Source organism: Sardina pilchardus, chromosome 3, assembly GCF_963854185.1.
Source record: "Sardina pilchardus chromosome 3, fSarPil1.1, whole genome shotgun sequence".
Taxonomy (NCBI): domain Eukaryota; kingdom Metazoa; phylum Chordata; class Actinopteri; order Clupeiformes; family Clupeidae; genus Sardina; species Sardina pilchardus.
In genome coordinates this window covers 26,683,769-26,753,759 of record NC_084996.1, presented here as the reverse complement: position 1 = coordinate 26,753,759, position 69,991 = coordinate 26,683,769, and the positions used below count along the sequence as shown (strand labels likewise).

The 69,991-nt window shown below is 42.1% G+C and overlaps 5 protein-coding genes and 1 long non-coding RNA gene across 7 annotated transcripts in view; 4 read left to right on the top strand and 2 right to left on the bottom strand.

Annotated features, from left to right (window-relative positions):
* The first annotated feature begins 11,264 nt into the window (after positions 1-11,264).
* Positions 11,265-21,473, top strand: znf598 (zinc finger protein 598). 2 transcript variants are annotated; one of them, XM_062532596.1, is made up of 12 exons: positions 11,265-11,567; positions 13,822-13,934; positions 14,049-14,178; positions 14,304-14,515; positions 14,867-15,084; positions 15,579-15,696; positions 16,357-16,673; positions 16,837-16,897; positions 17,245-18,131; positions 19,164-19,326; positions 19,655-19,799; positions 20,326-21,473. In XM_062532596.1, the coding sequence occupies exons 1-12, from the start codon at positions 11,394-11,396 to the stop codon at positions 20,722-20,724; spliced, it is 2,937 nt and encodes a 978-aa protein (XP_062388580.1). In that variant the 5' UTR covers positions 11,265-11,393; the 3' UTR covers positions 20,725-21,473. The 2 variants fall into 2 exon arrangements, with proteins under 2 accessions (XP_062388580.1, XP_062388579.1); XM_062532595.1 differs by having other exon boundaries at positions 17,242-18,131.
* A 2,568-nt stretch (positions 21,474-24,041) lies between these two features.
* Positions 24,042-29,091, bottom strand: syngr3a (synaptogyrin 3a). Its single transcript, XM_062532601.1, has 4 exons — positions 28,917-29,091; positions 26,898-27,132; positions 25,997-26,142; positions 24,042-24,248 (listed from the first exon to the last, which is right to left on the bottom strand). The coding sequence occupies exons 1-4, from the start codon at positions 29,016-29,018 to the stop codon at positions 24,042-24,044; spliced, it is 690 nt and encodes a 229-aa protein (XP_062388585.1). The 5' UTR covers positions 29,019-29,091.
* LOC134077174 (uncharacterized) lies at positions 24,072-27,654 on the top strand. Its single transcript, XR_009938666.1, has 3 exons — positions 24,072-24,318; positions 25,989-26,289; positions 26,877-27,654. It is a non-coding gene; the product is annotated as an uncharacterized LOC134077174 (long non-coding RNA).
* Positions 29,092-29,721: 630 nt separating the features above from the next.
* gfer (growth factor, augmenter of liver regeneration (ERV1 homolog, S. cerevisiae)) lies at positions 29,722-32,537 on the bottom strand. Its single transcript, XM_062532602.1, has 3 exons — positions 32,145-32,537; positions 30,865-31,079; positions 29,722-30,171 (listed from the first exon to the last, which is right to left on the bottom strand). The coding sequence occupies exons 1-3, from the start codon at positions 32,349-32,351 to the stop codon at positions 30,009-30,011; spliced, it is 585 nt and encodes a 194-aa protein (XP_062388586.1). The 5' UTR covers positions 32,352-32,537; the 3' UTR covers positions 29,722-30,008.
* A 62-nt stretch (positions 32,538-32,599) lies between these two features.
* Positions 32,600-38,127, top strand: drg2 (developmentally regulated GTP binding protein 2). The gene is made up of 14 exons (XM_062532594.1): positions 32,600-32,672; positions 32,942-33,041; positions 33,177-33,337; positions 33,449-33,538; positions 33,646-33,706; positions 33,863-33,953; positions 34,953-35,025; positions 35,194-35,284; positions 35,480-35,577; positions 35,762-35,838; positions 36,228-36,316; positions 36,960-37,018; positions 37,167-37,220; positions 37,313-38,127. Exons 2-14 carry the CDS (start codon positions 32,978-32,980, stop codon positions 37,397-37,399), a joined length of 1,095 nt encoding a protein of 364 aa, XP_062388578.1. The 5' UTR covers positions 32,600-32,672; positions 32,942-32,977; the 3' UTR covers positions 37,400-38,127.
* Positions 38,128-54,418: 16,291 nt separating this feature from the next.
* The window catches only part of myo15aa (myosin XVAa), a 47,745-nt gene continuing 32,172 nt past the window's right edge, over positions 54,419-69,991 (top strand). The window contains exons 1-26 of the mRNA XM_062530986.1: positions 54,419-54,501; positions 54,685-54,748; positions 54,887-54,996; positions 55,137-55,211; positions 55,962-56,070; positions 56,763-56,866; positions 57,164-57,227; positions 57,455-57,568; positions 58,420-58,581; positions 58,808-58,921; positions 63,455-63,513; positions 63,606-63,729; positions 63,879-63,974; positions 64,084-64,215; positions 64,340-64,465; positions 64,583-64,660; positions 64,774-64,928; positions 65,078-65,123; positions 65,574-65,698; positions 65,951-66,068; positions 66,404-66,579; positions 67,164-67,248; positions 67,741-67,822; positions 68,068-68,195; positions 68,443-68,538; positions 68,960-69,195. Of these exons, the coding sequence (XP_062386970.1) occupies positions 54,419-54,501; positions 54,685-54,748; positions 54,887-54,996; positions 55,137-55,211; positions 55,962-56,070; positions 56,763-56,866; positions 57,164-57,227; positions 57,455-57,568; positions 58,420-58,581; positions 58,808-58,921; positions 63,455-63,513; positions 63,606-63,729; positions 63,879-63,974; positions 64,084-64,215; positions 64,340-64,465; positions 64,583-64,660; positions 64,774-64,928; positions 65,078-65,123; positions 65,574-65,698; positions 65,951-66,068; positions 66,404-66,579; positions 67,164-67,248; positions 67,741-67,822; positions 68,068-68,195; positions 68,443-68,538; positions 68,960-69,195 (2,861 nt within the window). The remainder of the gene's footprint in view (positions 54,502-54,684; positions 54,749-54,886; positions 54,997-55,136; positions 55,212-55,961; positions 56,071-56,762; positions 56,867-57,163; positions 57,228-57,454; positions 57,569-58,419; positions 58,582-58,807; positions 58,922-63,454; positions 63,514-63,605; positions 63,730-63,878; positions 63,975-64,083; positions 64,216-64,339; positions 64,466-64,582; positions 64,661-64,773; positions 64,929-65,077; positions 65,124-65,573; positions 65,699-65,950; positions 66,069-66,403; positions 66,580-67,163; positions 67,249-67,740; positions 67,823-68,067; positions 68,196-68,442; positions 68,539-68,959; positions 69,196-69,991) is intronic.

The window sequence follows — 69,991 nt, the reverse complement described above, 5'->3', positions numbered from 1 at the left end:
GATTATTACGCCAGATGAGAGTGTAGTTCCATGTCAAATCAGCCTAGAAAAACGCCAGGTTTCATTTTCAGTTGGTCTTATTGCACTTTCTAACTTGAGAGGAGACACGTTTTAAATGGGAAAATTACCAGAAATCTTAGTCACTTTTAAACATGAAGCTAGCAGGCGAGAAGCTAATGGTCTACTCCGATTCAATGATCTATGCTAGGCTGAAGCTAAAAGTTGTATCGCCAGACTCACAGAATGGCTGGATGAACGGGAACAAGGTAAATATCGATTGTTTTGCTCGAGGGGAGGTGGAAAATGAGCGTATTTCCAAAAATGGCGGAAAATCCCTTTAAGCAAATCAGAGTCATCTCATTTATTAATGGTATGCTGTGTATTAAAATTGATCAATGTTGCTCAGTCCTCAGCTATTACTGTTCCTCTTCCTACTGTGCCAAAAGGTGAGTAAGGCGTCAACGATCTGCTTTCACCTGCACTCTTCAAACGAATGTGTTGAAAACAACACAATTTCTCTCTATGTTCACATAGGGTCAACGCCAGTTTGTGTTGATTTTTTTTTTTATGTGTTGAAAATAACACAACTTGTATTGAAAACAACACAACTTGCATTGTTTTTTTTAACACATCTCTGTGTCCAGATAGGGACCATTAATTTCTGGTTTTAAGAGTGTGGTCCTCCACGTTCAGCTTGATCCCATGTGTGGATCATCTCCTCCAGCTTCTTCATCCCATCCCAGGTTGCCTTGTTTTGCCCTTCCCAAGTGGTGCCCATCGTAGGAGCAACCGTTGGTACACGGTTCTGGTCCACTCTGAGGATGTGGCCTCAGAATGAACCAGACGTGAATGGACCAGACAACTCAAAATGGCGAAGTGTCGTGTTTGATCTCCAGCGCCACTCCTTAATCAACAGCCCTTAATCCTGGAGAAGCCCAACTTTTCAGGAGTTGTATGTGTGGAAAGTTGTGGATGTCGATGGGCTTGAACTGTGATGTGATGTGAGCATCTGGCTGTGGGGGAAAGCAGGGCAGCGAGTGGGTGGGGTGGGCCAGGGTGTGGGCCCTGGTTGTCTCCACCCACCCAGTGATGCCTCAGCCTGGCAAGCTGTCTGCGTGCCACAGCAGATGACACAGACACCTGGGCTCAGGGCCCCTCTGCAGGGCACCCAGGGATCAGCTGCTTCTTATTAGCCTGGATATGTGCGTGTGTGTGTGTGTGTGCGTGTGCGTGTGCGTGTGCGTGTGCGTGTGCGTGTGCGTGTGCATGTGCGTGTGCATGTGTGTGTGCGTGTGTGTGTGTGTGTGTGTGCGCGTGTGCGTGTGCGTGCACCTGTGTGTGTGTAATTGGGTTCACTTGCTTCTGGGAATATGTTATGTATGTGTATTTGTGTGTGCGTGTGCGTGTGCGTGTGTGTGTGTGTGTGTGACTTGGGGGCGTGGAGAAAATGTCCATGTGTGTGTTAGGTGTGTTTGTTCATGTGTCTTTAGAACTTGAGTATCTGGCAGATGTAACTCCTTAAATGAATCTCTCTCTCTCTCTCTCTCTCTCTCTCTCTCTATCTGTGTGTGTGCGTGTGTGTGTGTGTGTGTGTGTGTGTGTGTGTGTGTGTGTGTGTGTGTGTGTGTGTGTGTGTGTGTGTGTTTGTGTGTGTGTGTGTATGCCTGCATACTTATTTTGTGTGAGTGTTTGTTTCGACATGGGTTTGTTAGTGTCAGAGTGCATATGCATGTATGTATGTTTGTACGTGTGTTTATTATTTGCATGTATTTGTATTGCTGGGAGTTGAAAGGGGGTTGGGGGTGTAGTCCTTTAGGAGTGCTGTCTGTCTGCCTGTCAGTGCTCATTATCTATCCCCAGTCCCCTTAGCAATCAGTCCTGCCACTTAACAAGGCTTACTGCGCCACACAAACAAGCCAAGGTCTTATACGCAGGAAAGACACTGAAACAACACAGAGCACAAACATCTGGCTAGTTCTCACTGAACCGTGGGGGGATAGCCTGCTCACTCTGATATCCCAATTACCATCTTTAGCATCCCCCCTAAGAGTAGACTTTTTCCCTTCAAATTACTTTGACTGCATGGGGAAAATGCAGTCAAAGTTTTTCACTTTAAGTAGCGACGTCTTGTGTATTCGTTTAAGTGTTCTCCTTTGCCATCTTCCTGCAATTAAGTTATTTAATCTATAATTAAATGCCTGATGTCTGTGCTATGAATCTATACAAACGAAAGGGCAAAGTCCTTTAGAGGCATTTAAATGTACATGAAGATGCTTTCAAAACATGATTATAGTGAAATACAGTTATTTGAAATATACTGGTGTACCTAATGTTTTGTGGCATACTGTATACATCATCTATTATCAGTGGAGACTATAAAATGTACACAGTTCACAATCACATTCAAATTATTTTGCTGAAAAATGCGATCGAGCCCTGTTGCCGCTGGCAACTGAAGAGTAATATAAGACACGATATTCAGAAACAGTAAAATAACGCAGCGGTGTTGGAAAACATTCCCATTACAGTATTCCACATTCGCATAATGTGTCTATCGTTCCTGTAAGTCAGATATGGATATTCAACTACTTCAGCATCTTTGCTTACACATGTCGGGATGTTTGTGCATGCACATTGCTTCCTTTCAAGCAGAAAATTGATGAGGACAGAAGTCATCTAAGAGGATGCGTTTCCCTCTGTGTTGACTAAAACAGAGAACTCCCTCCCCACACAGACCACAGTGGTCGTTCCCACGGCGTTTGTAGGGTATATTATTTATTCAACCAAATGTTGTTTTTAGTTGTTTTGTCTCTTTTTTGTCTTGTCATCCGATCTAAATCCTTGTTTGATCCTTGAATTATCGTTACTCTTGAGTATTTTATTTAATTCAGTAGCAAATGTAAAAACCTGCTTAATGCACCTTTTAAAAAAAGAGGACTAAATGTCAGCGTTGTGAAGCAATGGCCAAACAATGAAGTTGTATAAGTAACAACTCATGACACACAATCTAAATAATTTTTCACATTCGGTTATCCTTTCAAAGAAATGTAAATGTAGCCTATAGGTGCATGAGGAAACATGGCAGATATGGAACGTGTTCAGAACGACTCATCAGAAGTTGTTGATCTCTGTAGAAATCCTCCAGAGGTTGGAGAGGGGGGGGGGGGGGGGGCTCTGGGATGTCATGGCAGCCCCGTGGGAGCTTAGGGTGGGCTGGGGGCATATGCTGTCACCCAGGTGTTCACCAGGGACCTGGAGCTCCAGCCTGCGCGCCAAATGTTTATGCCCTCAGATGCGAAGAACCCCCCCTGGCAGTCCCATGAGGGCTAGCTCTGTGTGCCAGGGCTGGCGTTGCTTAGAATGCTAGACAGCCATAAAATAATATTTTTTTAAAAAAAAGAAAGGACGGTTATTTGATTTTTATCAAAGCTTGTCTTGGAAAAAGGCACTTTTGAAAAATGAAACATTAAACAGCAAAATATCACATTTCATTATCAGCCTTCGTGTCCCTATTTGGCAACCTTTTGCAGGCCATTTCTTAAAAAGCGCGGGAGATAATCGGCTGTGTTCCTCTCATCAGATAGCCCAATGCTGCACTAATCGCCTCCTGTTGTCATTTTCTATGTGATAAATCATTCATACCTCATCATTCTCCCTTTAGATGCTCCCCCTAGGATCTGCTGTCACACCAGACTGTGCAGGCTCATCCAGTCCACTCGGGACTCCAGGGGAGACAGCACAGGGCTACCGGTTTTTCCTCAGGAGCCTTTGCTTTCTTGCGTTCTTCCACTAGCCCCAGTGGACAGTCACCAAAGTTCTTCTGGAATGGTATACATTACTTGGCTTGCTTATGCGCAAGTGTGTGTGTGTTTGTGTGTGTGTGTGTGTGTGTGTGTCAGAGAGAGAGAGAGAGAGAGAGATAGTGCTGCATGGACCTGTTTTTGATGTGCCGCTGTGTGGGAGGTCTGCTCCACACAATAGATCATGATTTCACACTTGTTTTTGCTTCTCTTTCTTTCTTTCTTTTTCTCTTTCTTTTTCTCTTTCTTTCTTTCTCTCCTCCGTCCCTCCCCCCTGCAGCTGAAGTGCCTGTGCATCCTTCCTCCCTCCCCAAAGAGCACCTCTCCAAACATGTAATGATAACGCTGATTTTAATTACCTCCCAGGACTGCTGGGCTCGTGACTATCTGCCACACGGTGGGGGAGATCTTTTGGACTTATCTCAGGGAACACCTGCATGTCTCTCTCTCTCTCTCTCTCTCTCTCTCTCTCTCTCTCTCTCTCTCTCTCTCTATCTCTGTCTATCTCTCTCAGGAGGCAGATGTGGTTCAGCCAGTATCTTCTCCAAGTAATATTTTGTCTCTAATCCCCTCATATGAAACAAGAAGGATAAAAAAAGCAGGATAAATAAAAGTGCTCTATTGCAATTAGTCATGCAATGCCATCATATTGCATAACTTGACTCCCTTTACCCCCTATCCCCCTTTCCCATTGTACGCACACCTGCTCAGCTTAATAACTGGGCACAGGCCAGCTCGCTTTGTGAAATGGCTCTTCGTGGATTCATGGGTGTTTTTTGTTGTCGTTAATTGTTGTTGCGCAGAGGGTATTCTCTATCTTGCCAAATGGGACTTGATCACATCAAAGTACTTCACAGTTCGCATGCACATCAGGAGTGAAATATGGTCAAAGAGGAGCTGGGTTGTGTGTGTTTGTGTGTGTTAGCATCTAGCAAACGATAATCTGCTTATGATATGATTGCCAAAGTTTGAGGAGATTGCACTGGTGCAGATGTATTATTAGGTGTATTGAACCTCACTCTCTCTCTCTCTCTGTCTCTCTCTCTTTCTCTCTCTCTCTCTCTCTCTCTGTCTTTCTCCAATGATTACACTGCTGCAGCTGGATGAGGTAGGGTGCCAGAAAGGGTCAAAATACACCAACGTCACAACCGAGACCCTGGCGCAGTGGGACGGCACAAAGCATGAACGCGTCTCCCGTGGGACTCATTAGGCTCAAGCAGTGGTTCATTAAGGGGTGTGTGGGGGTTTGCTTTGTAGCGATTGTTTGTGGTTGTTTAACAGGTTATTGCCTACGCCGCCGCCTGTATATCACCAAGACTCAGCTTGTAGTTAGAGAGGCTGGCGGTATCGCACACAGCCCCAATGAGCCTCACACCTGCATTCTCTTTGGCAGTGGGTTTATTGATACAGTAAACATCACGGAGCCTGATTAACCAATGCAGCTATAACCTGTAGCAGGGCAGATCAATGTAATCCAATAGGACACTTGTGGGATAAATGTCTTGCATGTTTTCTTGTATATGAAAATCTCTCCATTGATGAATGAAATTATTTCTATCATTTTGTTAAAGAAATGAGTCTTTCATTTCAGCTTAAACCTTTGTAATTCTTCTCTTGACTTAAACATGTGATACATGGATGCATGGATTACATTTCTCTAAAAAAAAATCAAAACAATGTGTAAAAAATACTACATGAAAGCCACATGCCAATCAAAGAAAACGTACTGTATGACTTGCTTCACGTACTGACATTGTTTAAAAGCTGATTACTCTTGCTTAAAATTCAATGGTATTGGGTAGTACCCAATCTATACGAGCAACTGAATCTATGGAAGAGTCGATGAAATGAACATTCTAAATTGAGTGCTGTATAGATGTGTCGTGAGCAGCTAGAGATTGCTGGAAGGCCTTCAAGCAAAGAATGTCATGCCAGCTTCAAGAGTATAGGAGAGGGGGAGGGAGAAAGGGCCGTGGACTAGTTCCACCAATGGCATGAGACTCCGTGGGTGGGTTAAGCCTGTACACGTCAGTCATGGTTTCAGTTGGATAGCTGCTGATAGGCAACTTGGAGGAAAGCTGGTATGATGCACCACACTCAGACTACTGACTCGGAGGACCACAACTGGAAGAGATCTAGAGTCTATGGTGCCTTTCCCTAAAGGATAGTTGTTACATGGTTGGAATGCAGTTACGACACAAGGGTTTCTCATAGTTAGAACTATGGAGGTGCTGCTTACATAGTGCATCGTTTAGTGACGCACGTGTATCCCCAAAACCATATAGTTTCATGGTATGTACGGGTATGTGCATCTGATCATACCTTTAGACCTATGTTGCTACCCACCATATACAACAAAAAGTGAGTATAAAAAAACATATTCCAGTGAGCATTCTATACTGTCGTTAAGTTGTGTGTTTCACAATCAGGGTAAGTACTTCATGAGGCCTAAAAAACCTTTTTTGTTTATTTAATCTATATCCATAAAATAGGATAAGGATAAAATAAAATCATGGCAACTGATCATTAATCATTCTTAGATGTGTATACTTGCCATATTAAATGTGTGTTGGAGTGGACATCTGAGAGAAATGTATTTTTTTATAATGGCAGAAGTGTTTTTTTGACTAAACATTTTTTCCTAATCATTATCACTACATTTTTGGTTAACTGTTTTGTGTTTTCAGATGACTATGGCAATATTTTAGGAAGGTGACAATATTTGCATTAAATATTTGTAGTGTTTATTATTGTCACAGATAAAGGGTGTAGAAGGGTGTACGGCAGACAATGAGTTAAAACGTTAAAAGAAATTACCATCAAACAATTCATCACCAGCTGGTTGTTACAAAATATGAATAAAAAAAGAAAAGAAAATGGTCATTTTATAAGAAATATGTAACACCCGACACCACCATACTCAATGTGTGTGTGTGTATGTGTGTGTGTGTGAGTGTGTGTGTGTGTGTGTGTGTGTGTGTGTGTGTGTGTGTGCGCACGTGTTTGTGTGTATGTGTGTGTGTGGCTAGACCAGCCAATTATGTATTTATGAGCTGCCACAGGCCAAGAGAGGCCTTAAGCCGTCGCTTTAATGACCTCACAGTGCTGTGGATCCCAACTGACCACACATTCCCCCGCTGCGGCCCTCCCACTCGGCCCCTCGTCACAACCTTTCGGAGCTCGTCGGATCAAATCAAACATCCACCTCACAGAGAGACGTCACTGGAGCCACAAAGGCCTCCAGATGAAAGAGCCGGTGCAGTTGTTTGTCTTGTGTGTGTGTGTGTGTGTGTGTGTGTGTGCGCGCGTGCGTGTGTGTTTGTGTGTGTGTGTGTGTGTGTGTGTGTGTGTCACAGAAACATCGAGATAGATTGAATGAGAGAGGCAGAGGGAAAGAGACAGGGAAGATGAGAGAGGCATTCATCATAAGAGAACCGAATGTTAAGCAAGTACAGAGAGACAGATTGAGAGCCATGGCACAGGCAGTATAAGGAACATTAACTCAAAGAAACAACACAGACAGATCATTCAAAACCAGGCAGGAAAAGGCACAGCAGAGAATGACTCAGGCCCAAAGAGAAAGACAGAGAGATCTGGATAGACAACAACAGACAAAAAGAGAGAAAAAAAGAGTGTGTGTGTGTTGTGTGTGTGTGTGGGAGAGAAAGAAATCAGAAGGCATAACAGTTAATGAGGTAAACAGAGATGAAAATGTTTTGTGAATTTTTTTTTCACAAAGGTAATGTCTGTGCCAACATGTTAGCTTGTGTGCATGATGGCAGCGAGTGTGTGTGGTATAGGGCTTGGGGCTTGGGGGTGGGGCGGGGGGGGCTCTTCAATGTACCTTGGCACTGAGATAGAGCAGTGACATAATCAGTGACTTTCACCCAGCAAAACCAGAGATCCAATTCTGCTTTCTGTCCGCTCCAAGTCCTCTTTGATGAGTCCGTCACACAAATTTGTAATGTATCAGATCATGATAAGGACACACGGTACAAATAAGCCATTCTCTTTCATCCTTTCTATCTTTCTTGTGCCTTCAGAGCACAATGAGGGGCTAAGCCGGTGAAAGATAGGGCAAATCCCCACTCGGAGTCGACTCGTAAGAGAGGGAGGGGAGAGATGGAGGCAGAGCCAGCTTTCCCACAGAAATGCCTCTTCTCTCCATCGCCCCCACCCACCCCCAACAGAAATAAATAAAAACACATACAAATACAGTCAATGGTAACATGGGCTGTGAAACAGAAAGAGAGTAGGCCTATGTCCAGACATACGCCCTCCTCAACACACACACACACACACACACACACACACACACACACACACACACACACACACACACACACACACACACACACACACACACACACACACACACACACATTCTGTGATATTATCCTCTCAGCTAAGGGGAGCCAGAGATCCACCTCCAGTTGGCAGAGCCACTTCTGGAGTTGTGCTCATGCCTGAGGACTCACTCAGGGTTCAGTCACAACATGTTTGCTCCTCTCCATCGCGGCAGCCTCAGCAGCTGTTTGGATCATATGGGGCTTTTCTTGTGATCTATTTGCTAGATGTGCACTACTTTGAGAGGCTTTAGTTTGAAACGTGTTATGGAAAATATATGGTAGTGTGGTTGGTTATGATGTGATAAAGATGTGCCTAATCTATAAGCAAAAATCAAATGCTGAAATGTAGCAAGCATTTATAGCTGGCTATTAAAGCTCAAGAAGACATGTAGGCTGCAGGACATTGGCGGTGGTATGATATAATTAAAATCCAAATGCCCTGTAATTGGCCATTGTTAAATGGAGGAGGATACAGTTAGCATTCTTTATGTTACATGAAAGAGCCTAATGAGACAGGGACCAGGAGTGATGTTATCGCAAGCACAGTATTGCCATGAGGTGTCAGTCTGCCATCTAGTGGTGAAGAAATTAAATGTTGACATGAAGGTACAGGACAGGATGTGCTTATTTTCAGTCACCAGTCACCATCTCATGTGTGAAACATTTCAAGGAATTAGATCATTCTTATTCTACTACTAATTATACTGCACAAGAGGCGCGATCAATAGGCATAGCTCAAATGACTCAGCTGGGATAGTCCTTCAACCGATCAGACCAACAATCCAGCGCCTAATGGATAAGCCAGTTTGTGATTGGACCCAGGAAACGTGGACAGGAAGCAGGAGAGATGTGCAAGTTTCCAGTCTGAGCTGCAGGGTGAAATCCAAATCACCAGCAGATACCCAGCCTATCAATAGAGTTGGCATGAATTTAGTTTCACATTTACTTTGGATTTGTGGTTATATCATGCTGTCAGGCCTCAACATAGAGGCCCTGTGTTTTTTGTGTGTAATCATCATTATAGGGTACCTGGTGAAAGAGTTGAAGACCTAAAAGGAAGGGACAGGGTTTATTTGCTGCCTGCAACCCCTAATCATCACAAAGCACATGACTTTTGCAACTGAATTCTGTTCAGAATGAAATGGACAAGCACTCCTTCAGTACTGCAAACAGTTTAAGGTGTAAAAATTGTTACTGCCCTTCTCAGAATTTGAAAGTTTCATCATAAGTTTTGGTCCCAAAACAAAGACCTGTCCATGATTTCAGCTTCAATTTCAATGTTTTTCTGTTTTCTGTTCTTTCACTTTCTATAATGCCATGTCTTGGGAGTCATGTTTGGACATCAATATCTTAAAAGTATTATTCCTAGCTTGCCCAAACTGTGTAGGATGAAAGACAAGCATATATTTTTAGTATGGCTAGACCTATAAACGTTTGTACTGCATGCCCAATGATTTTATATGAGGCCCTGGATTCACAAAAAAGTGCTAAATGATGATGAATGTGCTAAGTGCTGATGTTAAGGATTTTATAACCTTGTTTTATTGTACCCATAACCCACATGAGAGCTATCAGTATTTTGTCTGTAAATACATTTTATTAATGTGCCCATACTTCAGGTATACACAGCATAAAGAGAAATTATATTAGCCTGAATATATTACAGGCCTTAGTTTGGGGACTCATTCATGATATAGACAAGGTTTGAAAAACAGGTACAACCTTATTAGATTACATGGAATGACCCTTACTCATCAACAGAACACCAACAACAGATGCAGTAACTTGCCATATGTTCCTATGAAGAGCAGTTAGCTTCCTTTCGGGTCTACCTGTGAACATGTGGCTCACTTTGCCTATACACTTCTACCTGTCACAACCCATTCACAAAACACTACAATGTGATATAAATGTCAAACATCATCAAGCAAAAGTTATGGAAGTCCAAGGTCATGCTGTTTGGTTAATGAATATCAAAAAATATTTTTTTGTCCATACAGTCCCCTGTGACTATGTGAACATCTCAGCCTTTTTTGTTGCTGAAATATCCCTTTTCAATTATGGATAGACACACCCAGAAAATTGCACCACATGCCAGCATATAGTCGTGGATCTGTCTGAGGTTTCTTCCTACAGTATATGTATCTCCAATTCTGGAGTTTTTCCTTGCCCCTGTTACTCATGGGCTCTCTTTGAATGTTTAACACTCTGTAAAGCGCCATGAGACATGTGTAATGTTTTGGCGCTCTATAAGTGAAATTAAATTGAAGTGGAAATTGAAATATATGTTTACCACTCCTCTCAATGAAACCATAGGCCTATTTTTTTTGCTGAAACGTTGCACACTGGGTTGTCATGTGTAGATTTCTAATCTCACATTGGAATTACTGTCCTTCTCACCTCTGATGTCCTGATTGATACCCAGTGGATATATATTTCTTTTTATTGGAAGAAATGCATATTTTTGTTCAAGTGATTCTGAATGCAGCACATCCAAATGTCAAAAGCATTTGAATTTCATGAAGGAATATAGGCTTGGCATACCCTGCCTGATCTGCCAGCGACTAGGACTATGGGCTATGTGCAAGAAAATTTGAGGTGGTAACTTGTTTTATTCAAAATAGGCCACCTATTTCATAAAAGGGTCGCCAGGATATCTGTAGGCCAACAGGTATATTGGATAATGTGCAGGCTTCTGAGTTATAACCAGTGCAAATGTTGAACTGGCTGCAATGGCTGCAATTGCGAACCTCAGCCATTCAGGAGTAGGGCTCTAAGACTAGATATAATTTGAACAAATGGAATCCTCAACACCACAATGTGGGTGAATTCGGGAATAGCCTAAATCTCATTCACACCACATGAGTCCAAAATAAGACTAGGAATGCACGGCAAATCTGACATAATAAATCCATAAATGCACCATTCAATTAAATTTAATCATAACAAATTCATAACAGCTTTATCATAACAAATATGTTTTAATTATCAAAGGAAAGAACGCGTGTACTGATAGCAGGTACAGTCTGTAGATAGCCCGAGATTCAATTGACCCACAATGCATTGGTACATGCTGTTACGTAAGCATGCACATCGTCGTCAGCCACCCAGCCACCCAACACAAACTTAGCATAACTAGCCAACAACGCAAGCTTGAGAGACCCACATTTCTCGGGATTTCAGATCTAATACTTGGATTTCACATCTGTAGACCTATCTGTTTGTAAATTTGTGCCTTTACACCATGGAATCAACATCTATGAAAGAAACCGAACGCACATGTGTGCTCTGCTGTCAAGATATCGAGATTTTCGCTCTAGGAAAATGTGATCACCCGGTGTGCTACCGTTGCTCCACCAAGATGAGAGTGCTATGTGAGCAAAAATACTGCGCCGTCTGCCGGGAGGAACTTGACAAGGTTGGTAACTAACTAAAGTAAATCATCATAAAGATGTCTTGTTTACAGTGACTAACTGAACTAATGAAACACAAGGTTACTTAGTGAGTTTAATGCTAACGTTAGCGGAAGGACATTAGTTATCTCTAGCTAATGCTTGGCCCACTTAGCTAGTTGGTCACATAGCAATGACAGCTTGGATAGATAGCTTTGCTGCTTTACCGCTAGCTCAATTCGTTATTGTCCCATAATAGTAATTATTGTCAAATAGATGAGTAGTTGGTCACACGAAGAGAAGAACTGACGTGATGTTTCATATTTGCATAGTTACACACTCATCGTTAGCTAAGTTAGAAACTTAGATGGCTAACGTCAACACTAGCTATTATCGGTAGCTAGACCTACCTATGTATACATAACTCCATATCTACCGTTAGCCATACATTCGTGGATGTATCTCTCTCTGTCGTTATGTTGTTGTGTGGGTTAGGTGATTCATGTTTCTTCTTCCTTTCAACCAAACTACAGGGTTTTAATTGTTTGACGTTAAGTGCTTAGATGACTGTGATCTATCTGGCACAGCTATCGATAGCTAACTCATCCTGCTAGTAACATCAACTTCAGTGGTTCAGGGTGGCTGGTAGGATTATGCAATCACTTGTAGTGAGATTACTTAACAACCAAGTCTGGGTGTTGGACAACGTGTCATTCCTTTACATTATCTTTGTGTATACATGTCAGCCAGCCACCTTAGGACAGCGGAATGAGTTGGTATGGAAATGTTGACTCAGGCACTTGCCTCTTTTGGCGGCACAACATTAATTTAACACCAGTCCTTTTTTTACCTGAACGGCCTGTTATCCACTAGATCAGTGGTTCCCAAACTTTTCTGGCTTACGGCACCCATAAACATATTTCTCTCCATCCACGGCACCCCTAATTTCTTTTTTACTTTTTACTCTCAACCTCCTTTGTACTATATTTGTACTTCATGCCATTTTCTTTAACCTTGTGATATGTTGGATAGGCCAACACTGCTTTTATCATAGGCATTACTATGATAAGGTGAAGTTAATATCTTTTTTTTGTTTTATTCAAAAGAACTACTCTCATTCAACTCATTTAATTGAACTTTGAATAAATGGTGATCAGGATGTGAAGAGACAACATGATAACCACCTGACCTGAACCCATTTCACTGCAGAGGGCAGTGAATAACCGTGTTTAAAGGGAACGTGATTTAACATAATTAACTATATTTACGACTTCATTCAGTCCGTCAGGTCCATGCAATGCGTCGCTACCATGGCAGAATTATGTTGCATAGCTTTCGTTACGACGCCTTTGATCCGACCTGTCATCCAGGCCGCCGCGTCAGTGCACACACTTAACGCACATATCCAAGCTAAGATTATTGTTCCTCGAGTATTCATCTGTCACCTTGAATATCTCATCTCCGGTAGCATGGTTGGCCATTTCTTTGCAAAATAAAAAGTTCTCTGTAAATTTGTCCTCATGTTAGCGAGTAGCTGGCAAAGGCCATAGCATAAGTGGACTCGTATTTGAAGCGCAAACTTCCCCAATAGCCGTAGCCATCGTTAGCCCACGTCTCCCTGCAGACCAGGCATACTGGTGTGGGACACGTTACCTCGCCACCCCAAGTGAACCCATACTGGAGGTAGGAGTCGTTATATTGCCTCACTTTTCTCTTTGCCGATTTCGTGTGGTCAGATTACGAGGTCTGTCCCTGTGGAGATGCATGGCGTTCTCTTTAAAAACGTATCCATTGCGCCTACGGAATAACGAACGAAGTCAACGAACTGTTGTTGACGTTACGTAGGGCAATAACAATAAGTAGGCTAGCCTACATATACAGCACAGTACGACAAACTGTAGCCTATTGTTGTTTGTGCTGCAAATAAGTTTTCAATTGATAGTGCAATACAATTAATTTTGAAATGGATAATGCTTTTTAAAATGTCATTAAATTATCAAGCCTTAGAGATTCCGCGGCACCCCTGAGCATGCGTCACGGCACCCCAGGGTGCCGCGGCACCCACTTTGAAAACCCCTGCACTAGATAGAAGAATGACGTGTGTTTATGCAGCGTCAGTTGTATTTGAAAAATGAAATGACGTTTGGCAAATACCAAGGGTGAGATAATTATTCCAGTCAAGGGTAACAGTTTGGTAAAAAGCCATTCTGGACTGTGCTCTTGGGCTTGCTGATGTCCATATCAATCTATGAATTTAAATTTCTACCGTTTGTATTCCAGGTTATCTTTGTCAAAAGACTCCAACCTTTTTCATCACTTCCAACTGATCAGTTACAGTGTGAGAAGAAGGATGACATCTATTTCAGTGATGCCAAAATCTATGCACAGTACCGGTAAGTGCAGTTGTGTAGTCTTTGATCAATTATGTGAGATTCATTTTCTGTGTTTTGTATGCTACATGGTATGTGTGCCAGTGTTTGACAGGTATTTCTCAATCTCTATTGCAGGCGAATTTTGTTATCAGAGTGTCCACAGTGTCAGGAACCAAAGGTTTTTTCTAAATTTGAAGAGTTGGAACAACACATGAGAAAACAGCATGAACTATTTTGCTGCAAAATATGTGTCAAGCACTTGAAGGTAAATTAGTGCGTATACTTTATTACTGCGTTTTTATTGCTGGGATGGTTGTTGTGTTTTGATGCCACATGGAATGGTTGGTTGGTGGTTGTCCTGTTAAACTGTTTTCTGTCACATCCCCCCAGATATTTTCATATGAGAAAAAATGGTACAACCGTAAAGACTTGGCTCGACATAGAACACAAGGGGACCCAGACGACACATCTCACAGAGGGCACCCCCTCTGCAAATTCTGCGACGAACGCTACTTGGATAACGACGAGCTCCTGAAACATCTACGGAGAGATCACTACTTCTGCCATTTCTGCGACGCAGATGGAGCACAAGAGTACTACAGGTAAATAACTAGAAACTAGATTGTTGTATACTGATTTTGGTTTTGTAAGAAGCACTATTCTTCTCCAAGTCAGAAATATAGCACATGCTCCTCTACATATGTGCTGTGGTCCCGCAGCTCATCTGTGTTGTCACAAGGCTAGAAGTGCAAAGGACATATTATCACTATGGGCAACAGCAGTAGGGATACTGTAGTTACAGAAACATGACTTGCAGTGTTAAAGCTTCCAAAACATTGGAGAGGAATGTATTTACTGTATGTACTAGTAATTCACAAACATACGATAGTCGTCCTTTTGAGCAGGGGTTTTTTTTTATTGAAAAAAAACTAAAACGGTTGACTTTTCTACAGCGATTATCAGTACCTCATGGAGCATTTCCGGGAGAGCCATTACCTTTGCGAGGAAGGCCGCTGCAGCACGGAGCAGTTCACCCACGCCTTCCGCACCGAGATCGACTACAAAGCCCACAAGGCTGCTGCCCACAGCAAGAACCGGGCCGAGGCCCGTCAGAACCGACAGATTGACCTGCAGTTCAGCTACGCCCCGCGTCAGCAGAGGAGGAATGAAGGTGATGATGACGGCACTCGCTGTCCTCCCCCCCCATGGTGTTGTTAATGAATTGAGGAGGAGGAGAAGGCAATGGTGTTCTTAAAAGGCAGTGTTTGAGGACGTGAAATTAAATGAGGCAGACAATAATGATGCAATCGTGTTAAGACAGGGAGGGAAACAACAGTTTTTGATTAGTATTTTGTGCATTTGATACGTAATGTTTCTTTGCTTCATCTATTATCCCTTGATATCCATTTGTCAGACTCCAAGATATGTAAATAAATGCAGTAGACATAGAATCTCCTGGGATACCAGAAGATCAAGTCTAAGATCAAGTTGATTTTTTGACAGCAAGAGCTGCCTTTATCTGATTATTCAGTGCACTTATTCATTGCTGTGCAGGTGCAGGGCTTTTTCAAATCATTTTACCAAACAGATTCTTGCTGAGGATTAGTTTGATAATCATTTAGTTTCCCTCCCATTCACTGACTGTCATCGTGTGCTTCTTTGAAGGTATGGTCGGGGGTGACGATTACGACGAGGTGGAGCGTTTCAATAGGCACGGCCGAGGAGGCAGAGCACGAGCCTCAGGAGCTCATCAGAACCTGAGGAAGAGCTGGAGATACAACCGGTAAGAGCCCAATTCCAGTCTCCGCATACCAGTGACCCTCAGATTACGCAGTCCCATTGAGAACATTTGAATTCAATTTGAATTCAATTTGCATTAAATTCCAACAACAAAGCGTGCACAACAAATAAACGCTCAAAAATTAAGGCTTGAGTTGCACAGCCTACTGCAGTTTATGAAAGTCCTAAGAATAAGAAAAAAAATGTTTAGAAGACATTACCTCAGGTACGTTCCAGAGAATCCCTCATTGAGCAATGAGTTGCTTCTGATTGCATTATACTCAATCCTCTCCATAAAAGTGTTTTATCACGTTAATTATTGACTTGGGCAGTATGACTCATTTTATACTCATTAAGTACGTGATCAAATTCTGGTCGGCATTTATTTTCTATGGACAGCAGTTTAATTATAGTACTACGTCCCCCTGCTCTGTGCACAATTTGCCATTGCCCGTGGTAAATGAATGGTGACTGTTGAGAGGGGGATTTCCTCACGCACGACTGAAGGTGGCGTCGAGTCGTAGTGCATGGCATGCTGCAGGGGGGAAAGCTCTGGTGGTGAAGAGCTGGTTGTATAGTACACTAAATGTGTGTGTGTGTGTATGTGTGTGTGTGTGTGTGTGTGTGTGTGTGTGTGTGTGTGTGTGTGTGTGCGCGCGCGCAGAGAGGAGGAGGAGAGGGACGTGGCGGCGGCGCTTCAGGCTTCGCTGGCCACGCAGGAGGGCCAAGCAGGGCCAGGGCCAACAAGCAGGAGGGGGCAGGAGGAGCGAGGGCCAAGCCGGAGGGGGCAAGAGGAGCGAGGCCCGGGCAGGAGGGGGCAAGAAGAGCGAGGCCCGGGCAGGAGGGCGCTGCTGCAGGAGGAGAGAGCTGCTGCTGCCGCTGCTGCTGCTGAGAAAGGCCCACAGAAGTCCCGAGAGAGGATGGACCCAGAGGAGATGAGGAGCGCCAGAGGCACTGCGAAACCGCCCAGCGAAGCGCAAGGTGAGGACCGAGAGTGTGAAGTTGGCATAAAACACGCATCGAGCCACTCTAGTCTTGGTTCCACATTCTTTTTCTGTCCTTGAGTCATTTGTTCCCGGCTCGTTTTGGTGTGCTTTTCATGCTTAGGGACATTAGTAGAATTACGGCTTGCGTTGTTTTCCAGGTCGAATGCTGGGAAACATTGCACCAATGGGAGATGACTTTGCTGGTTACCCTGTTATGAGGTAAGCATGTGCTCAGCTTGCCATACCTTTTCTGTTGCCTGGGTTTAGTAATGGATCACACGTGAGATAACATACCATGACATGATAGGACATGATGTTCTCTCTCACTCTCTCTCTCTCCCCCTCTCTCTCCCTCTCCCTCTTTCCCTCTCTCTCACTCTCTCTCTCCCTTTCCCTCTCTCCCCCTCTCTCTCTCTCTCTCCCCCTCTCTCTCCCTCTCCCTCTCTCCCTCTCTCTCACTCTTTCCCTCTCTCCCCCTCTCTCTCCCTCTCTCCCTCCCTCTCTCCCTCCCTCTCTTTCTCTCCCTCTCTCTCCCATCTCTCTCTCTCTCTCTCTCTGTGTAGCAGCTCAATCAAACCCCCCGCTCCAGTCACTCTGAAGGAGGACGACTTCCCCAGCCTCTCCAGCGCGCAGCATTCCGCGCCGATGACGCCCGCCTACAGCGCTCCGCCCCGGAGCAAGTCGTCCTTCCAGGAGGAGGACTTCCCCGCGCTCATCTCTAAAATCAAACCCAGGAAGCCGCCGGAAAGCTCCGGGTCGGCATGGGCCGCGAGCAAGACGGTGGTCCTGCCCAGCAAAACACCCGCCCCTCCCCCCGCCTCCGCCCACGGCTCCTTAAGCGGCCCTCAACCCCTCTTGCCTTCCTCCTCCTCCTCTTCCTCCTCCTCGTCCAAACGGAAGAAGAAGCTCGGCACTAGCGAGGCTCCCAAACCCGCCCCGAAAATCAAGTCGCCGTGCTCGTCGGACGAGGAGGATCCCCTCCCTGGCAAGACGGTCAAGGAGATCCGGGCAGTGCCAACCATGCTGGACATCTCCTCGCTCCTGACCGTGAAGGGAGGCCCTGCTCCCCAGCCCAGCGCCACAAAGGCGGGCAAGAAGAAGAAGCCGTCCGGCCCCTCGTCTTCCGGCGCCCCGGGGGCACCGACGGACCTGGGCGGGATGGCGTCCAGCGCCGCTCACAAAGAGAACGTGCCGCAAAGCAAGCGGCCGGACACCGGCGTCCCCAAAGCCTCTGCACTGAACCCCAACACTCCCGCGGGGATGCCCAAGTCGATGCCCAAGTCGAGCGCCGTGATGAACGGCTACACGGAAAGGGCCGCGATGCAGAGCAGCGGCTACACCATGGCCCCTACAGAGCAGCCTCCTGTTGCCAAACCACTGCCAGCGTCAGACTCTCCACCCCTGCCCATGGAGGAAGAGTTCCCTGCCCTCATCTCCAAAAAGCCTCCACCTGGTACAGTACCCCTTGGTTTCTCTTTTGGATGAGTTTTAAGGGATAGTTTATCCAACAAAAATAAATAGTATCTTGCTTGAAAACTCATTCGGTACTGCACTGACAGGCAAGCATGAAGCTCAGTGTGTACTGTTCGTTGTCGTCATTGTTATGCGTTTTAGCACACGTTTGCTCGTTCACTCAACAGTCTGTCGTGTCTCTCAAGTCTTGTATGTCATTGATTGTACTTGTAACAGATCATAGACTACTAGATCTATCGAGATTTTCACAATAGATCAAGGCAAAGTTCTGCCTTTTATTCATTTTTAGTGAAGAACTCAGGGCTTTGGCCTGCAGGGTGTTGATCAAAAATGATAATGGGGACATTTGGCTGAGTTGGACAGCGACAGGGAGAAAGGGGAGATTGGGATGGATAGATGTATGCGTTTGTGTTCTAGCAGATTCAGTTTTGGAAATACAATGCCAATGCAAGCTATAGTACAATTTTAGTTTACAACATTTCTGTGTGTGATGAACAGATATGATGTTGTGATGAACACAGACAAATACCAGTTACTGCAGTAGCATAAAAGGAGAGTTGAATATGCCCTAAAAGCAGGTTGTCATTGGCTGACCCTCGTATCGGCATTAAGCGCTCTGCAAATTGTTACTTGCCACGCATATCAATGCTGAAAATCTTGCATTTGATTAACAATGTTTTCATTGATGCCACTCAGTAAAAAATAAAGTTGTAATTCAACGCAGCAGGGGCCAAGAGCGACACTGCTGGGTGGAGTTGCATTGAAAACGAATGAAATCGAATGCAATCGAAAGTCCAACGCAGGATGCATCGCACTCATGCCGGCACCATTGTGCAGAGCGTTTTGGCTATGAAAGAAATGTCATTGATGAGGAGTTCCTTAAGACTCTCATATCAGTTTATCTGCAAGTCGATCCAATTAACTGCTCTGATAAGAGAGAAAGGCCCACCTTTATTGTGGGCGTATGTCAATACCATACCGTGATGGTTTGCTGATGTCCTTCCACCCCCAGGTTTCAAAGGCGCATTCCCCTTGAAGAGTACACAGGCTGCCGCTCCAGCGCCACCGCCAGGGTTGGGGGGTGTAGCAGCCATGGTCACCAAACCGCCCCCTGGATTTACAGGTGTTCCTCTCAACAGTAATGTTGTGGATCCTCCTGTTACTGCTGCCAATCGGTGGGTGAATCCTGTTTGCCTGGTTCAGCTAGTAAAAATGTCTGTGGTTTTCTTTTTTTTGGTTTTGGTATTTTCACTCAATAGCCAATCAGATCACACCACCATCAGTACCTTCTGAACATTTGTTGATGGTCTGACCAGCCGTACACATTTTGGTCTTTATTTTTCATTGTTTATTTTCATTAGGTTATTGATATTGTTTATTATTGCTATTTTCCCAAATGTAGAAATAAATGTTCACTGTTAAATTCGTTATGATATTGTTGTCACTTTGGACAAAACAGTATGCCAAATCCCATAACCATAATCAATTATGTCTCTTCTACAGACCAACACAGTCTCTTGGGACCTACCTCAAACCTGACAATTTCGTAAAGAGAAACATGGACCTGATTCAGTCAATCAAAAACTACCTTCAGAACGATGAGTCTAAGTTCAACGAGTTTAAGAATTACTCTGGACAATTCCGACAGGTAACCAACGCCTCCATTCATAAAGATGGCCTTAGTGTCTGAAATATTTTTAAATTGTTTTAGAAAGCTATCTTTGGTGTGAGAATGATTTCCATAAGATACAGTCTTGAGGTTTTTGTAGTGTGTTGTGTATTGCATTATATGTTCATCATACTGAACTGGAATGGTGAGTGTTTTTGCATGTGCCCTCCTACTGAGAGGTTTCCTATTTTCTTAAGAGGAGGGCACAACTGCTTTGGGGATACAGTATATCCCATCAGTGTAATTGGTTCCAGTGAAGTTAGTACCGTAATTTCCCGACTATTAGCTGCGGCTTAAAATTTTGCTAAATTTCTTTGGCTATGAGGGTAATACAGGGGGGGCAGTTTATGGTGTTTATATGGTTTTGTTTCTTTTAACTGGCATAAAACACTGTCCTTCGCCTTATACACAATGCAGCTTATATGCAGGAAATTACTGTAGTGTGCACTGATAATGACCTGCCCTCGTTTTTTTTTTTTTTTTTCCCTTCTCTTAACCCTCCAAGGGTGTGATCTCAGCGGCCCAGTACCACCGGAGCTGCCAGGAGCTGCTGGGCGACAACTTCAACAGAGTCTTCAACGAGCTGCTGGTGCTGCTGCCGGACCTGCAAAAGCAGCAGGAGCTTCTCACTGCCCACGGGGACTTCAAGGCCCTGGAGAAGCAGCAGGGTGGTGGTGGTGGTGGTGGTGGTGGTGGTGGTGGGGCAGCCAAGGCCAAGAAGAACAAGAAGAAGACGGCCTGGCAGACCAGCTCGCCCAGCCTGGGCCCCGAGCTGGACTGCCAGGTGTGCCCCACTTGTAGGCAGGTGCTTTCCCCGAAGGACTTCAACTCCCACAAGACCTTGCACATGGGGGGCGAGGAGGACTTCCCCTCTTTGCAGGCTATCAGTAAGATCATCAGCTAATAAATAAAGCCCCTTTTTTGCCTGCGCTCACGTGCACAGCCACACAGCTACAGCCACAGCCAGCTCTGTCTGCTAGTTCAGATGACCCAGAGCATCTCCAGAGTGTTTTATTAAAAGGCTTGAGGAGAGTGATTGAGTGCTTCTACCAGTGAGGGTGTGATCTTGATGTAAGAATGAATGGGGAATGTGATACGCCTGTGTTGGATTCTGGGAAATGTAGGCCCTATGTTACAGAAAGGAGATAACCTGACTAGTCCAGGGGTCCTTCATTTCCCTTTCCAGACAAGCAGGACTAACACGTTTTTTTTGTTATTTAAGCAAAATAAGTCATCTTTACTTGAACATTTTTGAAAAGCTAAAGCAAGTAATCTTTTTTCTAAAACCCACATGGTATAATCCATGCTAATCTTGCTGTTCATCAGGGGGGCCGTGTTTTAAACAGGTGAGTTTGTCACCCAATTGTTATTAAGTTCAAATGAAAAAGGTGGCAAAATTAGCAAGTTGTTAATTTCAGCCGAAGTCTTTTCGATTTGCCTGTATTGATTTCTTTTCTAAATATGTTGAATTTTTGAAAGAATTTTATCAAGTTTGCCTTTTGGGAAAACTAAAGTATTTATTTAAGCATTTTCCCCACCTGAACACGAGCATCCCTCACAACTCACCCAATACATTAATTGGAGAAAAAAAAAGTGATGAGGTTAATGTCATGTGAACAAAAATGCAAACAATTAAAAGGCATACAACATGAAGAGGAGGGTGTCTGTCTAAAATGATGGCAGACCATTGACTGTGTTTAGTTTTGATTGCTTGTTGAGTGTAAGTAGCCTACTTCATGAACATTTCATGCCTGAATCACCATTGCACTGGTTATCGTCACCCTATCTGTGTGGTTGTTATGGTTAATGTAATCATTCACAAAGAATAGCCAACCTGTCATCAATATTTAGTATGCATAAGTACACATATTTAGTATACATTTTAAAAGAGTATATGTGTAGTCTTGCACTAACATTTGATATGTTCGTATTGCAAATATTGCATAATGTTTGAGTCATATTTATGAGCAGATTGCATCATATTAAAATCAGTTTCATCCAAGGTTAGAATATAATATATTCCACATATATTACACACCTGCCATACTATCATGAACCTAGCAATAGAGATGAAAGTGGGCAGAGTAAGTGAAAGAGTCTTTTTTTTAATCGTAATTATGAGAAGCTACCCCTTAAGACCTATCAAGTCAACATTCAAACTTTCATTAGACTGGCTTTGTGAAGGAAGATTTTCACATGTTCATTGGTTGACTTTTTTTTCAGTGAATATTCAAAGTGTCCCAGCTGCACTGCTTCAGGTAGAAAGATTTCTTAAATGCCTGACTATCACATCGCTGAATAAGATGCCGTTAAGCGAGAGTGTTCCAAAGTAGTGTTCTGCAAAGCTCACTATAACAGATACAAGCAGACGTGTTGTGACTGTGATTGTGGGGGAGAGGTGAAGTGTGAGAGGAAGCATGAGGTTTCACATCACAAACTGACCAACTCGTCAAAAACATGTTTTTTTTTATTTCCGTAATGTCAGACAACTGCAGTCCAAAGACATTCAGTTTGACAACAATAAGTCCTCTATGAACAGCATTTACAGACAAGATGGGCTATCACGCCTGAGGATATTATGTGTTTACAAAATAAAAAGAGAACAAACGAGGGCGCTGTAAAAAATTGGTCCATGAAGCAGTTTAACAAGAGTGCAGTGTTAAAACAGGAAACACGAGACCCTGACCAGATTCACAAACGTACTCCATTTATAATGTACTGTGTTACAATCAATTACTTTGTGTACATTGGCCTATCTCAGAACATAGATACATTTGAGATGATCTACCACTTATTAGACTAAGCACGGATGATTTATCAAATGCCTTTGAAACTTAGTTACACCCATCTGCAAAATCTCATCTTTTAGGGACGCAAGAAGTTATTTTGAGGAAGGTTTTTTTTCTGATCAACTTGTCTCTTCTCAAACAACTATATTCACTGGATTGATCTTAAAAATGGATCCTGTGTTAAAGCATCATAGTGAATTAGCCTGACTGATCTATATTCCTGACACTTAATCAGCCTCTTGATATTTCTGCTGCCGTGAATTGAGCAGGGACAAGTTAAATGTGTTTCAAATACTGCATGCATCTTCATATTTGTCACTACACATTTCCCAGGAGTGCACAAAAGGTAACAGAAGGCAGTCTTGAGTGTGTCAGAGAAAAACAAATCTGTTCCTTTCAGTGTACATCAGCTAAACCCTTACGCCATACTTGGTTTACAACACCTCATTGTTTAATACTGAGTTCTTGACCCAAAACGTGTTACTGTCAACACCAGATCGGACTGACCACTCATGTTCACTGACCACCATCACAGACAAGAAAGGAAAAAATAAAAATAAAAAGATCGCAGCTCCCAGTTTCTACACAGGTCTACCAAAAGTACATTGACTGCACAAATAAAAATCCCAACACTGAACTTGCAATGTCTACCTGTTGACACTGAATCACCCTGCATCACGTCACAATGGTCTACTCCGTAGCATCCGGGGGCCAATAAAATGCCCTTTGGGAAGACTACTCCTCACGCACGGGAAAAAAAAATAATAATAATTTTCAACAAAATTGGACAGTTTGGCAGCTTTTTGTAAACATACTCTTTAAAATGTATATAATATCTTTAATTTGAGGACTGATTTCAGACAGTTTGATAATTCTCTATTTTAAGTATATTGCACGTGGCCTGCAGCATATGGTGACCCAGTAGTTCAAGATGTCCTGATGCATGGCACTTCATGTGTACGTTTTTAATACATGCAACACAAATAATATTCTCTCCCAAGACCAACAGGCATTAACACTTGAAAGAACATTATATCACACATCAAATATACTTCCTTTTATACCAGGTCAATTTAATTCCACTTTGCCCTAAGGTCTGATGCTGTCAAGAAAGAGAGACCCTTTGATGGCTTTTTTGCCTATGGGTGGGATGCGCAGTGTGTGTATATTTATTTTCAGGTACCACCTAGCATAGCAACGCAGAACTACCTAAAACAGATCAGGATGAAAGTTGACACCACGATCGAAAAAAACCTGCACAGAGGATCACAGCACAGCACTACCTATGAACACTGTTACACCACCGCGAGCGGGTGAGCCGCCCATTCCCCCCACCCCCACCCCCAACCACCCGCACGCTCACCCAAACCTCCCCTTAACACAGACACATTTGGTTGGACCTGCTCCACTCTGACGCCACTGAGCTCCACCTCTAGTAGATGGGCACCTGGTACGGGGCGGTAGAGTCCAGGTTCTCGGTGAAGGGGGGGCTCTGGTACGTGTCGGTGGTCTCGGGCCCGGGGACTGTGCCGGCGGGGTACGGTTGGATAGTAGCATTGCCGTCCAAGTGTTCCGTGGTGAAGAGGCTCATATCAGTGCCCAGAAGGAACTTCTGCACGGCTCTCACCGTCAAGCCAGCCTAGTGAAGAACAGAGAAGGCATGTAGTGGACGTTTTGACATATCACTCAACATTTCCTGTGGCTCTAAGGTTTGTAACTAGCAGGTTTGTGGAATCAGGTCTCTCTGTATGTTAGGTTTGGAGGCAGAATCAAAGAGTACCTAACAACATTTTGTCCACAATAATATCACATTAAAACGATGCTGAGATACTTAATGAAATGCAAAAAAAATATATCATCCACAAATATACCTAAAAAGAAAAACATAGGAATTATGTATTCTGTTATGTATTCAAGTTTTGCCCATACATTTGATAGCATCCTCATGAGATCCCATAAAGTAGTAGAGAGTGCTAAATCAAATGGAGGACGCTTTATCGTGAAACAGATATCTACAGTTACACAATATTGATATACGGTCTCACCCCAAGTTACAGTATGTTTAAATTTAACAAAGAAAAAGCTGAAATGCCCATTTACAAACCCAAGGTGGAGCTCCAGTTTCTCTTGTGTCTACAACTGTGTATACTCCTGTTGCGTGTAGGCCACTGTATCGTGTGTCCAACTAAACACACATACTATCAACTTTCATCTACATTCAATCATTATTTCTCCATGAAAACCCTGTATCTTTACACTACACCAGATTGTAAAAATAAAAAACTCTCTAATCTCTAAAATCCTTTAGCCTGGTGCACCTCTTCAATTTTAGCAGCCACATTTGATTTCAAATGATATCTCCAGACTAAATTTCTGATTTGAATGGTTTCATAGTAGTACCATGGTCACTCATTTGTTGAGATATCAGTAAAAAATGTTAATACGTTATTTATAAACAGCACGAGGGCTGCCTGAAAGTGTGTGTTAATGAGTAATCAGTATTGCATTTCCTCCGACCAGTAACACTGTCTCTTCGGAGATATCTCCAACCTCATCTGCCTGAGACAAGTGTAGTCTTAACTGTGCCTGCAAACACAGCAGGGGAGCTGCAGCCCATTCATAAGCCTAACCTCTTCAGCCCCTTCCTTCCATCTCTGTTGAGCCGCCGCGCTAGAAAAACTGGAGTAGCGCTATTGTGCGTTTGCTTCCATTCCCCAGTGTCAGACTCCAGTATGTGGAGCACTATTTTCCCACTAATGTAGTTCAGGTCTATGTGGCAAAGATGGGTCATGATGTAATGGATTATTCTTAGCCTGAGGACGGCTCTTTTTCTGTCGTCCATGTCTTTGTGTACTCGCCTTGCCTTGCCTTCCGAACCCTGAGGCCTAAAGACAACATCAGGATGTAAATAAGCTGAGAGCGAAGGCTACGGTGGCTCGCAGGGGTGTAAAATGCAGACTTTGGGTTTTCTTTCCTGCTTGATGTTTGTTTTTGACTAGAGTAGCTGCAGTTGAAGGAATCACTTTTCATTCATTAGTTTCCTCCAATTCATAAGTAGTGTACGGAAATGGGTTTGGCTGTCTTAGCCTTAGGAAGTCTTACTTCACTCAATATGGATTTGTAGCGAGTCTACATAAAATCTGTGTTGAAGTTAAACATTAAGGTTATTCAGCAAACATTTTCTATTCATATTATATGAAACCAACTCCATAAAGGTCACAAGTTTCATTTCCAGAGAATAGAAACACCAAATCAATCAAGTTTCACATGCCTCATGATTAGTGATAATACGGAAGTTACTTAGTTAACAATTAAGGTTGTACTGTTTCACTTTCAAACCCCTGTATTATGTCAGTAAACAGATTTCTTTGACTTTTAGCTGCTCACCCAGGTGAAAATGGAGAAGAAGGAGAAGGCAATGGCAGCACGGGCAGCATCTGCCCCCTGGTTCAAGGGCAACTCATCTGGGGTGGTGCGACTCCACTGGTTAGCCAGGAAGCAGAAGCTGACAAACCACATGAATGTCCAGAAACCTGTAACCATGGAACAGCCATGTTCAGCCCAGCGCAGCATTGAAAAACGACTGCTGTCCATAACAACAGTGCAGGACAGCATAGCAACTAATTTCAGTCAAGCAGTCAGTCAGCCATTGTCTATTGTGACTCAGATTCTAGATATGGGTAAGGCAGCCCGGTGGTTATTCACACTCACTCAGTCACAATATGCCTTATGAAATATCTCAAAATAAGTATACTGTCTGGACAACTGTCTGCTTTGGCAGGTGTATACTTAAGACCGTGAGCACAACATTTTAGGCACAACCTTTTCCATCTAACAGTTATGTGTTCGTTTTGCCCAGAGCTCTGTTTAACATAATTTCAGTTACAGTTTACTGTTCTGTTTTTCGATTGATTCAGAGTGCACTCTCATGCACATTCATTTCCATTAGAATAGCAAATGCATTAGCCACCATGCCAAAAGGAACTGATTTCAAGAAGCCTTTAAAGCCCCTCCAGCCCCCCTCATGCATAACATCCCGGTTCTATCATAAGGGTGACATGTTTTGTACATATGCTTAACATATAACATATTCTGGAATAGCTGAAGAGTCTGAGGCAGGAAAAAAGTGTAACTTAAGGGTAAACACAGTCAGACACGGAAGCAGTTTCTCTTCAGTGGTTCATTCACAGCAGTGGTACTGATTAACTGAGCGGTGAGCTTCTGCTTCACCTAGTTTTGCTTCTTTTTTTTTTGTATCTGACTACAGGTCTTGGGAGAGGTGCTTTACCTGAAAAACCAATCTCAAGCATCACTGCCTTCTTCCTGTCTTTGATGCTGCTGATCTGCTGGAACTTAAAGTCCAAGGCGACGAAGAAGAGGCATGCCAAGAAGGCTATGAGGCCGATGGTGATCCCAAAGTTGCAGGCATCGTTGTTCTTGTTGTAGACGCAGTACAGTCTCTCACTCCCGATGTTGATGTAGCCCTCGTTCACAATGGACCCAAACACGACTATGGAAAAAATCTGCAAAGACGACGCAAGGCGATTTGGGTTTGAGTAGAGCGTGAATATATTATGAAGAACAGTGTAGTCCATGGTGCTGTAGGCCAATTGATTATGCGAGGTCTCACATGGCACCAAACACTACAGTAGATCAATATTTAGACATGAGAATCAGGAGACTGATGGGACGTGGGGTAGATGGAGATCACATGACATGGTTGATGGATGGACAGTTTGATGGATCCACATGAATGTGCAGTGTCATCAGAAGTGTCAATGAAAGGCCAGCATCAGTGGAGAAATCTCAGCTGCCATCAGCCCATTATGTTGTAACTGTTATCTGCAAATGGGGGATTATGTTTTTTGTTTTTTTTAACATATAGTTCACCAACATGCTGGTGCTCTGATGCTTATGGGCCCCTCAAACAGAATGACAGCAACTACAACTGCTCAGTAGTAACTGCATACGACTCCTAAATTGTTAGTCATTTTATGTTTAAAAGAAAACTTGTCCACATCAGTAAACATTGTATGCGCATGAAACAGTTATCCCTATACGTTTCTCAGAAAGCCAGCACTTCAATAAGGTAAAACCAACTCCTGTTTGTAAGAATGCATGGGGATCAAGGCTTTACTCAAGGCTAAATAACCTGGCAAGTTTTTCAGGTCATTAATTCCCTAAATATTACATTTCACAAATCCGAAATAAATTAGTCCACAGTCACCACACAGGCCTCTATAGGCCTACAAAAGATTTGTGATGGCATGTCCTGAAAGACTTGGTTCTCCTGATAAGTTGTACTGTGCTGGAGCTAAAAATGCATAAATGCCTTTGAGGTTCTGACCTCGTTGTTTTTGGCCACAAATAACTGGAATACCCAATTGCTTGCAAGCCCTTTGATATCTAACAATAGAAACAGTTGTAGAGTAGGCTATCAACAAGTGAGGAGATTCGCATCCACTATTCACAGAAATACCATTCATCATCTCCCATGAAATGCTTGTATCATGAGCTGTGGCTATAGGCTAATAATATATTAATAGACACACTATCAGACACACACGCGTTATGCAAAGAATGTAGACGTTGCATCGGTAGGCTACATTCTGCAATTTCTTGTCGTGGGTTGCACACAAGGGACGCGCAACTAATGGGAGCTTTTATACTGACATTACTGAAGATGGTAGGGGGGTCGGATAGGCGGGGATTGTGCCCTTCTTTACTCCTGATGTAAGCTTCCAGCAAACCAATTTCATGCAGAAAATAACAATAAAGAAATAACGACACTGTCACGATTTTGCATAGGCTATGGACATGGTTGAGATATCATAGAGTTATACGACTGAAATAACACATCTCAAAATATATTTCATATTTGCTGTATTGTTAAGGTGGTATAATTAAATAAAATCATTATGAGCTGTAGGGTATATCGAAGGTAACCTAAAACCCAAACGGTCCAAAATGGCCAAATAAGCCTTCATCAAAGGAAAATATAAATATGTGTAGGCTATCAAATTCTAAATAAGCATGACGAATCTGAGCTAATCAGAGAAAATTAGCCAGAGGAAATCAAATGAATCTTAAGATTATTGAATCGTATAACCCCTCACTACGCTATTATGCAAGAGGAAAACAACTAGAGGCCGTAAGGAACAGAATATCGTCACAAGAGTCATTATTGGCGATGTGCAATTTCAATTTAGAGCATCCATCAATAACGATATGGCTTACACACATCTTCACCTCACGAAATATATGAAACATCACAGATACGCCCTATAATGGGAAAAAACAACCTTACCCAGGCTACTATTCTGAGGATTGTCGTCGGCTGTTGGACATAAGCAATAGGGTCGAAGGCAGCCCCTGCTCTACCAGCGCCAAAGGAGCCTACTCCGTCCATCTTTCCTCTCGCTGCTCTTCAGGCTCCAGCCTTTGGTTTCCAGATAGGTAGGATCTGTTGTGCACACACCCCACTGCCTGGCAGCGGCGTGTACAAGACACAGCCCACGATGCTGGTCTCTTCAGCGACCCCTACTGACCACTTGGCGAGTAGGTCTGTCGGAGCAATTTCGCTCTCTTCTTACAGAAATGGAGTAAAATGTTCTGGATTAAATATTTTGCTGATTTTTTCCAAATAGCACTGTTATTCATGCGCGACAGCAACAGCACATAATGCATTATGGGACTATCATACAGCAATTCTGTCTCATTGTTTGGTCTATCATTTCACAAACATTCAAATATGGCATCACACAGAGAGATGTCCTATTTTATGTTAATCCCATTTCAGTCCAGTGCTGGCCTATATGGAAAAACAAAAGCATACAACTGAGTAAATGGTTTGCTGAGTGAAAACAATTTTCAAAAACATACATTGTGAATAATGCCAACATTGAAGGGCATGTTGGGTGAATTTTAGTCAGCAGTTTCTTCTATTGGCAATGTGTGCATTTAGAACATATTTTTTAAGCACACAAATTGGTTTTAGTAGACATAGAATTTTTTTACCCAAGTGTGCCAGAGAACCATAGAAAAGTAGGCTGATTGTGTGCTGAATCAGAATTCAGTTTCAACATGGCAATCAATCAAATAAAGACAAATGGTCCCATTATAATACACATAAGTGGAACTTTATTTGTCCCTTGCAGAAAACACACAGAAAAGAACAGACAAGATCAGTGAAAGTGCTGAGATGACCTGGACCCTCATTGCATTTGTAAAACCATATGTTCTGCATAAGGTTGTAAAAGGCAAATAAACATCTTAATATACACATAGCGTTGAAAAAATATACACTTCTGGTTTCATTTGTAGACGTAAATACAACATTTAAGTCTCACAGTTACCATAATTATTCTCAATGTTTCACATTCCCTGCAGTTTGTGAGTGTCAATCACAAGATCCATCCTTCCACCCATCTTTCCATCGCTCATCTACTTTGGAGCAGTCAAACTCTGGCTTGCCTAACCTAACATTAATTTGATTATGGAGACCACATAGCCACTGCGAGAGGTTGTGTCTGTTGCTGGCATCGGGCTGGTTTGTTTTCAACCTGTTAAAAAAAGAGAGGTAATGTGTGGATAAAAATAATGTACACAACAGCAGTCAAACAGCCATATTCCCACGAAAAGCTGTCTCAATGAATGCTTATTTTCCATTTTGTTTTGCAACTTAGTGGGATTTGACTAGTTATGATGCTTCTCTGCACACTACAGCTGAAGGACCTGGGGAAAATATCTAATTGCAATTATTCTGACTGATATTGTGATTTGATTTGCATGATTTACATTACAAATCAAGCTTCGGTTCAAAATGCACTGTATAATACATTTAAAACCTGATGAAGCATTATCAATTAAGAGAACATCAAAATATGAATACTCTGTCTACTAATCCAATGATGAAAATGATGTAGGAATCACTTCCAAATATAGCTTTGAGATAGGCCACATCTGATAAGTGGAGCGTGTTGCTTCTGACTGATAAGCATTACTCTTTATCACCAACAGGCCAACATTTAAAAATAATAATAATAATAATAATAATTATATCGGTCAAAGTTGCTAGCCACACAATTAAGCGCAAGCTTTGGATTTGTTCGTTTTGTTGTTAGTTGCATTCCATCAAATTGCAATTTTGCAATCTTCCAACCCTACTTTACCCCCTCTTTGGCCCTGGCTGTATGCCTTCAATGTGCAATATTAACATGAGCTTCCACATACATCTCAGCCTAAAGGTTTATTACCTTCCCCTCAAATCCTCAGCGCATTCATCACAAGGGAAGAACTTTGAGAAAAGGTTGATGAATTGTGTCATGTCTTTCTGCTGGCCGGAGCTTGGAGCCTCTGGATAGTAGGCAGCCATTGTGTGCAGGAAGGACCATGAGCATCTCCCCAGCTCCTCTCTGTCCATTGGACACTCAACTGGCTTTTCGCTCTCACCCTCTGATGGCGTTGTCACCTACAGAAAGATGGTCATACATTTCAGAAGCATATTAACGTAGACCTACTGTAGCCTATAAACACCCAGCATTTATCAATAAGCTTAATTGGCTATATAAAGTTAACAATCACAACACACCCAGCTATACCACAGGGTTGCTTAGGCCTATATGTCAAAATGGTGATAAACATGGGCATGTTGACATTAAGCTCGGTGGGATTTCTTAGGAAACTGTCATAATTCTTTACTCTGGAAATCCAGAGTTCTCACAAGAGCACAATTTGATTTGCGAGTCACTCTGGCCATCACTAATGATGCTCATTAGTCGTGCCCTTGGAACCTTGGCCCTCAAGCTGCCATTTTCGATACACCTAGCCAGACCCTAAATCTTTCTAGATTTGGGTGTGGATTTTCCAAACTAATAATTCTTTAGAATTTGTTAAATGTGGGTGATGTTACCAATGTTGCACTTGAGACTTTTCTGTTTATCAGCATACACTTAACAAATTGGTTCTTTTATGGTAATTGTTTATTTTCATTGGGCTATTGATCATGGTTATTGCCCATTATTAACATTATTGTTTATCATTGGTATTTTCCTTAATGTAGCCTATAGCCTAGCCTACTTACCAACATTTTAAAACGATTCTGTTCATTTTCAATTATTGTAGGCCTATACTGTAGCTTTTTTGTTGCTTTGTGCGTCTGTCACCTTTGACAAAAGCGTCTGTTATATCATATAATCATAACACTTTTCATATGGGCTACTTACAGTAACCGTGCATGTGCTACTGTAAGTAGGCTATACCTAGAATGTGTACACTGTTATGCTGGCTAGCAAGCATTAAGCCCACTGTCAATGACTTGACAGGTCAAGGTAGCGTGACGTTGGTTATGCTGTCTGGGTTGCCTCTTTAACAATAAGGTTACATCATACAAGAAAAGGTCTCAACAGAGTCTTACTCGGTTACATTATCCATTTTGCTCGCATATGTTCACTGACTTTATACTACAGAATCACTTCTCAGTGAAGAAATTCATTGCCTACCTACTTGTAACGTTAATGGAATGCACCCTATTCACCTGTGCTGTCGGAGTCGGTGTCTTCTGTGTTTTCATCCACGATTTAAAATCTGTACATGCTCTGCATGGTTTCTTTTTTGTCTCCCCCGTCTTTACTTGCTCCGTACCAGAAGTATCATCAGCCGGTCTACCTGACATACTGAATGGAAAGCCTTGGAAAGTTCCTGCATTTTCGGCAGATGATTTGGAGCCATACGGCGCAGCCATGTTTATTCTTGCATTGTGGGATTGATGCCCTCACAATATCTGAAGGGCGTATTCATTTATTTGAAGGAAACTTACTATAATTCCAAGACTTATGAAATTGTGAGTCTTTCGTCATAACGTGTACTTTATTACACATTCACCATACAACTATATAATAAATAGAGCGCAAACGAAATGACATAAAACAGTATCCTTCCTACCAGGAACCATTTACAAAACTAAATGTCACTTGTTTCTTGTCGGAAACCTTTGAAACCGGACCGTGTACTTCCGGCATGTGATGTCATTTTCTCGGCATGCTGCAGACTTCGATCAGAAAGTGTAAATAATACAATGTTCTGAATTTGTTATCGTTTAGCTGAATGATTCAGTGTACAATACACGTTTAATAATTGGAATAGATTGTTATAAACCTTTTTTCTGTCTAATTAACGAACGTTATCTTCCAAAAGTAGTTTAACTTGCGTTAGCGAAGTTAACGTTAGCTGATGTACCACTGCCACATCTCAACTTGCTATGTCAACGTTAGCTGTGTATAAAACAGTACTGGAACGATTTTCTTGCATCTAATCAGAATGTTTATCTTTTAGGAATCTAAGAAAATAGATCTTTAGAATCCAGCAATCATGGGGATACTCGAGAAAATAGCGGAAATCGAGAGAGAAATCGGCCGGACTCAAAAAAATAAAGGTAAGTACAACTGAAATATGAGTTTTACTTGGAACTGAAACATATGGTATTGTGAAAACCGACTAGGCGTTTCAAACAGAATATGCCCCAGACTGTTGCATGTCTTTTCACCGGCTGAAATTTTCTTTTCTGCAGCTACCGAGTACCATCTAGGATTATTGAAGGCCAAGTTGGCCAAATACAGAGCTCAGCTTTTGGAACCCTCGAAATCTGCTGGAGCCAAGGGTGAAGGCTTTGATGTAATGAAATCTGGCGATGCCAGGGTAGCGCTGATTGGGTTTCCATCCGTGGGTAAGGTAAGTCAGCCTGTCATTGTGACCATGTAATATATCATTGAGGTGATCAGTGTGGTCATTGTGAATGTACTGGAAGTGAATATAACACTCAATGTAAATGTTCTTTTTCAGTCCACTTTCCTTAGCTTAATGACATCAACTGAAAGCGAAGCTGCGTCATATGAGTTCACCACATTGACGTGCATCCCAGGTGTAATTTCGGTAGGACTTATGGACTTTTCATTCGTGCTTGCTCCTTCCAGTAAATATTCTAAGCGAATGCTGGCATTTGTCAAACAAGGCTCATCCTATTTCTTTTGTCTCATCAGTACAAAGGTGCCAACATACAACTCTTGGATTTGCCTGGAATCATTGAGGGTGCTGCTCAGGGTATGTACATTCAGTATTACACACACACCCACCCACACACACACACACACACACACACACACACACACACACACAGACAGAATTATTCTTGATATTCATTCTTCTCTCACTGTCATCAGAGTCTGTTGGCATAAGTTGGCTGTCTTGTTCTGATAGGTAAGGGTAGAGGTCGGCAAGTCATTGCAGTGGCTCGAACAGCTGATGTCGTAATCATGATGCTGGATGCAACAAAAGGGGATGTCCAGAGGTGGGTAACGACTACATGTTTCATCTTCGTTATGTTAACACAGTCAAGCAGTGCTCACTCACAAAGCAACAACAGAGGTATCAAATGATGACATACACACAGTGCCTCACCCATTCCTTCTAAAACGGATTGTTATACTCTTTGATTATCAGTGGCTAAATCGTGTTCATATCACGTTCCATTATAAAACACTGCTGCCAGTCACATTGACCCCATCACATTCAGCATTACTGTACCACAAATTGGCGATCGTAGGTAGCCTCACAAGGCAATATGTTCCGGTGATGTTAAAGGGGGCTTTTAGGCACTCCTCTCCGCGTCATTGTTCTAAAATCACTGGAACCTATGGTGTCTCTGGGATTATTGCTTAATGGTGCCAGGAGTCTAACTCTCCTGGCTGCAGGTCCCCTAATACTAGGCATAATCACAACCACAAATGTCTGCATCACTTCCCCAATTTATGATCATGTAGAGAAAACTAGCCACGGGTGGTGGTAATAGTCATGAGCTACAGCCTCATGACCAAAGGGTCAGGCTTAAGGGCAGTTCACACCAAGAATGATGACTATAACGATAACGATAAGCAAATATCGTTCTCGTTCATGTGAATGATAACATTCACACTTAAACTATAACGATTACGACATGAAGAATGATGACATTGGGGATCACTTTCCGAGCGATTTTGAGAACGATAAAAAGCTAACAGCCGATCAGAACCCATAATATTTTAGCCATCACATTCATTAACACAAAGAGAGCTTTTATCTCGGATGCTTTTATCATTTTGGTTATAGTTATCGTTATTGTTCTTGGTGTGAACGCTGCTTTCGACTTAATGCAGTCATGGGTTACATTCAGCTATGGTTATGGTAGCTTCCACCACCGTAACAGATGTTTTATAATGAAGTCAGGTATTGAAAGCCTCAAATTGTATTTGATTGAACCTTTCTAGAGATTGGTTTTCTCATTCTTGATCTTGTCTCATTACCATTCCAGGGAACTGCTGGAAAAGGAGTTGGAGTCTGTTGGCATTAGACTAAACTGTTCAAAACCAAATATTTACTTCAAGGTACGTCATTCTGTTAATGCATGACATTAATTCACAAATACTAAGTACATTTGCCCCGGAGAAATGATATTCATGTGGGAAATTATTTCCATTTTTCTGCCCCCTTCCCCACACACACTGAAATACTCACGCTCTATATGCATTGCATTTATCTTATTCCTCTTTCAGCCCAAGAAAGGTGGTGGACTGTCCTTCAATTCAACATTGCCTCTCACACAGTGCTCCGAGAAGCTGGTGCAGCTTATTTTGCATGAATACAGTATCCTTCACCCATTGCCTGACCGCTCACTCAGCAGAGTGCATTGATTCTTGAATTTCCCCTTGGGGATCAATAAAGTATCTATCTATCTATCTATCTAAGAAGAACAGAAGCATCTTGTTCTTACTTATCATTTCAGCCTTATACTGCACGTTAGAGGCTGAAAATAGTTCTTGAACTTAACCATTCCTGTAGAAATCTTCAACGCAGAGGTTTTGTTCAGAGAGGATTGCACACCAGACGAGTTTATCGATGTCATCGTGGGGAACAGAGTTTATATGCCTTGCTTGTATGTGAGTATCAACCCGGCCTCTGTCTTCAAACCCGTTGCCATCAGATGTACTGTAATTGCCATGGGATGTAATCAAAGTGTGATTGAGTAATATTAATTCAAGATGGTGATCTGGACCTGAGAAATCCGTTGCCTATAGTCTACTACAGGTGAAATGTTGACTAAATGTTTTTCATTGCTTACAGGTGTACAACAAAGTGGACCAGATCTCAATCGAGGAGGTGGACCGATTGGCTCGCAGACCAAATAGTGTAGTCATCAGGTAATTCCTCAAAGCGTACTCTCGTGATATACCAAACAAGACGCATTTGGCATGTAGTAAGTGCCGACAAAGTCTAAACATTGTAAAAGCCCCCTTACTCGTTTGATACACTTCCCCCCCCCCCTTTTTTCTCTTTTTCTACTTTCCCCCCTTTGCATAGTGTAGAGTTGCTGTCACAATCCCTTATTTCACTCCTTTTTGTTTCTGCAAATATGCAAGTGACAAATTAATCTCATGATCTTGGAACATGCATGTTATATTAGTTATCTTGTCATCTATCCAGTTATGAAACAACAAGTTGACTCCCAGTATTGCAAGACCAATCAGGGTTTGATTGTTGAATTATTTCTTGTGGTTGATTTTTGTGTGTCTTTGTTTGTCTTTACTAGCTGTGGTATGAAACTGAATCTCGACTACCTCCTGGAAGAGCTGTGGGAATACCTGGCTCTTATCTGCTTGTACACCAAGAAGAGGGGAGGTATAACTGTCTTGATTACACTTATCCAGCCCTATTATTACACTACACGGAGAAAAGCAGTGGGGCACCGGATCATCACACTGCAGTGACTTTTATGACCTCCCATTCTAAATCTGTAGAGATAGGAGAGATAGAACAGCTTCTGTTTGAGAGGAGGTATACTGCCTTGTTATGCTTACAGGAAGTCCATGAACATGTGCTGTTGGCTGAGTCATTGTGTTGCATAATCGAACATTGTAAGTTTGATGTAGCTTATGCTATAAAGAAAGACTGTTGTCAAATGTCAGAGAAAAACATTAGGGAGTGTTTTTCTAGCCAGACATTGCCACACTCAAAAATCTTTGTTGTAAACCAATTCAACCCAAGCGCTCTTTGGTGACATGGTTAATTACGTTACTGTTGATCATCCGTCCATCATCATGTAAAGCCCACCCTGACAATTTGATTTGTCCAAACAGTTCTGGTTTGAGTACAGTTGCGCCACAATGGGGCAATGCCAGACCCAACTTCCCACCTCAAATGTTGCGGGCTGAAAAGTTCGGCTGGCACCCAGGCTAGGGTCCAAAGCAATTCTTCTGGCTTGTAAATTGCCCCTTATATTACCTATAAAACATGTAAAATTTAATTTCCTGTCTTATTTCAGAACGGCCCGATTTCGGAGATCCCATCATCATGAGAAGAGGGGCGTCAGTAGAATATGTGGTACGTCTGTTCTACTCTAAAATAAAATGAAAAAAAGTTTTAAAAAATTACCAACACAACCCAAAGAACATTGTTTTTGTTAGTTTTCGACGATAAAGGCAAGTTGTTGGCTGGTTCACTCTTATCATTATTATTATTTGTCTTGCAGTGTCACCGAATTCACAGAACTTTAGCCAGCCAGTTCAAGTATGCCTTGGTGTGGGTAAGTTATTTTCTCTGTATTCTTCGTAGGTTGTAGTTTATTTAAAAAAAAAATTTTAACGCAACCTTTAACAATATTTTTTGTACTTTCAGGGAACGAGCACAAAGTACAGTCCGCAAAGGGTGGGTCTGACTCACATCATGGAGCATGAGGATGTCATCCAGATTGTGAAGAAATAAACATTTACTTCTCAACTCTCCACAAGAAACTCCCGCTGTCGAGGACTCTAACGGAAATACTCTTGAGCTGTGTAATAGGCTCTGTCGACAGTTCAGGTTTTGTGATTAAGATCTAAGAGGTCAGATACTGGGCATATCTGAACAGGTGAGAAAAGCAAAAGAAATATAAGTATTGACACATGCAATGTGTTGACAAAAGGACTGTAAAAAATAAATTTCACCTAATTTGGTTCTCTGATTGTAAAAGTTAATTTGTCTCGACTGTACCTGTTTCTACCATGTTGACATGACTCTATACTACGACTTGATTTATTATCTACAAAGACTGATAATAAGTAATCCAAGGTGGTAAATTATGGCACCTCTCAAAAGCATTCAGATCCATGTGTAATATGCTGCTTTGCTCTTCTGGTGCACAGGAAAGTGTTTTGAAGATGTTCTCTAATGTAACTGTCATGTGCATCATAGTGCAATACACTTACAGTTATGCAGGTATATGTATACAAATGTCCATTTTTGCAAAGCACAAGGAAGACCATTGCTGCGTTCTATGTAGATAGGATGTCAGACCTGCACACACAGAAGGTCAGTTCCTTGAGATGCTCTACACACTAAATTGACACATTATATGATGCGGTACCCGTTGTATTTTAAAACCATGCAGTCGGCATACAGCAGGAGCACCTGACTGATTTTCTCAAGTGTCAATAAACATGAAAGCAAGTGTCTGTATTTGAAAAATTATTTTTTTTGGTAAAGAAAAGCAGCTCCACGTTCTTGTTTCTCAGATCAGTTGGGTTACCTCCTTTCGAATGTGTGTGTTCAGAGGATGTGAGGTTTGTCACAGAAGCCCTGTGATCACTGTGTTACTCGCACTTGGCTTGAGACCGTTTGAGCGGCTCACTAAAGTAGGTCTCTAATCTGGCCCGAAGGCTTGCCTGGAATGCCACGAGTGTGCCAGGACTCCATTGAATTTTCATAATCCATCCATTTACATTACAAACTTACAAACCAACTGTGTTGGGAGTCTGTAAATAGCCTGAGGGCCTTTTGAGTATTGGGTTATTTGCTGATGTTACTGCACCATTTCAAATAAACTGTATAAACTGGCCAATAAAGCTGGAAGACTTACAGCATTTGGATTGTGTTGCATGGGATGGCATTCAAGTGTAGCCCCCCTTACCCCTACCTCTCTGCTGTTACAATGCATTCTACTCTTGTTCCATAGACTTTCTATTACTATTCCATACAGCTTCAAAAGATAAAATAAGATAAGACTTTATTTAATCCCTCACTGGAGAGATGTTCTTCGTGACAAAGATTCGTTGCATCACCTCTGTGTCCCGAACATATTCTAATAGGCCTACTGGTAACCCATATTAAAATACTTTTTATGGAAGAGAACTTGAGGCTTAGAATGCAATCTAATAAACTCCACTCTATAATCACCTCAAATTAATCATAAACTGGCAGTCTAGCCCAGCCCACGCCAGTCTCTGCTAGGCTGTTACATCACGCTCCTCAGGTTAAGCTCCCGACACTTTTAAAGAGTGTCTCCTCTTTAATGCACACAAGATGCCAAACTGCCACCCCTCTAACGGTACTCATTTGAAACCTGGAGCTGCCGCTTCTATTCAGGAAGAGAAAACAAGCATAATAGGCCTCATTAAAAATGTATTCGAAGCCACTCGGGCTTTACAACCCGCTGGGCAAGTGTGGAGTTTGGGAGTCGCGAGCCTCCGGGAAACTGTCACAGTTTGTTGGCCTTGGTGCTTTCCCTGCATGGACTCGCTGTTAATTCTGAGGTGTTAGTGTGCGTGTGCTTTCTTGCCGACTGGGCACAATGGAGAGGCATTGCTTTGGAATTACCTGATGGGACGCCCGTGATGTTATGACGAAAGTGAACTGAAGGGAGAGGGGTTACTAAGGTAAGATCAGTTAATGCCCACAACACTATCCTCGATTGTAGGCCGAGGCATGACACTCGATGCTAGGCCCATATGGCCCATGCCCCGTGTGTGTGTGTGTGGTGGGGGAAGATAGGCCTCGTGTGCGCTATTGACTGTTAAAGAGATGCACTAGCCTATTTGTTGTCATAGTTTGTTTTATTTTGACAACAAAGAGGAGTTTACCAACTATTGTGTATTGTGGATGGATTGACATGGAAGATTATTATGTGTTTAAGATAGGACATACTATAGGCTATGAAAGACAGGAGAATATGACTATCCATAGCTTCCTACATTTATAATACAGTTGTCTGCCTTGGAAATTGCTGATAAGTGCAAGCTAAAATCTGTGCAGTGTTGTGCCATGCTGTATTCTGAATGTATTGCTTTTTATGTGGTTATCCTTAGCACACCTCTCAGCGCTTAACACAAGATACAGTACAACTCATGATATGGGAGCCACCATACATGTAGTTGATGCTCTGATAGAGTTATATATTATAGTTAGAGTTAGATTTCATTCTGTGTGTGTGGCATGAAGAAAACATAGCCTATAATGAACTGTGCACATGTTTACGTTCATTTGATGATGGTAAGCTTGCCTCTTATGGTCCTGATGATGATGATGATGATGATGATTATTATTTTATTTTTTTTCATTGTTATTATGGCAGCCTTATGTTGTTATACATATGGAGAGAACAGACCTTTTTTTATTTTTCTGAAAGCAGAACAGGCGTGTGGCTTGCTAATGTTACTGTAAATACCCACCTCAATTATGTTTGGAAAAGGAACATAAGTAGGAACAAGTATAAATGTGTGATGAGACATTTTTCAATTTCTACACAGGTTTGTGATGCTTTCTTCAATGGATATGTCTGTTGATATGTTTGGCTTTGTAAATAAATAATACATGATGGAGGTGCACATATGGCATGTGGTTTTGCTGCCACCTGCTGCATCTGCCTTTGGATGCATTCTGGCTGTAGTCTTGCAGCCTGTTCTGTGGTCTTCCACTGGGAGAGACACGAGTCAAAAGGGCCCAGGTGTGTGTTAAGTAATCTTGGCAACACATTCATTCATTCATTTATTCCATCCATCCATCTATCCATTCATTCATTCATCCTTTCATTCATTCATAAACATACTGTACACTGCTGCATGTGGATTTTATGGCATCTTAATAGTTTTTGTGTCTTGCTGGAATCTGGAGCTCTGCCAACTAAAACACCAAAACGCCCGTGTATTTTTCTGTATCGCCTCTGTGACTGTTGTGCACATACACGCTTGTATCACAAGAGGACAAGAGATGATCCGCACACCAGATAGCTCCCATTCATAATCTTTTTATTGTACTTTTGTTGATACTCTCCTACTGGATCCTGCACCCATCCAACTTTGGCCTGGGATGTGCGTAGCTTTAAGGCCAACACCCACGGCGGGGACATTCGCGTGTATGGATTTGACGCTCAGGAGATAGAACTATTTCCTATCCTTTGGCGTCGACGTGCGCCAGACGCTGCCAGTGGACTTTGCTAAACTTTGCCGTTATTTGATGTGCCGCAGTCATCGCCAGTGGGCGTTGGCCTTTACACTCCTACATGTACACTTGAATATTCTCTGAGGTAAGAGTGGGAACAGAGGTTTTTTGTAGATCATATCTCTCAATTTCAAGTATTGCTCTGCTATGTCTGTATACGTAAGTTGAAAAGAAAAAAAAAACATGCAAATAAACAAAATAAACACAGAGAATCAGATGGACAGCTCCATCTGCATCCGTATGTCCATATTTGCTATTGAGCGCAAATGAGCCTTAAAGGCTGCCTCCCTTCAATGTACCACTCAATGCCACTCAAGCCATCTGCTGTCAGGCCCTTTTGTGTGGGTGCAAAACTCAGATAACCCTGAGCTAGGCACTTGGGCCATTGTGTTTTCCCCCCTTTCTCTTTCAGGGCCTCTGTCGTGGGCCTTTGAGAAAAACAAATCATGGTTAGTCAGACCTGCGTGACCATGGCTGTGTTGTCTGCCATTCAGACGGCTATTAAGCAACAATAAGAGCTGCCTCCTGTGTGATTCTGTTGATTATTACTTACCTGAGAGCAAAGGCCAGTGGGCTAGTGTGGATCACTTCCCAACTAATGAGCCCTGTTTGTTTAGCAACCTGACCAGGGAACATGATGTGCTAACTGTCATTGATGATGCTCCTCATGGACATACAGACATAAGCGTGTCTTGCGCTGTTGTCTGTGCTGTTGTCTGTGCTGTTGTCGTGTTTGCTCTGAGCTCTTATGTCGACTCCTCACCATATATCCCTAAATGTCTCCTGTTTCACTGTCCCTAGTCGGGAGAAGAAAGATGCACATTTTGCTCTGGTTTTTGATGGGAAAGAAAAGAGAAGTGTGTTTGTCCAGGGCCATTGTGTCGTGGTGGCGTTTTCGTGTGATGAATGCGAGTGTGTAGGCTGGTCGAGGGAAAGGCCCACGTAATGTTGAAGTCATTCATTCAAACAGAGAGGGTGGACTCGTCAAATATATTTTACTGCACGGCACACAAAAGAGGGAGAGTAGGGGGCGAGAGCCTCTGTCGATTTTACACAGCAGTGAAAGAGTCCATTCGGAGCTATATAGGCTAGGGTCTTCTGCTTTTGCTGTTCTGTTTGATTTTGTGAAAAATTTGACTGGACTTGATGAGTGAGAACACTGAGGTAAGACACAGAAGGAAGATGAGATGTTTTACATGTAGATTGTATTTATATTTCGAGGTAAAGTCTTTGATTGCATTTGTGGTAGTTGTGTCTGAATGGTGAGAGGCAGACTGACTTGAACTTGACAGAGAGATGATATAGATTTGGTGCATTTATGAAGGCAATTTTCATACTTCATCTCTAACAGGAGTACTATATATACAATCGGGTATGTTTTATTCTTTATGCATTTTGTGCTAAACAACAGTTCTTTCCTATCACTAAAAAGTGTTTCTTAACATTATGCCTTAATTTTGTTTTCTCCACTTCATTCAAAACTGTACTACAGCACACTCCCAGAGAACTTCAAATGTCCAGGTCAAAACTAATATAAGCTTTCTATTCAAAACCATTTAGTCTTGATGAAAAACAAACGTTGCCTTCACACTATGACACAAAACACTCGCTACAGCACAGTCTTACACATTGGTGAGATCAATTCAAAACACTATTGCAATGAGTATGGTCCTTGTGTTTTTTCCTTTACATTTACATAACCAACACAAATAATAAAAATATAACAAAAACAAAAACAAGCACTGTATTTGTATATCTGTGCCATATAAATTACTGTAACTGAAATGCAGTAGAAAAAGTACTGTGCCACTGTACAAGGACTAGTGTTATAGTACTCGAGACCGGTCTTGGTCTCAAGATCACTTTTATGCGTTGTCGGTCTTGTCTTGGAATTTATTTTATTTTCATTCGGCCTTGTCTCGGTGTCAGGCGAAGGCAACTTGTGAGATTTTTGTATTTCAAGGTTTTCTTTTATTTCAAGGCCAGGCAAGACCATTCATCTCAAAGCTTTAAGATAACGCAGTTCTATGATTGGATGTACTGTATAACGTCCTTCTTCAGATGCAACTAATAAGATGCATCTATTTCGTCTCCTTTTTAAATGTTCTTAACGGCTGTTGATTGCGATCCCAACATCCTTTCACCCACTGACAGTCAGTCAGTCAGTCGAGAATGTCAGCAAAATATGCTGTGGTTCACCTCATAGATTTGTAAACTCACACAAAAGGAAACAAAATAGAAAAAACAGTAATTGTTGTAATGCAGTTGCTATACCGGTACTTCACCCATTCAGAGGAAATGTTTAGAAAGACATATGTCCTGTGATGCATATTGTTTCTATAGTTGAAATTATACCATGATGATACAGATTTTAGGCCAAATAGTCAAACCCAAATATGATGTATATGTCCCACATTTCATAGTAAGTCATGTCATCTCTTGTTTGTTTCTGGTCTTGGTCTTCACTTGCCTTGGTCTGCTCTTGGTCTTGACCTGATTGTGGTCTTGTCTCAGTCTCTATACCCTCTGGTCTTAGTTTAGATGGTCTTGACTACATCACTGAAATGTACTATTAAAATATGTAACTTATATGTAAAGAATGTGGAAAACATATATTTGCTTATACTGTACAAATAATGGAAAAAACGATAACAAAAAGTTAGGATTGATGAGTCTAGACATGTGTCTCTTGTGGTGTGTGTTTTTTTTTTTAATTTAAGCCTGGTAATAGTGTTTTAAACTGTAATGAGACCAGTTTTTTATATATTGTAGTGTGATGAGCTTAGCTGTACAGTACATGTAAAAACTACCGTAATTTCCCGACTATTAGCCGCGGCTTATACATTGATTTTGCAAAATTTCTTCAGCTATGAGGTTAATACAGGGGGGCAGTTAATATGGTGTTAGTATGGTTTTGCTTCTTTTAACTTCCATAAAACACTGTCCTGCGGCTTATACACAATCCGGCTTATGTGCAGGAAATTACTGTAATGGTACATGAATGTATTGAAAACATGATAGTGAGCCTGGCCTGGCCTTACTTGCATTTTTAAAGTAACACAATGTACTGTAGGTAAAGAATTACTTCATGTTGCTTTAATGACATACGTATAGAAGAGCACCACTTCATTTTTGGTTACCAAAGTACAGGTACACTGTTTATAATGGTATTTCAAAGAAAATAGGTCCTTTAAACCTAATTATGTTCTAAATGCTATGTTGTTCTATGTAAAAATAGTATCAGAATTTATGTTGACACACTTTGAGGGGATGTGCATAAGATGGGCATGACACTATCATACATGACACCTGCCAAGAACATTCTTGAACCTTTATGAATGTTTATGACTTGTCATTAAGTGGCATTCCTTTTTTTGTGCAATTTTAATGTCACGTTGACATTGTTTGCGATGTATTTATTATGACAATTTGACATTAACCAAGATGACATACTGCTGACAGCCTTGTCAACAATTTGACAATGAAGACACCATAACTTTGATGAAAATCACATGGCTTGCCTAATTATCAATCGCTTTATGCACTGTTTTTTAAAATTATGCATGTTGTGGTTTTCTAGTCTAGGCAGAAGAGGCAGGTATGAGTTAGTGGTATGAATTAGTGAGGTGGGGATCTACCAAGCCAAACATATGGCCTCATATTTGACACTTTAATATAATTTTGACACACAAAGCATATTTCATTATGTTCAATAATTAAGTAATGTTGTCTTGGTTACTGTAGCACTAGGGTAGCCTAGTTTTTTTTTTAGTTTTTTTTTATAACGTCTATTGCACTGCAATTTTAGTTTTACATGCTTTGGCGAAAACCATCAGCTAAACAGGCATTGTCTTTGTGCTGTCTTGGTTAATATCAAGTTGTCATAATGCAGACATCTTCTTGATATTAAAAATGAACAATAAAAAGACAAATGACACCAGCCATGAACATTCATTCCTTAATCTTCATGACATGTGTCATATCTTGGTTATGACAGTACCATGTCTGAAAAGTTTAAGAAGAGTATTGTACCATGGCAAATAATATGCTTAGTCAAGAACAACTGATCAAAGGGTATGTATGTTACATGCTTAATAAATGAATAGAATAGTTTTATACACATATTTGCATGAAAAAAGAACACGTCACAAGCATGCAACATCCACATCCTCATAACACAATTGGATGTACGATTATGATGTACTGCGTCTCGTCAGCTATATACAGTAGCACACTAGTATGGGTATTCGGATGCACCCTATATCTTGAAACACTTTTATTCAAACAGCAGAAAGCGTCATATCAAACCTTTAATGGAGTTGTATTTGCAATTACATTCAACTGTTAATAGCATTTGGAATGACATACAATAGGTAAAGTGTATAAATCTACTCTATTCTTGTTCAGAAAAATAATACAAAATAGTAACACATTGGCTGTTATATATAGTGTTGTACCCCAACTACAAATAGAATAGCAAAAAATGTAATATAACTTAAAACAAATCAAATTTGAATTACGACAGTAGATTTTGTGGCAGAATTATGTATGTTTTAACAAGGGCTTATGATATTTCAATTCAATAAGCAGAAATATGAAATGGTGGATGTTGTTGAAGTCAATGTCACTACACAAACACATATGTTCACATTCACACAGACAGACATCCACACATTTAAATTTGAAGAGGGGTCACACTGCTCAGACATAACAAAGAGACTGAAATTTAAGTCAGCTCTCCCATGTGCTACTTGACTGTAACCCTACTCTAGGCCTGGCCGCGGTGAATGGTGTGGCCTGGATCACAGCTAGGTTCATTTAGGGTTTGGGTCATTATGACGGTCTGTCGTATGCATCTCATTGGCAAGATTTACTTGTTTTAAAAAAAAAACACTATTTGGATTTGTTTCTTTGTCTTACAAATTGAAAAATATATAAACATATAAGATGATGTACTTTTAGCGTGGATTTTCTACCTAAAACAAGATGTTTTCTGAGTTGATATTTAACACAACACGGGTTGATTCAACATACTGTAGGCCTACATAGCTTTTAAAGCCATATGACATGAATGTCTACTTTGTTTGAATGACTTAAATTCTAAAAGGATGTGAATAAATTTGTTATGTCGTCTGAAATACATTGTAGATTGCAGACCTAGATATTTTCCACTATATGGCAATGCTAACTCTGGCTTTTTAATTATGCTGGGTGGCTTTTATGAAGCTGTATCCATGAGTGCTTTTGATGAAAGCACATTGTCAGCGTCACGGAGGTGACCTGTCATTGTTCCCTTTGATGCATGGCAGGAGCTCTACAGGATCTAACTGTTGACGTCCCCCTCTATGACTTGTGACTGCAAAGGAAATGACAAGATGACATTCAATCCCATGACAAAATTATCAATTAAATTATCAATCAAATCAGTAAGATACTCTGACAACACTATTGCATGTTACTTGAGTGTTATGATAAGCCTATGTGGTCATATCGATTGCATTAAGCAGTTTTTTTTTTTTTGGCGTGTGTGACAGTATGAAACTTTCAGTGTAGTGCCATTTGAAAATACAAAGTGAAAACAGAAAAAGAAGCTCAATATCCCATTCCAAAATAATGACTCCAAAATTCTCTTCCGTAATTCTTTGTTCAGATATGTTCACAAAAAAAAGGTTTTATAGGGTTAAGCAAGTATACTCTAGGTGTATTTAGTACTTTTCTGATTAAAGTTTCATTATTTCTTTGTGAACAGAATACAGACCAGCCATTAAGTATTGATAACTGGTCGTGTCATGAACTCCAGGAATATTAAGTCATCAATTAGCATAAACCATTCAGGTCATGCCTTGTACTGTACATTCCAAACATTTTCACTAGACTGGTATAAAAACATGTGAAAACTTCTAATAACTTTTTCAGTCCTTCTCACACATGTAACATACCCGTGTGGGTTTGTTTGGATATGGGCGTGAAATCGTACAGGGGAAGGAGAAGCCTGTGATAGCATATGGTTCACTCAGCAGGGTTTTTGCACTCAAGTAAGCCTACAAGTAAACAATACGACAACTGACGTTTTGGCTGCTGTTTCCCATACAGCTATGGTTCACAAATCTGAATATGTTTGACATTTACTCTAATTGGATGCTATCATCTTACCAACAACATGTTAAAGACAACACTGTTTCGAAGCTAAACAGAGTGTAGAATTTCATTCATTAAGGAACATAATAAATTCATGCACTTATTTTTAGCGCATGACTGGAGCCAACAAAAATTCTCCTCTCATTCTCTAGAGATAACACGTCGCCACACATGCTACTGGAAATCATTGCTGAAACAATAATACAATTCATTTTTGAATGTTAGTCTTTTTTTACAGCGTTAAACATACACCGTGTGTATAAACATACACAGTATGCATCATTCTGAGATTACAGCACAATGGAAACAGTGGATTCTTGTTGACATTTTTTCTGGTTTGTACTATTGTCTTTCTGTTGTTATTATTATATATGCTCGCTTTGCTGAAGTGATGCTGAACTCACCTGTTGAGGTAGAGAGAAGGAGCGGTAGTCTGATCGATGGCCATATGCATGCTCCTCTTTGGATATGCTTCTCAGACACAGTTTAGTAACAGCTCAGCCAATCTGCATAATTTATACAGGAATGAGCCAAAGAGATAAAGTTACCCTAAGTCAGTATAGTTGATACATTAAGGTGCCCTTTGCAACTATAACAGGGACTCCTCACATACTTTCAGACACATGCTTCCACACCAGTGGCAGGAATTTGCTTTCAGACGCTCACAGGACATTAATGTAACTGGAGTGCTACAGCAGTGGCAAAAGGAGGAGCATTGTTAGCCTGTGACAAAGAGATGCTGACATTTGTGGATACCTGCACCTGAAGTGAGAGACAGAGAACCTCTTTGTGTGGGGGAAAATCTCCTGCCAAAAGCAACTCTACAGCCAAGGCAATGGGACATTTGACAATCGGGATTACCTCTGTCCATAAAAGTGATGCTTTGTCGGCAGTGACATCAATTTAGCGTCCACCCAAAGGAACAGTGGATCTGTATTGCATCAAGAGCAGCTAAGTTTTCTCTTAAATGCTGTTTATATTCTCAAGTTTTAATTTGGTCCCTCTGTGGAGCACACTGTTTTCTTGCAGAGGTCAATGTAAACTGGACCACATCCTGATTGAAATGATATTATTTATGTTGATATGCTTTGAGAGTGATCTATATCATTTGTGACACAATGACTCAGATTGAAACTAGACTTTCAAAGGGATAAAATGGCACCAAAGAAAGCAGCAAAGAAAGGGGCAGAGGAGCCTAAAAAGGCAGAGGCCCCAAAAGGAAAGGGCAAAGATGACAAGGCGAAAGGCAAAGACAAAGGGAAGGGCAAGAAGCCGGTCGTCAGTGAATCGGAGGAAGGCTCTGATGCAGAGCTGCTGAGAAGCGAGGAGAGCGAGGCAGCGGAGGAATCTGAGGAGCTGAGCGAGGATGACAGGGCGAAGAAGGGCAAAGGGAAAGCCGCCCTGAAGGGAGCCTCCAAGGCTGTGGCTGTGAAGGGCTTGGTCAAGCCAAAGCGTGGCAAGGGAGCGGCGGAGGAAGAGGAAGAGGGTCCTCCTCAAAAAGGGGGTAAACGTGCCAACATAAAAGCTGCAACCAAAGGGGTTGCTGCGTTCAAACCTGAAGACAAAAAAGCCCAAATTAATGAATTTAGTCTTGGTAAAATGAAAAATGTCAACATTAAAGGAGCCTCTTCTACAATGAAGGGGTTGATGGGGTCAGACACACAGGACCAAAAGAAATTAGATGCGATGGGTCAACTTAAAGGAGCCTCCAAAGCTCTCTCAGGATTGGCTGGGAAGTCATCTCCATTTGGAGTTCCACCTCCGAAGAAACAAAAAAAGGGGTTGAAAACCACCACAAAGCTTTTCATGCGTCTGTCTGGCAGCAAGAAGAAGAAAGAGCCACAAGGCGTCAAACTATTTGGACTTGGAAAGAAACCAATTGGAAAATCTGCTTTGGAGGGCACCTCCAAATTCATGACTGGCTTTCCAGGCATAAAGAAAAAGGAGACAGAAACATCAGGCAAGTCTTCACTTCTAGCCAATCTCGGAGGGAAAACAGGAAAAACAGCGGCTGCAACATCAGGGCTGGGAAACACATTTAAAGGTTTTTTTGGTAAACAGAAAACTGGCTCAGCCTTCAAAAGACGGGGCTTTGTGTTGGGGAAGATTGCAGGGGCAGCCAACTGGCTCACGCGCAGGTTCATTTCATCTAAGACTCAGGGAAGACTGGCTGGGAGGGGCAATCCCCGGTCAAGCATGGGACGTTATCGAGGTTATCTCAATGAAGGATACGTGGAGGATGAAGACATATACGGCTATGAGGAAGAAGAATATGATCAGGGAGGCTATTATGACAGTTATGCGAGAGGGCGACCAAGACCTGGTCAGCATTTCGAAGATGATATGGAATACTACGATTACCCTTATGAGGACCCATATGGATACTATGACGATGAAAATGGATATTATGAGGATGAATACGATTATTATGAAGATGACTATTATGGAGAATATGATGGACGATATGGATACTATGATGATGGGATGGATTACTATGACTATGGACAAGATGAGATTTATGATTATCCATACTATGATGACGGACTGGAATATTATGATGACCCATATTATTATATGGAAGATGAATATGGCTACTATGGCAATGAAATGGAATACTATGACTATGGAATGTTCCCTGAAGAGATTGCTTACTATCAACAGCATGGATTGTATTACCCCACTGAAAATCTACCAAGTCCTTATATGTTACCTGCTGGATATCCTCAGCAGTATAAACAATATATTTTGCCTTCCGTCTATAATGATCCTTCAGCTGTGTATCTTAATCCTGTGCTCACTGATCAACAGCAGTATGCATTAGCAGGAGTAAACGTAATAGAACAAATTGACCCTATTCCACAGGTTTACAATAATGAGCAAACAGTTTTCTCTTCTGATGGCTTTGGCATTGAGGATCCTTTCCGGTTCCCAAGACCTCAAGTGAAACTTTTTGGGAAAGAAAAAATCGAGGTTGCAACTCTCCCTTCACCACAGATAGCTTTAAATGACTTTGAAATGCCTGTTGATGTGCAGTATGACATCCAAGCAATGCTCCATCCTCAAACTGTGGGGTTTCCCCAGCCAACAGTGCTTCCAGAGCCAACAGTGATGGCTCAGAAACCCCTCTCTCCATCAGTTAGTCCTATATTAGTTCATCAGTCCACACCTTTTGTTCCCGGGAGCCCTATTCTTGGTAGGGCGCCAGTGTTTTCTCCTGTTCAACAGATGACGCCACTTACCCCTCAAATGTCACTACACAGACAATCGTTTGGACCAGTGGGACCTGTGGCATTTTCAGCACCGCCGTCTCCTATTTTGTCAGCAAGAGGTTATGGTCCACACATGGCTGGACCTTATTCTGACCCTATGTTTCATGGATTTGAAAATCAGTTTACCCCACTTCAGTCTCCTCATTTTCCCAGGAGGCAGTTTAGTATTGCCACCGGCCGAGGTACTCCTGTGGCCTCACATATGGAAATGGGACCAATGTTTACTCCAAGACAAACAAGAAGGTTTGGTCCACAATCTCAAATGTCTCGCAGATCTTTTCACCAAACAATTAATAACAATGCCCAAAGACCATTCTCACCACTCCAGAGAAGGAAATTCAGCCCCCCTCCTTCCCCCCAGCTATCAAGAAGAGGGCCATCACCCCAACCCTCCATACGAGGAAGATCACCTCCGCCTTTATCCCCACTACCACGGAGAGGAACCATGGGCTTTAGTAGACCTTACCCTCAGAGAGAAAGCCCCCCTCCCTCGCCACGTGGATCCTTCAGAAAAGCAAGTCCTCCAACATCTCCCCGTCCAACACTGAGGCAAAGCTCTAGGTCCCCACCACCATTATCACCAATAGGTCCGACAAGGACTTTTGGTGAAAGGCCCCCAGAACCACCCCTACCATCAAGATCATTTAGAAGGAGGCCCATGTCACCCCAACCTTCATTACGAGCTAGCAGCCCCCCTCCACACTCTAGATTATCATACAGACCTTCATCCCCTACTCCACCTCGGGCCATGGGTGCTGGGTCACCAAGACCAGCATCTCCTCACACACCTGGTCGCCCTTTATCTCCATCACCATCACGAGTGTCCACCCGAATGTCCCAGCCTGAGGGTTTTCCCACCCGTACATCCACACGCAGGTTCAGGGGGGTAGGTCGTAATAAAGTGCCAATGAGAGCTGTGAAGCCAACAACAGGTAACCCCCTCATACGCAGAAGAAGTCGTCAAGGCCCCCCACTGATGCAAAATGTTGCCCCTTTCAGGTCATCAGTTCATACTGGACATGGATCGATTGATCGACAGTCACCAACTTCAACACCAGTGATGCTTGTCAGGAAAGGTTCCCGACCTCCGGGGTTTAGAGATTCCAAGCGTTTTTTACCACCTGGAGCCCAAAGTCCACAAAGGGGTTTTCACAAGCCTGTAGGAAGAGGACGTCCGGTTGTAAGACCTATGAATTCACCTCAGACACTCAGACAGTCATTGAGAGGTCCAGGTCACCCCCTAGCTAGGAATGTCCAATCTCCATTTCCTCAACATATCTCCCAATCACCTTATCCTCAACAAATGTCACAGTCTCCATTTTCTCAACAGATCCCTCAGTCTCCATTTGCCCAGCAAGTTGCTCCAACTCATTTCATGCAGCAAATTCCACAAGGTTCCTTTCAGCAATATGGTTCTCAGCCTTTTCAACAAGTTCCCCAGTATTCTTTTCAACAAGTCCCGCAATCTCCATTTCCTCAACAGATGGCCTCATCTCCTATTCCTCAGCAATTCGCCCAGTCTTCTTTTCCTCAGCAAGTTCCCTTAAAGCAGGCTGGTCAGTTATCCCCACAACTATCTGTGAGACAAGTACCAAGTAGACCTTTGTCACCCCAGCCTTCAGTTAAACCGGGGTCTCCTCTACCTGCAAGGTCACCCACACCAACCATCATTTCTTCTCCAATGCTTTCAAGTGCTTTAATTAACCAGAACCTCCAACGAGCTTCATTTAGATCACCATTTCCAACTAGTGGCAGTCCAGTTACTCAACAGATAATTGATCAGACTGTTGTGCAGGGACCCTCCCCTCTTCTCTCCAGTGCCCTCATTCAGAATCCTCAGCTTCGCCAGGCCTCTTATATGTCACCTATGCAGCGAGCTCAATCTCCACAAACTGAAATGATGGCACAACAAACCCAGCAAATGAATTTACAGTCATCTCTTGGTTTGGCCAATGCCTTGCAAAACCCTCTTCTCAGAAATGCTTCTTATATCTCACCTTTACAAAGGGCTCCATCGCCTGCTGCCCAAGTGGCAGCACAGCATGAGCAAGCACAGTCTTCAGTGCTTTCAAGTGCGTTACAGAATCCTTATCTTCGGAATACTTCACTCACATCTTTGCAAAGAATTGGCTCACCATTTTCTCCAATGATGGCACAAACTGCTCAAGTAGACCCACGCACCTCTCCCATGTTGACTAGTGCACTGATGCAGAATCCTAATCTGCGCAATGCATCCTTCATCTCACCTCTTCAGAGACAAACTATGTTTGAACAAAACACAAGTCAGGTGGAGCAGCAAGCTCAAGTATCTTCTCCATTTCTTGGGAGTGCTTTACAAAACCCACTACTTCGTAATGCCTCATACATCTCCCCTTTGCAGAGAGCACAAGCAGAAGCACAAGTGTCCTCATCTCCAACTGGTCAGTTAGGACTCCTCTCAAATGCACTAAACAATCCTCATCTCAGAGGGAAAACCTTTCGGCTGCCAGATGGAACAATTGTAACACGCTCAGAGAGCAAAGCAGAGCAAGCCACGCCATCACTTTTGTCAAATGCTCTGCAGAACCAAAGTCTTCGCAAGGCAACCTACAGGCTCCCCGATGGAACACTCATTACAAGAAACGAGGTGGTGCAAGCACCTTCAACTTCACCGCTTCTGTCTAGCGCTCTTCAAAACGCCAGTGTTCGAAAAGCTACATACAGGCTACCTGATGGGTCCATATTAACTGTTGCTCCTGAACAAACTGAAGAAGAACAGGCCTCATCAAAAATAGGGGGCGCATTGAGTGCAAACCTTAAGAAAGGATACAAACTTCCTGATATGTCTTACCTCTCCAAAAAACAACCACAACAGCCCTCTTCTCCACTTCTGTCAAGTGCTCTGCAGAATGCTAGTCTTCGTGGTGCTACTTACCGACTACCAGATGGAACACTTTTGACACAACAGCCTGAAGAAGAACAACAATCATTTTCTCCTTATCTCTCAGGTGCTTTGCAGAATGCTAACCTTCGTGCAGCATCCTACAGACTCCCAGATGGATCACTTTTCTTAAAAAAGCCAGGACAAAAAGAACAAGCCACACCCTCAATGCTCTCCAGCGCACTCTTGAATCAAAACATGCGAAAAGCTTCCTATAAGTTGCCTGATGGATCGATAATCACAAAGAAGCAGGCTCCACAAACCAGTCAAGCGTCATCTCCATTCCTGTCAAGCGCTCTGCAGAATCCTAACTTACGGAAATCATCCTTCAAGCTGGGAGGCTCACCATTAGACCCATCTGGAAGGTATGCTGTTGTAACACCTCAGGTTCAGGGAATGCAACCAGGGGAACACTGGGCCCAAGATCATACAGTTGATGGTCAGCTGCCTGATGATGTTTGGTCTGCAGAGAGGGTCCTCCCTCATGGAACTGTGCAAAATCTCACAAAATGGTCCATGTACAGGGATGAAGAACTGTTGGACCCTAGCATTCCTCCATTCATCGGACAAGAGGCAGATGGCACGGTACCAGAGTGGGCACCTGACAGGGAAGGGGAACCTCAAGGGAACTGGTATGATAAGGTAACCCACAAAGGAGTGGTCAGCTTAGCGGTAGTATCACTTACAGCTGATGGATGACAACTGTGTACACTGTATTTGTAGTTCAAACATTTATTGTCCTTTGACTGTAGCTAGAGATCTTCATCAAATATAAATGACATGTGAGATGTCATATATTGGTATCAGCTGATCTGAATTCAAGTTGTAAAGTATTACCGGTGTACTGTGCTTACATACCATAAGTCAAAGGCATCCTTTGCAAGTGTTTTACTAAATATTAGCTTCAAAGCTTCAACGTCATTTTGATGGTAAATTAATTTGTAATAGGGAGAATGGCGTGTCTTCCCAGCTGTACTCTACCCATCTACGGAGAACCATCTTTGCAACTTCGCTCTCCCCTGACATTTGTACAGTGTATATTTAAAAAAAAAAAAAAAGATAAATTACTGTCAGTTCTACATAGCTTGAAAAAAGAGAAGTATTCAAAAATTGAAGTAAAAAATATGTTTTTCTGTGAAATATTAATGAATGACTATCAGTGCTAGTATAGCATACACTCTTTTGTTATCATTTTCCCCACAGATGTACTCCATCCGCAGCCTCCCCACCATGCGGTACAGGGAGCAGGCTGAGGAGGATGGGATCGAAGATATGACCCAACTAGAGTAAGTCTGCTCCCGTAAAATGTAAATGTAAATATTCTGAACTAATTGCCATTACCCTTTAATTAATTAGTGTCTTTTGCATGCAGAATTTGTTTTCATGCCTGAGAATATGTTATTTTCATTTAAACTCTGCTTTTGAAAACCAGAGTTGAATAATGAGGTTGAGGTTTTTTTCACCACCAGAGAACTACATGAAGGGGCTGTTTTGATAAACTTGAAGAAGAGGTTTGAGCGTGAACTGATTTACGTAAGGATTTGATTCATTCCACATAGACATGCTGGTGGTCATTCACACTGATTTTTGATGTGTACATATTTCTGTATTGTTGTTAAATTGTACAGCAGAAAGTTAATGATTTGGTTGTTTTTTTCATTCTCTGCCTAGACGTACATCGGAAGTATTCTAGTGTCTGTGAATCCCTACAGGATGCTTAACATTTATGGGACTGACATGGTGCTGCAACACAAAGGACATGCTTTGGGGTCAAATCCCCCGTGAGTATCATCACATAAACTCCATAGCTGATAAAAAAAATAAAATAATAATAAGTAGAGACTCTTACTGTAGTTGTTACTGTCCACTATTTTATTACTATGATCAGTATTATTTAAGTCAGTGTTTTGTTTCTCGGCAGGCATCTTTTTGCTATTGCAAATGTCTCTTACACAAAAATGATGGATGCCAAACAGAACCAGTGCATTATCATAAGGTAAGTATGGGTAGTATGCACACACCACAGTTCACTGCCAGGTACACTTGCTAAATTCTTGCCATTAAAGTCGTAAATCTCCATGCAAACTGTCCAAAGAATGTACTTTAGGAGGATTAAGAACATTTAGCCCCTGAGTGATACTCCCATGATCCTCTTGTAGCCTTTTACAGTATTAAACTGTCAACGTCAGCTCTACTTGACACAGCTGATCACCTGGAACACTTTAAACCAGGTTTTGAAGGAGACACCGGTAAGGAAAGACTACTGGCGTCTGGGCCAGGGTTGTACCCTCAGATCATGTCACTGTGTGAAAGGCACCCATTGCCACCACAGGGAAATTGGCACGTCAGACACATTCCAGGGCTCAGTTTCACCTTTGTCCGATGATCAGAAAAGTACCTCATTAGTGAAGTGCTGCGATGAAGACGAAGACGAACCGAGACTTTGAGTTTGAAGTCCCCTAGCCAATTTGCCTAATTGGGGTGCTTAGCTAGTAAAGGCATAATCCGCAATAGGTGTTTCTGCTTTACACCAGTGGTCAAAGCTACTTTGTCAGTAGAGTACAAGTGACACCATATATCCATTGTACTATGAATAATCTGTGCGTGCACAGAAAAGAAACATCCTTTTTTTTTTTACCTTGATTTATCCAAATGAGAGCCCTAGTTTCTCTGATGTATACGGTTTTAGTGAAATCTGATTGATGTCATTTTTGTTGTTGGTTGTTGCCAAATTGTTTTTTTGCAGTGGAGAAAGTGGTTCTGGAAAAACTGAAGCCACCAAGCTGGTTCTGCGTTACTTAGCTGCAATACACCACAAGCGCAACATCACTCAGCAGGTCAGAGGAAACACCTGTGTGCATTTGTTAATTTGGGAAATGTTGGGAAATAATGATCGAATATGTGTGTGAATGAGAGGCTAACGTGTCGTTTTCTGTTCATTTCACCTGTTTTCATCCTGACACAGATTGAGGTATTAGACTATACTGAGTGCTGCTGCTTGCAGTGTGACTGTTAAGACTACAGCATGCCTGCAGAATTCAGGCGATTTTTCACATTGGTCTCCATTTCTCGATGTCACTGAGTACTGTCGGTATGAAAAAAAAAAAACAGGAAGCTGCAATGCTACACTCTGGGGGCATGAGCATGGGGGCTAATGAACATACCTCCAGAGTGTGGCACTGTAGCTACATGGAAGTAGGAACTGTGGGCTGCAGCAACCAAGTTAGGTAAAACCAAATGTATTTTTTTTTCGTACCGACACTGTTCGTGACCTCGAGAATGGGATATCTATGTGAAAAATCGCTGGAATTCTCCTTTAACTATACAATGCATGGGCTTGAGTTTATAGCTTGATATAAAGCCAAACTAGTCCTGAAATATCAACTCTCCTCTGACTATTTTCTCAATTGTTAATATAATAACACAACATTTATAAAATATAAAATATGGTTAGTCTCTTAAGTAAATGCCACTGTGGAGTGTGTTTGTTAAGATGTTTTTGAATTTAAGAGATAAATTAACGTGCTATTTTTACCCACCTATCTAGATTCTTGAAGCAGCTCCTTTATTAGAATCATTTGGAAATGCCAAAACCGTGAGAAATGACAACTCAAGTCGCTTTGGAAAGTTTGTGGAGATCTTCATGGAGGAGTAAGTATGACTGAAAGGCTCTGCATTATGTATTACTCCGTGCAGATAAGGATTTGACTGGGGTTTGAAACCGATAAACATGCCGGCTCCCTAGGTGTTCTGTTGCTTTAAATGGTTCATGGCTCATGGGACCCAGATTCATATGATATGCCGTCTTCAGTAGCTGTGGGTAGAATACGATCGGGTGTATTTTTGCTGCCATTTGGTGCCTAAAGTGCTTGACTGCGTCCTTCCACGCGAGAGCAGTGGGCTATAGGGATGATTGATGATGTCCTTTTTCTGCATTATTTAACCAAGGGGTGTAATCAGTGGTGCCATAACCTCACAGTATCTCCTTGAGAAGTCCAGGATTGTGTTTCAGGTGTGGTAAGCTCATTATGCAGTTTTATTTGCACTCTGCTCAGATTTAGGTGGCGCTCCTTAGATGCCCTTATTGCTGTAGAGAGATGTAGTGTGGAACAATTTAACTGAACTGAATTTCACTCTAATTTGCTAGTTAATTCTTTATTTGACTTAAACTATGCTGGCAATTAGAGAGAAGAAAGATGGCAGGTGTTAATCTGGGACGTGTTATTTTTCTTCTTCAAGGCCAAAGATGAACGAAACTATCACATTTTTTATGAGATGCTGGCAGGCCTCCCCTCACAACAAAGACAGTCCTTCTACCTCCAAGAGGCAGAGACATACTATTATCTCAACCAGGTAAAACTAGACAAGCTCTGAAACTTTGGAGACATGGTGAATCAGACCTAACTTGAACAGAATAAATAATAAAATGTAACATATTGGTGTAACACAATGTAGGTTGTTGGAATTCCCACTTTTGCCTATTTTCAATATACTAGTACCCATTTAGCGTTAAGGGGGTATCAATTCAATCTGAAACGTACAAAAGGGCATGTTTGTACCTGCGACAATGTTAGATAATGCAATACAGAAATATCCCAAATATAGACTCCGTTCTGTGTTTCTATAAAACAGGACTCCAATTTCACAACTGGGTCGGTCAACATTGCTTCTCTGATATCGTGGTTCACTCATTATTTTAGTGGAAGGCCAAGGTGCCCTTAGAGGTTTTAGAGTAATGGCTTCAAACTCTTTTTAGTGCTACATTGACTTACAATACGGAGAATGGAGTTTCTGACATTGCCAATGTGCACCTGGAATGGCTGATATACTACATTGTTGTAGTGTGTAGGAGCATGACCGTTTTCTTCGGGTTCCACCTTATGTACCTGTAATTTACCGAAAATAGGATTTTAACATTATGTTTCTTTGGTATGAATTGTCTCAGACAGACACAGGTGATACCGTAATTTCCCAACTATTAGCCGCGGCTTATGTATTGATTTTGCTAAATGTCTTCAGCTATGAGCTTTATACACGGGGGCAGTTAATATGGTATTAATATGGTTTTGTTTCTTTTAACTTACAAAAAAACATTGCCCTGCGGCTTATACACATGAAATTACTGTACACTGAGCGAGAATGTGCACTGAGTGAATGAAAGATCTCTATCTGACCTTTGACCTCTGACGTCTGACCTGGCGTAGGGAGGAGACTGTGAGATCCAGGGGAAGAGTGACGGAGAGGACTTCCGCAGGCTCGTCAGCGCCATGGAGATACTACACTTCAGTGCCGAAGACCAAAGCAGCATCTTCAGGGTCCTATCCTCCATTCTGCACCTGGGAAATGTATTCTTTGAGAGATATGAGGTATCGGTGTAAATAAATTCAAATAATTTAATCTGTTTATCAGTAATAACCGAACACAAACTCATTCCAGCATTTCTGATAGTTCTGACTAATTTAGAATGTTTAATTAAATAGATAGATCAGCCATAGCTTCCTTCAATTATGTATACAGCTTTAAGGATATTAGTCACAAAGTTAAACCCTTATGGTTAGTGTAACGTTTTCTGTGTCTTTGGTTAACCCACAGACCGACTCTCAGGAAGTTGCGTCGGTGGTGAGCGCTCAGGAGATCCGCGTGGTGGCCGAACTTCTTCAGATCTCTCCTGAGGGCCTGCAGAAATCCATCACCTTCAAAGTCACGGTACGGCACGTGTCCGTAACCCCTTCAGAGCCGAGGGTGAACTCAAGCACCCTGACCATCTCACATGGCCCTCTCTCTCTCTCTCTCTCTGTCTTTCAAGTCAAGGAGTCTACACCGAAGGAAACCTGAATCACGGTTTTTGCTTCCATTTTCTTTCGCACCCTCTCGCAGTCTCACAGATCATGTTCTACAGACAGACTATCTAGCAGCATTGTCCCCCAGTCTCTCATTTCCAAATGGAGCTCTCTCATTTCTGCTCACGCGGAATGCAGGACGCACAGTATTTATAGTGGTGAGAACATGTCTGTGTGGGAAAGCGAAATAACAGGATTCTGTAAATTACGTATTTCTTCAGTTGTATTCTTACTAGTTTGTCCATTGTTCTGCCTGTTGGTCTTTTTTCATAATTTAGGGTGTGACCTAGATTTAAGATGAAATTACTTTTGCATCACAAAAAAAAATAATTACAAAAATAATATACTCTCCATTAACACACTTTTCAAGTGAAGAAGACAGATAAACTGACTGCCTTATGTACCTGGAAACACTGGTTACCTCCAGGAAGACCTGATTATGACAACATGATGCCAAGTATCAGCACCATATGTATACGTCGTAACGTCACTGGAAATACAAACCGATAAGTTTGCTGGCAAAACGTTTCAGTGTGTCTGCTTGGCAGCCACGGCAGTGACACCAAAGCCAGCCGCAGACAATGCATATATAAGCTCTAAATCCTCCAGATGGAATAACAGCAGAGAGTTAATTGGCGTAGTTCGGCAGGGTGCAGCACCATGGTAACGTGTGAAACACGATCAGGGGGATACCCTGAGTCTAGAGCTGTGGAGAGATGCTCAGTGTGTGTGTGTATGTATGTGTGTGTGTGTGTGTGTGTGTGTGTGTGTGTGTGTGTGAGTGTGTGAGTGTGTGAGTGTGTGAGTGTGTGTGTGTGTGTGTGTGTGTGTGTGTGTGTGTGTTTGTGTGTGTGTTTGAGTGCGTGTCTGTGTGTGTGTGTGTGTGTGTCTGTGTGTGTGTGTGTGTGTGTGTGTATCTGTGTGTGTGTGTGTGTGTGTGTGTGTGTGTGTGTGTGTGTGTGTGTGTGTGTGTGTGTGTGTGTGCTTGTGCTTGTGCGCGCGCACTCACGTCACATGGAGGTGAGCGCTAGTGTTCCCCTGCTTGAGTCCTCGCCTGTGTAGCACTGCAGGGGATCTGCGGGAGATGCAGAGGCAGGAAGTGACCATGTGGGGGCAGAAGAGGAGTCCGTAAGGCGCACCAGTCTTCCTCCATAGCAAAGACTCACTGGGCGCCTCTCATTCGTCTTTTCATCTATCCTCTCTTCCTTCGTTCCTTCCTCGGTCCTCCGGCTCGTTCCCACCGATCTATAAAGAACACTGGATAGACTATCCCATTGTTGCTGGCCAATCATTCTTTTTCTAGATCAGTGGGAACGAGGACTGAGGAAGGAAAGGAGGATAGATAAAAAGACTAATGAGAAATACCTACTGTGTTTCCCACAACTTGGAAAGAACTTTGACCAAGAGCTTAGTAAAAGCAGTTACTCACACTGAAAAAAATAAAATCGTCGTAAAAGATAGGGCCAGGGGTACTGGGATTTATTTATGTTTAGGCTTACTACAACGACAGAGTAACTTTTAAATTAAATATCACCATGAGATACATTGTTGTACAGCTTAAAGACACACATTTAAACACTGATGGACATAGTTACAGCATGTTGTGACGAGCTTCCATTAATAATTCAAGATAGTTTGGGCACACTATCACATAGCTGGCTACAACATACAAGCATGCATTATTATTAGCAAACAGAAATGACAAACATTTCTATAGCAACACACATGTAAGTTTTTTTTGTTTGTTTACAAACCTAGTGAGTTTATTGTTTCCTTCTTTGAATACATGCTGCAGTGTCCTGTTGCTCTCCCTGTGTTATTGCCTCTTGATGTGGGTAAGAGTGGGTGGTCCATAAAATCCCAAGGTGTCTTTTCAGTGTGTTTAAAAATGACAAAAAGTCGGCAAAAAATGGAACCCTCCAGTACCTCTTTTCAAGTTCCCGTCACGTAGAGAAGAAAAGAAAAAGAGCAGTATATCCGTATAGTCATCTGCATGTTGACTTTCCATGTCAGTTCTTTCATCGGCCCCTTCAGTCTTTCCGAATCCTGCCTTTACGCCCCATTCATACGATCCTCCCGCCGGCGTCCAGTTGCACTCTCCAGTGTTTGCCCTAATAGCCGCAGCCTGCAGCCAGAACGCGTCAGTGTTTACAGCTCTGTGGTCATGTTGAAATGTACAGAGGTGTTTTCGGCCAAAACTCACTCCTGCCCATTTGCTGTGACACCGCCGCCGCCGCTAAGGGCCGGGCCTGTGGGCAATTTACTTAATTCGAGTAATTAGGGAAACGGGTCCTTCCCTATGTAACGGGAGAAGACCCGCAGCTAAAGTCATTTCCCCTCTCTCAGCTGGATTAGATGAACCGCGGGGCTGTCTCTTTTCACTCTCTCATGCCACGGGCCTTCGCTTATCTGATGAAGCCCAGGAAGCAGGGCTCAGCCTTACCATGACATCAGAGAAAAACTAGAGCTGTCAAGTGTTTTATTTTTAATTGTGATTAATCGCATGGAATTGTGTAGTTAATCGCGATTGATCGCAGAAATTAAGCCTAACCATTCAAATCTGTTGGAATGTTACACCAATTCATGATTTGTAAATGCAACAAGGTTATTTTCAGTAAACTTCTACAGCATTACTGCTGATTTCATTTTTGAGGAATTTGTTGGGACAAAACCAAATGCACTAAAATGAATTGTCAGCTAATCAGATCTTTTCAGTGAAGGCTGACATTTATTGACCATAATGGGCAATACAGAATATGATGTTGCATGAATAATACATACAGAACATGTGATGTGCACATGATGTGCACATGTTCTTTTTAGAATAATGGACAGACATTTACATTAGTCATATGTGCGAAATATGATTTTGGGAAATTCCCTTAATTCGCTGAAGTGTCAACAGGCTGTAGGCCTACATGCGCTCTGGAGACAGAGCAAAGTGGAAATCTGCCATGAAACAAGGAAAAGCTTTACTCACCTAGCACCGAATTAGGCTACGAGAGCAACACGCTCTGTGGGCTACTCACATAGGCTACTTTAGCTCGGTCTATCATGATCACTCTAATAGCACTATCTCAACACCACTGCAATTGCCTCGGACAAAACCACTGATGTATATTCCACAATCTTAAAGATATACTAACTGGTAGGGAACAAACAGGGAAGAGCAAATGCTCACGCGCGCACACGCACACGAATACAAGACTACTTTTACAGTATTTGGGAGTGAAATCCGGATGTCAAATGGCAAAGGGATTAACACTGTCTTTAATGGAGGCCGCTGATGCGACAGGTTGTGTTTACCGTGCCTGGCGTGCAGAGCAGAGAGGCGGCAGTGGGGAGGCTTTCAGTGAGAGCGGTATCATTTCCACCCATCTGTTGATGGCACATCTCATCAGCCCCTAATCCAGGCTCTTTGCCTGGCTTCGGTTCTCTCGTAGTTTTTTTTAGTTTTTTTTGTCAAACAGTCCCCACGCAGCAGGTTTTAATCCAAGCTCTCCCTCTGGGCTAACAGGGGAAATGCCACTTTTTATCATTTTTGACACCACACCGATTTTGTTGTCTTCATTTTTCTTTTTTAGAGATAGAGAGAGAGATTATGCAAGACCATATGACTAGTTGTTGGCTTTTCTGAATGCGTTCAATTCCTCATGTGCATCTATTAGTGTGTTTATGATTGCCTCATTATCATATTTGTGTTCTCATATCATGTTCATCTTACACCGTATTCCATATTCATGCTGTTGTACCATGACAGTGCAGGCGGATCCATTTCAAGTCGCTGACTTTACAGAAAGCCCTATGAACATGATCTGCCCCACTAATTGTTTTAATTGCCCTAATTGTATGCTGCTCAATTATCTAACCATCATAGGTTCCATTTTCACAGTGTCAAATACTCAGCTGTTTCTTTAAACTGCTGTGCGATAAATTTTTTTAATGATTGTAACCAATAATTTGAAATGCTGACATAATTTGAGTCTGTTTAAAGTCCTTCCTTTCATCCACAGAGTTTACATTCATAATCCCCTCAAGTGTGTTTACTGGGATGGGCAGTGTAGGGTTTCAGGGACACATGTACTGGTGCGATAACCGAATCTTGTATCAAAGATGCCTATCTTTCCTCAAGTATCAAATAGATACTGTACCTCTTCCTGGCTAAGTGCCCATTGTACAACTGCACTGTCCATGTATGCCAGCTCAACTAAAGGAAGCCAAGGTCTGACCACGCTATACTGAACACATATTCTGTTTAGCATCACAGATAGTAATTTCCAGTTGTAGTCTGTCTGAATCTTCTTCTCATTGGGTTCTTGGTCGAAGCTACACATATAGTGTTTTCTGTATATAATTGTACCGGTTACAATCTAAAAGGATGATTCTTCATTCACCACAGGAAACAATGAGGGAGAAGATCTATACCCCTGTAACAGTTGAAAGTGCAGTTGATGCCAGGTAAACGTTCACACTCAGAATTCTGATTTTTCAGTGTGTAATAAAACTTTAATATTGAGCTAATGGCACATTTCCAACTTTGAAAACACCAGAGATGCCATTGCCAAGATCTTGTACTCCCTTCTCTTCAACTGGCTGACAGACCGTATCAACAAGTTGGTTTACCCACGAAATGACGCATTGTCTATTTCCATACTCGACATCTATGGATTTGAGGTAATCTGGGGTAACATCGAATGCACCATACACAGAGAAATGCTGTTGTTTTCTTTTCTGTGTTGTGTATTTTGACATTGCATCCTGAGCAACTCACCATGCCATGAAAAGAAGTTATTTTCTGTCCTGCTTTGTCTGTTCTTTCACAGGACCTTACCTTCAACAGCTTTGAGCAGCTTTGCATAAATTATGCAAATGAGTACCTTCAATTCTTTTTCAACAGGATAGTGTTCAGAGAAGAACAAGTAAGCCCACTCTTTTTATGATAATCTCCTTAGAATTGGATTGCCTTATGCATATAGCCCACATTTTCATCATAAAACTTATATTTTTCTCTCCTTAATTTCCTCCCAGGAGGAATACAGCAGAGAGCAAATTAACTGGCAGGAGGTTCCTTTCAGCAGCAACCAAGACTGCATTGACATCATAGCAGCAAAACCCCATGGGATTCTCAGAATCCTTGATGACCAGAGCGGATTTCCTCAGGTAGTCAACATGCCCATTATGCTTCATGGGCTCATTTCTGTGAAATGTATGTCTTGTTTTGTTATTTTGTAAGACGTTGTTTTCATCCACATTCATTTCAAGTGGCCTCTTTATTTGTTGACAGGCAACAGACCACACATTCCTTCAAAAATGTCACTATCACCATGGCAACAATCCCTTGTATGTAAAGCCAAAAATGCCTCTTCCTGAGTTCACCATCAAACACTACGCTGGAAAAGTTACTTACCAGGTACAGTCTCTTCATAGAAGCCACAGAGGCTAAAAGTCATCTTAAATCGCAGTCAGGCAATTAGCAGAGGTATTTGTTCTATGCGTTATCAGCCAACTGGTGACAACCTTTTTGCAGGTCCACAAGTTCTTAGACAAAAACTTTGACCAGGTGCGTCAGGAGGTGCTCGACCTTTTCATTCAGAGTAGAAACAAGGTGAGGAAACACGTTCCCTGTCTCTCTATTATCATCCCTCATTGTTTCTGCCACTATGAACATGAGCCACAGGAATGTGTGAGGTGTTCAAAGTCTTCCTGTGTTGCATTCAGATGGTGTCTAATCTGTTTGTGAGCTACGCTGAGGTCCTCGGGCAACAGAGGACACATGTGAGGAAGAACAGCACGGTGACTCGGCGCTACCAGGCCTCGACAGTCGCTGCCAAGTTTCAGCTCTCCCTTCTGGAGCTCATAGAGAAGATCGAGAGGTCTGGAGATTATCTCTTAATCCTCCACTGTGTCTGTTCATGCATACAAATGTGAAGCGTTTCTGTCAGTGCACAGCCAGTTAATAAAGATGGAATTGTGATGCATATGTACCATATTCACAGTTTTTTTTTTTTTTGCTTGTTTGCAGATGTAACCCCTTTTTTGTTCGTTGTATCAAGCCAAACCATAACAAGGTATGTTAGTGTAATGTTAAAAAAGAAATCGAGGCTGTGCAAAATATACGGTCAAGTTAACAGTTTGTCAAGTCAAGTTATGTTTGTTAACTCTTGGTGGGGGGATAACAACGTTATGGTCATGGCCTCCTTAATTAGCACTAGAACGGCCAAGCCATTCTCACCCACTTATACCTAGAAGTGCCGCGCCCTGGTCATCAAACCGGTTTGACCAGTCAAAGCGGTTTGAGGTCAAACCAACATGGCGCTTCAAGTAATACGTCACAGCGGTCATTTGACCGGCGCTTGGCTGTTCTAGTGTTAGGGAAGACTGATTAAGCGGGGCCCTACCGTAGACTGTGCTGTACTGTAAGTGGCTTAGTTCTGAATAAACGTATGCTAATCTAGCCGTGATAAGGACCTTTTGGTTGGGCCAGCACAATGTGTAAATGAGTTTGTGGTCCTCTGCAGGAGCCTGGCGTCTTTGACGTGGAACTGGTGAGCACGCAGCTGCGCTACTCTGGGATCCTGGAGACCATCCGCATCAGGAAGGAGGGCTACCCGATTAGAGTGCCTTTTGATGTCTTCCTTTTCAGGTGTGGGATGAGAGGGCTTATCCAGCTGAGACCCCCCCCCCCCCCCCACACACACACACACACACACACTTGTGGTTATAAAACCAGGCGTACTCATAACAACAACACAACAAACCTTAATCCTTATAAACACCTTTTTATAAACTCACACTTTTTTTTTCTAACCTGTTTTTGAGCGCAACTTTGTTTTTTGGAATACACATTTTTAGTAAACACCTGCTAAAGGAAGGACACACTGTGACTCATTTACAGGTATAAATCCCTTCTGGGCATGAAGCAGCCTCCCCCTGCCAATGGCGAGAACTGCGTTCTGATGCTGAGGAAGCTGTGTCCCGTGAGGCCAGGGGCCTTCCAAGTAGGAGTCACCAAGGTGAGAGGTGCCCCTTCGTCTTGTGTCCAGAATATTGACTGGAAGAATGTGCGTACGCCGCACTTCTCACACGACTCTCTTACTCTCACTCTGGTGTTTTAGGAACAGTGTTGTTGTGTAGAAATAGATTTGTTGTTCATCGTGACCGGGTACACAGAATTTACCAGTAGGCCTGCAAGCCTCAAAAACGTCAGTTCGTTCTAAGATTTTTAGGAGAAGGTTATGTGTAGCAAAACAGGGGCTTCCTAAATTGCCACACTGGTTTGTTTGCATCTCAAAGCTTATGTTTGTAACTGTGTGTTGTTTTTGTTTTAATTGCACGTGCTGTGTGGAAGCTTTTCCTGAAGGAGGAAGTGTACCAGCTACTGGAGAGTAAGCGGGATCGGGTTCGGCACGTGGCGGCCCTCACGCTGCAGCGCTACACGCGCATGTACTTTGTGCGCAAGCGCTACTCGGTTTTCCGCATGAAGATCATCAGGCTGCAGGCTCACTGTAGAGGGTTCCTTTCAAGGTGTGTGAAAGGAACTCAATGCGTTTCTTTCACCTTACGATAGCTTCAAACTCATTTTAATGTTACACTGACTTATAATATAGAGAATGACGTCTCTGTCATTTCCAATGTGTTGCACCATGTTCAATGTATCAAGTTTTTGATAGCATAGGATCATGACCCTTGTAGTCGGTTTATGACTAACTGGGTATTCTCTTAAAATGTCTTAAACTGGGTATTGTGTTAAAACATTAAATGTCATTAAATTGGCCAATGGCCATTTGTCTTGTGTTTGTGACCATTGGATGGCAGATTGGCGGTTAGTTTGCTTCTTTAAGTTAATTTTGGGCAGCTGCTTCTTAATATGTTTTTACCTTGGGTTTTGGCACAAGGGATTATAACACTTTATCCTGTGTGTTAATATAATGATACAAATGGAATAATCTAGATATAGATTATTCCATGGTGTCCTTGAAGGAGTGATAGTGTTGTTATAGCACACCCAGTGATAGTGTTGTTATAGCACACCCAGTGCAGCTTAAGAATTACTAAAGCAAAATTATATTTCTGCTATTTATTTTTGTTTTTTGTATTTTATTTTGTAGAAAACAGTACGTGAAAATGAGGATTAGCCTGATCAGGTTTCGGTCGATTATCCATATGTATGTCAATCGGAAGAGATTCATCAAGGTACAGTCTGTCTACTTACAGTGCACGCATGATTCTGGGTCTGGTTCTGAGTGTATAATATCTCTGGCCCTCCTTTAAATGGTGGGTAATGTAGGGCAATAAGCAAAATGAACTAAAGCTAATATAATAACTAACTCAAAATAAATTTCCCAAATGTACGCCATGAGCAAGATCTTTTGTGCACAAATGGGTGGATCAAAGCACTGTTCCCTGCAGCACGCAGTAGCTTTAGATCATGCACAAAATAAGGCATTTTGCTCATTGCCCAACTTTGGAAATAATTTGAATTAGGGCTCTTGATTAATCTAATCTCTTTGTTCTGACTGTTTCCATTCAGATCAAACTGGCAGCAAAGAGGAGGGAAGAGGAGGAGAGGATCAGAAGGGAGATGGTGAAAAATGATCTTGTTTCAGTTTCTGTCCTCATTTCCAGATGAATCATGTCATGTTTTAGCGCGATGTTCACGCGGATATTTCTGTTCACTGTGTGCAGGAGCTGTCGAGGCGCGAGGTTGTCAACGTTACACATCTGCCCATTCCAGCTGAGCTGGCAGGACTCCTCAATTCAGCAGCAGGTCTTTATTCTATAAAGGAAAATCATTCTCTCTACACGGCCTATTTATGGAAATGCCAGTATTTTTTGTGTTTGTTTTTTCTTTTTTTCAGAATTTTTATCGGCCTTTAGTTTTCATTTGAATCTTTTCCTGAAACAGCATCTAATGAATCCTCACTCTGTCTGTTTGATGCTAGTATCTAGTCTACTGTATGCACTAACAGAAAGACCTCCAGCTCTTGACAGGCCGCTCTTTTTGTTTAGGAGGAAGAGAGCTGCACTCAGATTGCCTGGCTCTGGTCCAGGCTCCAACTGTACAAGTGATGTCCCAGCTCACCCTGCCCCTCGACATCAATAATTACTCCATGACTAAATGCATTCAGCTTTATTTCAAAGTGAGTCTAATTGCACTCGAGTGCAATGAGTCCGGATGAGTTCTTTCTAAATGCGAAAATCTGTTTTTTTTTAATCCTCATTTGACGTCCATCTAGAAAACTCCAAAGTGAATTGCATTTCACAGCACAGGTTTATGATTAAGATTTAAACACCAAAGCGTAAATCGACAGCATAGTTGAAACAGTTCATGCAAAGGTCGTCTCCCACCCCGAAGCATTTATCTGTCACACTAATGAAACTCTGCAGGCGCCCAAGTTTGGAATGTTGACAGCACCTTTGGACATGCCGCTGACGCATGTGGACGAGGACCTGAAGCATGAGGCTCTTAATATTTTCGTCATGGTGAGATTTGTGTGAAATGCTAACACTTGTAAATACATATGAAGAGTTCAAATGCAAAACCCTCTAAAAGCCACCTCTGTCAAAACAATTGATAAAAATGGTGAGTGAATGCTCTCCACACATACAGTAGTATGTGTTCATCAATTAATTTTACTTCAGAACCCGCTGAATACCACTCTCTTCCTGGTCTGAAATGATTTGTAGACAAAAACCTATAGGAGCTTGATAAAAAAAATGCTCATTTGTAAGGAAACTGGTCAGACAGATTTAGGGGGTTTTATGTCTGAACTCTTCATATGCAATATGGGTAATGTAACTGTATTGTTACAACTCTTCATTAACATTCCTAATAATTTTCATTTTTGATAAATCGAGTCAAATGAAAAGATCCTTTTCAGCTCTCTTACGTCTCTCTGTAAAGGTTTTAAGGTTCATGGGTGACCCGCATTTAAACGGCGCTCAGGAGAACCTGTTTGGGAACTACATCATTCAGAAGGGGCTCACGCATCCCAGTCTGAGGGATGAAACCTTGTGTCAAATTGCCAACCAGGTGTGGAGGAACAGCAATCCCGACAACGCAGAGAGAGGCTGGCTGCTGCTGCTAGCCTGTCTGAGCACATTTGCCCCCTCGGCGAAAATGGAGAAGTATCTCCTCAAGTGAGTCACAGGCATGGAGGTATTACATACAGGTGCATCTAAAAAATGTGGAATATTATGGAGAAGATCATTTCAAAAAGTCAAACTTTAATATACCGGTAATCTAGAGATGATCTTTAACATTGATTATTCTAATATCGATGGTTACGGTTTACAGCTCTTGGAAGTTCAGAATCTCAAAAAAATTAAAGATTTTAAAGATTTTCCAAAAAAGATTTTTTAACTTAGAAATAGCAACTTGAAATTATCTCTAATCAGCTAATTAAGTCAAAAGTTGAGCTTTCAGTCTCTCAGTCAGGGCAGGACAAAGAACTTTTCTATGATATTACATTTTTTTTAGATGCACCTGCATTAAAGAGAGCTGGAGAGAGGGAGGAAGTACCACCCCCATTTATATTTATTATATAACACAAATGTTTCTCTTAAGCTGTGTTTTTCTAAATGGTTTCACTGGGCTCATTTCCGACACCATCTAGATTCTAGAGCCAATTATATGCCTCCTTACAGATGGAGACAACAAAGAGTATTGTATGTCGTTGATGCAGGTTGGTGGTCAGCCAATGCACATAGATGATTAATTAGTGGCCATCAAAAATGTGGCACCTAATTGACTTAAAAATTGGGTTAGAAGTGAGCACATGTCGGACCCATTTTTAAAAATGGTGAGGGCTAGCTGGGATGTTGACTATCTGAAGCTGAACCTCCAAATCCTGACCCCCAGGCCAGGGTTCAGCTCTGAATTGCTTTATTCACATAACTGGTTCTGATTCATTCTCTTTGTGCAAATCAGGTCTGG

Coding starts and splice junctions, on each gene's coding strand:
- znf598 (XM_062532595.1), top strand. CDS start 11,394: ATGGAATCAACATCTATGAAAGAAACCGAACGCACATGTGTGCTCTGC. Junction 11,568..13,821: donor GCCGGGAGGAACTTGACAAG/GTTGGTAACTAA, acceptor TTTGTATTCCAG/GTTATCTTTGTCAAAAGACT. Junction 15,085..15,578: donor TCAGCAGAGGAGGAATGAAG/GTGATGATGACG, acceptor GCTTCTTTGAAG/GTATGGTCGGGGGTGACGAT.
- syngr3a (XM_062532601.1), bottom strand. CDS start 29,018: ATGGACGGAGTAGGCTCCTTTGGCGCTGGTAGAGCAGGGGCTGCCTTC. Junction 27,133..28,916: donor TCCTCAGAATAGTAGCCTGG/GTAAGGTTGTTT, acceptor TCGTCTTTGCAG/ATTTTTTCCATAGTCGTGTT. Junction 24,249..25,996: donor TCTTCTCCATTTTCACCTGG/GTGAGCAGCTAA, acceptor GTTCTTCACTAG/GCTGGCTTGACGGTGAGAGC.
- gfer (XM_062532602.1), bottom strand. CDS start 32,351: ATGGCTGCGCCGTATGGCTCCAAATCATCTGCCGAAAATGCAGGAACT. Junction 31,080..32,144: donor CACCGACTCCGACAGCACAG/GTGAATAGGGTG, acceptor ATCTTTCTGTAG/GTGACAACGCCATCAGAGGG. Junction 30,172..30,864: donor GCTGAGGATTTGAGGGGAAG/GTAATAAACCTT, acceptor TTTTTTTAACAG/GTTGAAAACAAACCAGCCCG.
- drg2 (XM_062532594.1), top strand. CDS start 32,978: ATGGGGATACTCGAGAAAATAGCGGAAATCGAGAGAGAAATCGGCCGG. Junction 36,317..36,959: donor GTACACCAAGAAGAGGGGAG/GTATAACTGTCT, acceptor GTCTTATTTCAG/AACGGCCCGATTTCGGAGAT. Junction 37,019..37,166: donor GGGCGTCAGTAGAATATGTG/GTACGTCTGTTC, acceptor TTTGTCTTGCAG/TGTCACCGAATTCACAGAAC.